The 71,112-nt window shown below is 41.1% G+C and overlaps 5 protein-coding genes across 6 annotated transcripts in view; 3 read left to right on the forward strand and 2 right to left on the reverse strand.

Moving 5' to 3' along the window:
• Positions 1-4,816: 4,816 nt before the first annotated feature.
• Positions 4,817-9,354, reverse strand: gask1b (golgi associated kinase 1B). Its single transcript, XM_067248361.1, has 4 exons — positions 8,235-9,354; positions 7,336-7,553; positions 6,805-7,031; positions 4,817-5,838 (listed from the first exon to the last, which is right to left on the reverse strand). The coding sequence occupies exons 1-4, from the start codon at positions 9,160-9,162 to the stop codon at positions 5,631-5,633; spliced, it is 1,581 nt and encodes a 526-aa protein (XP_067104462.1). The 5' UTR covers positions 9,163-9,354; the 3' UTR covers positions 4,817-5,630.
• A 740-nt stretch (positions 9,355-10,094) lies between these two features.
• tmem144b (transmembrane protein 144b) lies at positions 10,095-14,501 on the forward strand. Of its 2 annotated transcripts, XM_067248362.1 has the most exons (12): positions 10,095-10,145; positions 10,282-10,446; positions 10,538-10,660; positions 10,731-10,830; positions 10,925-11,005; positions 11,119-11,235; positions 11,496-11,558; positions 11,864-11,982; positions 12,243-12,362; positions 12,998-13,095; positions 13,242-13,295; positions 14,112-14,501. In XM_067248362.1, the coding sequence occupies exons 1-12, from the start codon at positions 10,100-10,102 to the stop codon at positions 14,196-14,198; spliced, it is 1,173 nt and encodes a 390-aa protein (XP_067104463.1). In that variant the 5' UTR covers positions 10,095-10,099; the 3' UTR covers positions 14,199-14,501. The 2 variants fall into 2 exon arrangements, with proteins under 2 accessions (XP_067104463.1, XP_067104464.1); XM_067248363.1 differs by lacking the exons at positions 10,095-10,145; positions 10,282-10,446; positions 10,538-10,660; ... (2 more) ...; positions 12,998-13,095; positions 14,112-14,501 and adding an exon at positions 13,685-13,746 and having other exon boundaries at positions 10,926-11,005; positions 11,119-11,197.
• Positions 14,502-32,267: 17,766 nt separating this feature from the next.
• Positions 32,268-60,369, forward strand: rxfp1 (relaxin family peptide receptor 1). Its single transcript, XM_067247139.1, has 18 exons — positions 32,268-32,313; positions 34,914-35,063; positions 43,362-43,445; positions 47,323-47,428; positions 50,000-50,071; positions 50,938-51,009; positions 51,196-51,267; positions 51,468-51,539; positions 51,724-51,792; positions 51,893-51,964; positions 53,053-53,124; positions 53,820-53,891; positions 54,142-54,213; positions 55,417-55,488; positions 56,624-56,853; positions 58,355-58,765; positions 59,126-59,344; positions 60,059-60,369. The coding sequence occupies exons 1-18, from the start codon at positions 32,268-32,270 to the stop codon at positions 60,367-60,369; spliced, it is 2,274 nt and encodes a 757-aa protein (XP_067103240.1).
• Positions 60,370-62,436: 2,067 nt separating this feature from the next.
• On the forward strand, positions 62,437-70,731 carry etfdh (electron transfer flavoprotein dehydrogenase). Its single transcript, XM_067247140.1, has 13 exons — positions 62,437-62,613; positions 63,695-63,847; positions 64,189-64,418; positions 64,542-64,623; positions 64,804-64,922; positions 65,596-65,673; positions 65,987-66,133; positions 66,439-66,579; positions 67,625-67,768; positions 68,014-68,182; positions 68,543-68,725; positions 69,212-69,433; positions 70,198-70,731. Exons 1-13 carry the CDS (start codon positions 62,574-62,576, stop codon positions 70,359-70,361), a joined length of 1,872 nt encoding a protein of 623 aa, XP_067103241.1. The 5' UTR covers positions 62,437-62,573; the 3' UTR covers positions 70,362-70,731.
• Positions 70,605-71,112, reverse strand: part of ppid (peptidylprolyl isomerase D) — a 5,327-nt gene continuing 4,819 nt past the window's right edge. Inside the window, exon 10 of the mRNA XM_067247141.1 lies at positions 70,605-71,112. This exon is cut by the window's right edge and continues 230 nt beyond it. The gene's annotated coding sequence lies outside the window, so the exon portion shown is untranslated.

Here is a 71,112-nt window from a genome sequence, read left to right on the forward strand (position 1 = left end):
CCCACACACACACACAGATTCCTGATTGCTTCAATTTGTTTTTTCTTTTTCGGCCCCATCAATTTAAGATGGGGGGGGGGGTACACTGTTAGTACACTGTTGCTCAGAAGGAATTCCCCTTGCTCGTTTCCACATCCCACGACAGTTGGTTGGCTCGGCTTGTAGCTGTTTTTAAACATGGCTGCCACCGCTCCCTGGAGAGAGCTTAGCGAAGGATGTGGTTCGTAGACATTACAGCTACATGACCTTGCTTTTCCTTTAAGCTCTGCATTCCTACGCTGAAATAGCCTGTCTATCTATGAGTGCCACAGTCAGGACAGTCATTTGATGGCTTTTGTCAAAGGTGTAGGGTTCAACAGAAAGTAAATATATCTTCACCCTCCCAACACACTCACACACATTTGAACGAGTAGAACGATTAAGATGCTAGCTCCTCTGAATTACTACTGTCTTCGAAAACCTTTACTTTCAGTATTGCATTCATATATTCAACATTCATATATTGTAGGGGTGTAACGATACACTCAGCTCACTATACAATACGTATCACGATACTGGGTGTACGATACAATACGAATCACGATATTTTGATTTTTGTTTAAAATTAAACTGAAATTCAATTATCAGATTTACTTCCAAAACATTAAACATTTTCAATAACCTTCTTTGTTGTACATACAATTTAGTTAACTCGGTTCAAGTGATTTCTGTAAATGCAGTGAATGCATGCATGACGCAGGTGCAGAGTAGGTTGCGTGCTGGTAGCTCAACCAATAGGATCAAACGGACGTCCTACTACGATACATATTGTACAACTTTTGTATTGGGATATATTGTTCCACGATATATTGTTACACCCCTAATATATTGTATGGTATACTCATTCAGGGAAAGTTTGAAATGGTTCAGTCAGGGAGGGTATGGATGGCTGGACCCAGAATAAGCAGAGAAGGGTGGTTCTAGGTGGTTCTGCAGTTCAGTCTATTTATGCCTCAGTCTGTAGTTTCTCTGCATGTGTCTGTCTGGTGCTAATAGAAGAGCCTGTTGTTAGTTTAACAGAATATCCTGTATAGCTATTGTTGGCTAGCTCGCTTTAGATGCAGCCTGGGAGCAGAATGACCTTCATTAATTTCCTCCCCGGGTTTCCTGTTGGAAAGTATGATGATACAGAGTCTGTCCCATGGCCACATCAGTTTGAGCAGACTCTATTTACTGTAGACTAAATCGATGTCGATTCAGAAGTTTAATTTGACTTACCAAGACAACTGACTGTGTTTTTCTCATGGATACACTTTCTGATTAAGTCAGCCGGTTTGTGGAGAATAATCAAGCTAAAACCAATCATTTGTTTTTGGTTTTGTACGAGGCCTTTTTTTGTCAACAGCCCATTTTAGAATGGCTTTAAAACGTTAGCCTCGTTTAAAAAACGATCGAGGCAACTAAATCATTAAATCAGTCGATGTCAACAACGGCTTTCTCAGACAGCTTTATGCATTCCTTATTCCACATTGGATGGAAAGAACAACTGACGAATCGTGAGCCTTTTAACAAGTCTTCTTTTTGTGATTGGCTGAGATGGAGTCTCCCTCCATTCCTGCTCTCATCACAAGGTGTCTATATTTAGACAGTGACCGAACAGGCCCACAACTGTCCAATAGCTGTCTAAATCTCAGAGTGGATGGTTGGGATGCCAATTCATGAGATTGCCTCGCCCCATTTCCCCAAATATAGGTACATGGTCATCTCTTTAATTCGGGTCATGCCTTTAAGTCCCCCCCCCCCCAGTTCTGAGCTTGAAATACCTAATGTGTTGTTTAAGATGTTCTCAGACTGTGTTTACTTAGTGAACCAAATAGCTAATTTAATCAGCTTCACAAGATTACTCGTACATACAGTACCGTCTCTCTGGCAATAACATTCCATTTGTTGAATTCTCACCTGGCAGGAAATAAAACATATTTTTATGTGGGGCAGATGTCATGTAGGCCTACTGTATGTGGTTGTCACAGCAGGTAGGTATGTAAGAGTAAAATCTTAGGACACATCTCTTTCAGTCAAAACTGCTTCCTTAAACCTGCAGAGTAATTATTTCTGACAAAGTAGTAAAGAAAAAGAAGGAAAAAAAACCCTGAGGCCAGAGATGTTGTCACACATAACCGTTCCTATTTTAACGCCAAACTACTTGAAACAAGATCACAAAAGAAAATAAAAAAACATTATGATGTGTGGAATTTTAAGTTGTCATTTAATTAAAATACAACTGAGCTTGAGAATGTGCAGGATGCAACGTGACAATCAGCGGTAGATTAGCCTACATGTTGACATGTCTCCGAAGATAACTCGAAACTATATCAAAAGACGCAAGTCCTCCAACAAAGGACAAAGAAGGATGTCTTGTTGTGTCTACTGCCCGGTATGTAAAAAAAAGAAAGAGAATTACGTTGACGCTATCCTTTTCATCTTTCTTTCATCTGATCCAGTTGAGGTTGCGTCCCTTAAGATGTACGTCTGCTTGCCACCCAGGTGTGATACCGTCAAGGCACTCCAGAAATGTTCTTGGCATGGGTCTGCAATGCTACATTCCAGCTAACCCTACGACTCTTCACGGCTGAAGGATTAAATAGGTCACTGACAAGGCCAGTGGAGCTCCTTCAGACAGTAGGGGTTGGATCAATTAGGGAATATTTTGTCAGTTTTTTTTTTTTTTTCGTTCTGTCCAGCTTTAAAATAAGCTTGCGAATGGGGGATTTGCTCAGTGGTGCTGAGAGGCCTAATACGCAGCATTGCACATGATTGTGTGCTGATTTCAAATATCGGTCACTTATCACAGATAATCTCTTCATAGGATCATGTTTTATGTTAGGATTTTAATAACTGTACTTGTATGTACATTTATGATTCTTTTACAATATTTTGCCTTTACAAACAGTATCCTTTATGTCTTCACATTGACTTATATCTACCTCTTTATTAAATGTCCTTGAGTGTCTTTTTGTGCTTCTTTGCATAATCTTCTGCCCACTTCTAGATTTCCTTTCCATTTCACACTTACACCCTTCCTCTCTCCATCCATTATACAAACACCTAACAATGGGTTGGGTAACTATGTCCTCTCTCTCTGTGTACTTGTTGTTCTGTGCTGGGTTCCTATCTGTGTTTTTAGAACATTGCGGGATTTGTGTAGTCCACTGGCACCGATGCAGACAGGAAACAGGAAGTAGAGAAGAGGAGCGATGAAGAGGGCTCATGACCTCTTATGAGCGAGACTCATTCAGCGTTAACTCGGCCTTGCAATTCTCTTGAAACTATCTAGGGTTCTCTTTTGTATCTGATACAAATACATTTGTACCTTGCAAGGACAACTGACTATCTGTGAAACGATGATTACTCCAAGTGACAAGTACTCTTTATATTGTTTCTACTATTTCTACTATTTAATTTTCTATTAACAATCATTATAGTATAAATACATAGCTGCACTAAATACCAGCTGTCTGAGTAAGCAGTCCAGGCAGAACTACTCAATATAAACATCTACTTCCCTCTGAGGCTTCAATAGTCATTTGTTGGAAAAAGGAAAAGTTGACATCATGGGAGAGAGGGGTGATTATCTGTACAGTGACCGGCTGGAACTCTGGAGAATAAAGGCCTGCTGTATTTGGATGCAGAAAGTCCCAGGGCAGAGCCAAGATGCTGGGAATCACAAAGACAAGATTCTTTCTCAAAATCCTTTTGGTTTACAGCTTGGGTTAGGTTCCTCACATTTGGACTTGCCTCCCAAAGGAAGACAAAGCAAGGCAGAGGAACAGAGGAGTGTAGCATCACAGTTTTCTTTCACTGGCATGAATGGGCAAGTTGTGCTACAATCACAAAAAAAAGTGAAACATAGTAGACCAGCTAACAAGTGTTGTGTGGTGCATGTGTGTGTGCATGAATCTGTGTGTGTGTGTGTATATGTATGTGTGTGAGAGTCTGTGTGTATATGTGTGAGTCTGTGTGTGTGAGAGTCTGTATGTGTGTGTGTGTGTGTGTGTGAGTCTGTGTGTGTGTGTGTGTGTGTGTGTGTGTTGGTATGACTAGTATGCATGCTCTGTAATTATGAAAAACAATGTGGTGACATTTCGGCTGACCTTGATGTGTGTTGCCAAGCATGTGAGGGTGAGATTTCCTGATGACTGACGTGTTTCTTGTGAGGACACGTCCTGATGGAAACAGAGTTTACGGAGCTTCTGAAGTCTACGATACGTTCAAGGCAAACTCTGGGGCACTTTTGCTCCTGTAAATGGACCTGTTGTTTAAAAGGAAAAGCACCTCAACGTAGGTATACGTATGTATGTGTGCGTCTAAATGTGAGGGAGAGACTGTGTGTGTGTGTGTGTCCATGTGCGTCAGACTGTGTGTGGGTGTTTTCATGCGTGACAGGAAAAATGCTTGGACTCAGCACAGCCCTCTCTGAAAGAATGGGGCCTTTCCAAGACAAACAGCCACCAGTGCCTGTTTCATGACCAGCGTGTTAATGTGGGTGCCCAGGGGTTAAACCAACAGGCCAGCATACTCCGGCACGGACACAAAACCGACCACACAAAGCCCAGCTCACGGACCCTGTCACACTGTTTATGACGGCTCGCAAAACAGACACCATCCTTTAGCTCGGATTTCATTGGCCGGGACTATTTCTGCCACAGTTTTGACTGTGACCATTTGAGGCCCGTCCTCCCATTCAAGAACAGGGCGAAAGTCCTGTGACAGTAGATTTTTCATGTCTTTCGTGCCAAGAGATAATGTTGCAGTACACTTCAAGTCAGATTATTTTTTAAATAAGGTTCGATTTATTTTTTCTGCTCTGGTCATGACAACCGTGTGCCAACATTCGCTCACATACAACAAACAGATACAGTTAAAAACAAGTTGTCGTTAAATGTTCCTTTTCAGTCATGCAAGAGACCTTAAAAAAAATCCACTAATATTTTACAAGATAGGTTTAAGGTACAAAAAAAACTAGATTTAGCAGCCAGGAAAATAAGCTATATTACAAATTAAAAGTTTTCAAAAGGCCTCCACTCTAGACTAAAGCCAAGGAGCAGAAGTTTATGCTTTAGCTTGTTAAGCTAAGAGGCTTTTTAAATATCAACATTCCAGTCACACACACTGGTAACAGGAAAGTCTCTAACTCGTGTGCAGTGCATTCCATTCAAGGTTAATACAAAGTATGGTTGCTTGAAATGACAACCAAGCACAATGAGAAGGCCATTTGGTTCATGATAGTTTTGGATTGAAGGACAGACAGTCATAGCTTTGGTTTTGTGGATGTGAACCTAAATCTGGCTTGAGCTGACAATATTTCAAAGTTGAGAGGTGTACTGTATAATGTGGGTCACACAACGGCAGCAAATACATGTTGACAGAAAAGAATAAAAACTAGGACTATTTGGACAGTGTTTGATTGAATCCAAGCATCTTATTCATACATAACACCTTCACTCATTCACAGCAAATACACATTACTATGAATCCCACATTCATAGAAATCCCACATTCATAACAATCACACATTCAAATGAATCACACATCTGTAGCAATCACACATCCACATGAATCACACATCCACATGAATCACACATCCACATGAATCACACGTTCATGGGAACCACTCTGACGCCGTGGGCGTTGATGTAGGTGAGGAGCACCCTGGCCCGTCTCTCGATGACGTCGATCAGCCTCTCGATACCCTGGCGGCCTCCCTGGCTCTCCCAGTACACGCGGTCCAGGAAGAGAGCCTGAAGCAGCCGCTCCCTCAACCTCTGACTCCTCAGCACCCCCACAGCATGCTCCGGGAGTCTGGGGGAGACCGGGGGATGAGAGAGAGGGGGGTGGAAGAGAAAAGGGGGGAGAGAGAAATGGGGTGAGAGAGGGAGGGTGGGTGAGAGAGAGGGGGGGTGAGAGAGGGTGGGGGGTGAGAGAGGGTGGGGGGGTGAGAGAGGGGGTTGAGAGAGAGAAAGGGGAGGTGACAGAGGGGGGGGGGAGAGACAGGGAGGAGACCAAGAGATGAGAAAGAAAGAGGCGGGGATGAGAGAGGAAGGCGGGGATGAGAGAGAGGAAGAGGGGGATGAGAAAATGTGTTTGTTCTGTGTTTGTTATGGCTGGACACTTATTATTGTGTACTGCTGTCAAAGTTAGTTATTATTTTAAATAATATTTCAATAAATTATACGTTTAAGTGTTACATTTAAAAATAAATAATCTTGTGATATGAATACAGGTCCGGTGAACTTAACAATACCCTGATGCACCACTCTTCAGAAACAACGTAGAAAGGCTTTAGCTTGGAGGGAGATTACAACAACCAGTGTAACTGGAGAGGTGACAACTGCTAATGCCACCCCTGGCTTGTCTCTACAATGGTATGGCCCACTGATTTATTGATAACTAGATGAAATGCTGAGAATGTCCCTGGCTGGATCCCCCTTCCCATGGTGGGGCTGGGAGCTGTCCACTCAAATATAATATACTTCATAACACATGCATGAACGCTGCAATTCCATGTTAGAAATGCAGCATTTTCCCACGTGTGTTATGGTTACAGGGTAGCCTGACTTCAGCTTGTAGCCTGTAGCTTGCATGTTTATGTAGGAAGTTGGTGGGAAATATATGTTGTAAAACTGTAGAAGACATGTAGAATGTTTGTGTAGTTTTGTTTTTTTGAGCCTTTCTTTCCATCATTGTATACTTTCCTCATCCCTCCCTTCCTATCCCATTGTGTTGCAGGACATCCCATCACACTCTGTTAACAACCCTGTTACCCACTCCTTGATTCCCTCCAGTAGTTTAAAATCCAGATTGTCCTCGTCGCGATCAAAGAAGCCCTTGTTGTCAGAGAAGACCAGGTGTCTTGGGTCATCACCCCTGTGGATGATGTTGGCCAGTGCGATGCTGTCCTCATCCCCACAATCAGCATGTTGGTCCAGTTCCACACACTCATCCTGCGGTCGAGGCCTGAAACCACAGCAGCTCTGGTCCAGACGCTTATAAATCTAAATGAAAGAGAAAACGTTTTCTTTTTCATTCATTGAAATTATTTGAAAGTACATTTAAAAAATAAGTGAACTATTAATGCACGTAAAGTAATGACTCTCTAGCAGTCGAAGGAGTTTGTATCTACTGTGTTCTGCTTGGTTTGTCACCCTGGGACACACATCACTCCAAAGATGATACAAGTAATCAAAAACATGTAAATAACCTGTGTGGACGTTCCATAAGCTGCACATGAGAAGGGTCTGCAGTCCTGCTGTGAGAGTTTAGTTAGTTAGGCCCCACGTTAACGGATAGCGGTCCTACCTGGAGAAGGAAGTCAAACAGGGCCAGCTTGCTCCACTCGTAGTGGTGTATGGAGGTGCAGCTGGACCCGGGCTTGGGAGAGATGTTCCTGTGCCAGCATCTCTGCTTCAGAGAGCTCTGGTACTGACCCCAGGTCAACCTCACAGCTGACTGGTTCACCTCACTGCCCCCTGGGTATAGAGATGCATCCCATAATACTACTGGGCAGGGCTGTTCATCTGCAGGGGAAGGATGTGAATGTTGTGTTAGTATAGGTTGACACCCTGGCTTGGAATGCATATTTCCAATGAGCACCACCAAGTTAAAAATATCATTTTAGGGTGTGAGGCCTTGTATGATTATTGAGTGTTTGGGTCCAGATTAAACATTAAAGAGGGTATGATTATTTGAGTCAAAGGAAACCACACAATAAAAGCCAGTTGCCCTTCTTTAACTGTATGGACAGGCTAACTGACCCAGATATAACTATGCATGACCTTATACCTTATCAGCATTGCCTATGTGATGTCTTATCGGAATAGAGATAAGAAATATTAAAGAGGAATAACAATCGGAGTGCTTGCAAAATACAATAAAAAGTATAACCTCGACTTTCGTCTGATAAGGTCCAGTTTGAAAGTGCTAGATGGCTGAGCGGTTAGGGAATCGGACTATTAATCAGAAGTTTGCCGGTTCGATTCTGGCCATGCAAAATGACGTTGTGTCCTTGGGAAAGGCACTTCACCCTACTTGCCTCGGGGGGAAATGTCCCTGTACTTACTGTAAGTCGCTCTGGGTAAGAGCGTCTAATAAATGACAAAAAGTAATGTAATGCAACCGGCAATGGCTTACAATTTATATCGACATAGTACTAAAGGTTGAGATAAAAGTGGCAAACAGTCAAAAAGAAATTGGCCTACCTTGAAAATAACTGAATCTTCTGCTCACTGCCGGTAAACTCTTATTGAGTCCCAGGACCCTATCCAAATGGAAAGCAAATACTTCGCTGGTGTCAATGGGGCTTTTTATAATTCCGCACAGTCCCCGACATATCTTAAAGTCATTTTCAGTAGGAGAGGGATTCGGCGAATCCTTAGTTGTGGTTTCAAACATCAGAAATGGAGGAACACTCTTGTATGACACCTCGTTAATGCGCGAAACTTTGCCGTCGGCAAGGAAGCGCATGGCATCAATGTCTTTTTTACTGTACCACGGTGGAGATCTTTCACTGTATATTCGAATAGAACTCACGTGAGACTCTGTTTCTACTATTGTCCTCGCGCCATTGCCAGTTTCAGGTGAAGTCTGACCTATTCGCCTAACTGCTTTCCAAGAAATGTCTTTGCCATAAGTACGCTTTACTCTTTGTACTTCCCTCTCTAAATTGGCAACGTTATCCTGCGTTATGAATGCGTAATTATTGGACTTGGTCCTTCTCGTCTTGCTCCTCAGTTTAGGCTTCACTGTTCCCCTGATAATTGCTGGCTTTAGGCGCTTAGACTTCAACGTTATGTACACCACGTTGGACCGCGTCGGAACCACCGAGAGCGCAATGTCTGTATTCTCACCGGCAGGCGAGTAGACAGTTTTAAACGGGTCATCGTCAGTTTCCAAAGAAGACCCACGGATACTTTTGTACTTGTGATTATAAGTCCGTCTGTCTTGGTGCGGCAAAAAGTGTCCCACTTGGGAAACCACGAAAAATAAGTATACAAAACAAGCACCCGCAATAATTATATTCCTCTTGGACGGGGGGCGCCTCTGAATGCAGCCGTATATTCTCAGAAGAGACGTGTAGGACCAAATAAAGAGATATTTTATTATGTCTCCACGAATACAAATCTCCATTAGGACGAATAACGCAACATGGTTGACTCTGTCTATGCGAAGAACTTAACAGAGGATTGCCCATTACTTCCGAAAAACATTTCCAGTTTTGCTGCTCTAGGCTACTTGATGCCCAAACTCTCAATGTAGCGAGGCTAGATCTATCACAGAGCCAAGTGTCACGACAGAAGGGTTGGCTTTGTTGCCATTCTGTATAGGCTACAGACTTCTTAGAGACGGGTCAGATTAGACAAACTCTCATCATGATTGTCAAGAATAACCGCTGTTGTCATAAATTAGATTTAAGACCTGAAAAAAAAAACATTTAAGACATAAGAATTCCTGTTATTTAAGTGAAAACTCATCGAGTCAGTTTATTTGTCTCAACGTTCACTTACGTTTTGTTTTCATCCACACACACATAATACAAGTGCGTTATAGCCTACAATATTTATTGACTTCAATTGAAAAAGTAATAGACTAACGATAAAAACTAATTTTGAATGAATCCCATGTGACCTCTGCTGGTTAATGTCTGCATAGAAGCTGCACTTGTCAGCCGGTGCATAAAATAGCATGAATTACTACCGGAGATGGCAAAAGTAGCCTACACAAAACTTTGCAAAACTCTTTTCGAGAAACTATTTTTTTGTAATATTTTAGGAAACCTTTTTTTCGGAAATATTAGCCTACATTTCATTCTTTTTGTGCAAGCAAATTGATCTTAGCCATATGCTTTTCTTAAAGTTTTTATTGTTTATTACTAGACAGGCAGACAGTGCGTGATGATATTAGGCAGTAATTTAGCTAATTGTTTTCAGCTGTTCCATTAAAGTATCGCGCCCTAGTGGAACATAAATCTGAGTGTCAATTCCGTCCTCCGCCGCAAAAAGATCACATATGCTAAACGTTAAACATGATATTCAATCAATGTGTAGTTTTTATTTGGATCCTCAGCATGTTTTTGTCTGTGAACGACTCCCAAACCAAGACATTTGAACTAGGTATGATTAAACAGAGAAACGTAACTTTCATTCAAAACACGTTTATAAAAAAACTAATAGGCCTATAGGAGTTTAATCTCTAACCACCATTCCGGACCGGTCTGATTAAACTGTACTGTCTCCTACTTATTTGCAGATATAAAGGAAGAGACACGTTTTGAAACGAACAGTACTGTTGATCCGCTTTTCTTTTTCAACTATAACACAACACATATAGCCTATGGATTTGTTGCTAATATTGCTGCTGCAGTTTTATTTGGAAGCAGCTATGTCCCGATAAAAAGGATAGACACTGGTGACGGTGAGCAGACAGCCCACCGTTCTCTGTCCTCTAAAGGTGATGTCGTTAGCGTGGGAAATGTTCACTATTAAAATGTACACCAATCCTCCAGGAATGTTTTTCCACTGGGTAACCTGTGCGTCAATATGGGCAGTGTCTTTAATCGGGCACTTGTTTCTCCATTCTCCACGGTTTTATCCATTAGCGATGCTTGGTGGAGCGATGTGGGCCACAGGTAAGAAATCCTATTTTTGCCGCCCATGGTTTATCATGGATAATGTAGTGAACGAAGATTATGTCTACAGGTAATGTAGCTGTCGTCTCCATAGTGAAAGCCATTGGACTTGGACTCGGAGTTCTTATTTGGGGATCCGGTAGTTTATTAATGGGTTGGGCGAGTTCAAGGTAAGTTATTTCACTTGGATGCCAATTGAATGTATACAATTAAGTCTTTCAAAAACTTACAGCGAAATGTATTGTAAACCTGATTTTGTGACAGGTTTGGCTGGTTTGGTATAGATCCCCAACATGTCTCCAGCCCATTATTAAATTACTGTGGTGCAGGGTTGTGTTTCCTGAGGTAAGACTTATTATCGACTCACATCCTGGAGCTGGTGAAGGTCACTTTCCTGTCCATTTGAAGTGCTTGGAGGGGCACGTGGCACTAGGCTAAGGGAGCTTTTTGATTTCCAGCGGGCTCATCTTCTTCTTTGTGAGAACCGAGGTGGAGACACGTCCTCATGCTGGATCGCCTCTCCCAAGTCCTGACAGCGTGAGTGTGTTCAAAGTTGACTCCCTAACGAGTCCATCGCCTTCACACACACACACACAGGTGTCCATCACACTCCAGATTGTTCCAACAAAGACACCCCCCCCCCCCCCCCCCCCCCAAATTGCAAGATGAGTTTCCCTTCCACTTTAAGAGAGAATAAGTAGTCCGTGGCTAAGCTATTGACATTTTCATCACGGCCTTGACCGCGGTAGTCTTGTTATAGCACATGTCAGAATGACTGATGTTTCCATCATTGACACTCCAACCTCCTGCGCCGGTCCATTTTGCAGAGGGTGAGATCTGGGTGTGAACCCTCAGAGTCCTGGATAGAAGTCATAGGGCCAGAGACGAAACGATTAATGTGAGAGCACATCCATCTCACTTATAACTGTCTTTTCCTGTATGAATAATGTATATCTTCAGTTGTGTGTGTGTGTGTGTGTGTGTGTGTGTGTGGTAATGTGGCTTGAATGAATCGCTGAATCGAGGCAAACCCATATACGTTCCTTTGAGGACCCGAGTTCCGTTTGATCTTTTTGTGAATGCGACAACTTTAATTTCAGGTCACGGGTCTATAGGCTGCACCAGCTCTCGCTGCGTCTCTTGTCATGTTAATGTGTTCTCCTTGAAGTCTTCATCAGGCTCACTAAGGTAACTGTTTCCCAGAGGATGCGCGCTGGCCACGGCGTACGGCCTGTTGGACGGCTTGTCCTTTGTCCCAATCCTGTACATCAAGAGCCGGGCCGCTTGCCAAGACAGCATCTTCTACGGTGCCAGTCTGTACGGTGAGACCCCTCTGTGATAGGGATGGGTTGCGTATAGCTTAGTGGTTAGAGCATTTGACTGTAGATCAAGAGGTCACATGTTTGAAATCCCCCCCCCCCCCCCCCTCTTTCCTGTATTTTGTTTGTAGATGAAACCATCTGCTACATTAACTAATACAAATTATAGGCTCTGTAAAACAGAACAATGGGTTAGGTTTACAGAATTTGAGCACTACGTTTGGTAACCATGTACCGGACACCCCTTTCCTGTTGTTTCTCAGATCCTGACTATGTGTACGCTCAGTGCTGTGGCATTTTCCTCACCAGCACAGTGTACTTCCTGATCTACTGTGCTTCAATGACTAACAGACCCTGCGTGCCACCCAGAGCTGTATTGCCAGGTACGGGAGTCAGGTGGCTGAGCGGTTAGGGAATCGGGCTTGTAATCAGAAGGTTGCCAGTTCGATTCCTGGCCGTGCAAAATTACGTTGTGTCCTTGGGCAAGGGACTTCACCCTACTTACCTCGGGGGAATGTCCCTGTACTTACTGTAAGTCGCTCTGGATAAGCTACATTTAGTCATAAATGACTAAATGTAATATAGGTACCTTTTGATTCTGCTCACAACTCAATAAAGGCACTCCTTCAAAATGCTCTGAGTTGGCTGCAGAGTCTGGCAATTACAAAGCATAGTCTCCCACATTCTTCTGTTTCTCTGAGGTCAGCTGAGGATTTGATTTACTGACTGTGTAAATTGAGTTTGGTAAATCATTTTCTATTGAAACTGGTATTTAGCTATGAAAATGTAATTAAGAAGAATAATTAATATGATTTCGATTGATCGTTATTGTCAAATAAATTGTGTTTGCCTGGGAGCAGATTTGCTTTGTGGAGAGAATTTTAATATTTCACCCTACCAGACATTGTACCGCATGTACCCAAGTTTTACTGCATTCCTCTCGCTCTCTATCGCTCTCTCTCTTTCGCTCTCTCTCTCTCTCGCTCTCTCCCCCCCTCTCTCTCCTCTCTCTCCAAAGGGTTTGCGTCTGGTTTCATGTGGACGCTAGCTAACTACTGCTGGTTCCTAGCCAACATCTACTTGAGTTCAATGGTGACCTTTCCCATTGTGACAGCTGTATGTAACCAGGAAACATCCAGTTTTACCTCACTGTCATGGCTGATACTCAACTTCTTATGCTTAATGTATTTGAACATTTCCACAGGGATGGATGTTGTCCATGTCTGTAACCTTTCAAATGTACTGGTTGTTCCCCATGTTAGGGTTACGGTCTGGTGGCGGCACTTTGGGGAGGTTTGGTGTTCAGGGAGATCAAGGTAAGATCTGTTTCTCTTAATTTGCACAAAGCTGTTTTCATTAGCCAGTTTTTGTCTTGGCATCTTCTCGCCAGCTCTCCTTGAAGATCTCTAAATATGTATCTCTGGCTCCCTCAACAATCAACACAATTATGTACCCCCTCTAGATTAGAAATGCATCTAATTTTCCACGTACAATTGAAAATTGTAAGAGTATAATTTTACCGGGCCTCTGATATTGGCAATCTTTTCTCAAGTGTATCTGCTCATCTCCTTTGCTAAGACTGAACCAGATTCAAAGAATTAGCATGTAATTTGGTTTTGATTAGCTCTTCCCTGCAGAATATTTCTACCTTGCCTCCGTGATTATCCCTTCTTTTGACTGCTCTCTGCTCTTGTCCATGATGAAGGAAATACATGATGCATAGGAGCAGACTGAGGAAACAGTTGCGCTTGACAATTAGAAACACATCGTCCGACCAACAATGGAAAATGTCAAGTAATTGCATGTGGGTGGGGTGGAGATCTCATTTCAACCTTTGTTTTCCACATACCATACAACTCTTAACACCTCACTAGGGGACGGGTAGACTGTAGCTCAGTGGTTAGAGGATTTCATCCAAGAGGTTACAGTTTCAAATCCCCCTTGGTGTATTTATTATTGAGTAACTATTCCCTTCCTTTACCCTGTATCATCTGAGTTTGCTGCTGTTTAGTCTACCACAGAGCACACTGGCTTACATTTCCACAACAAAGTTCTCATTTTTCTCCGAAATGCTGAAAAAAGTATTCATCTGTGACTATTTTTTTTTGAACGGTCCTTATCTGTTTTTATAGGGTTGGGGGAATTGCTGCATCCTTGTCCTGGCCTCCTGTATCTGCCTGACTGGTTCCATCCTGACTGCTTTGTCAAAGACGCAATGAAGTGAAGAATGACAAGCCACTAGATGGCAATGCCCCACTCTGTCCACATGCGTCCTCCCAGGGTCTGGAGCTGCATGAGTTAGCTACAGAATATCTCATGTTGAACCTCTCTCCACATTGTCCCTACCATTCACAGCTCCTAAATCATCTGTTCATTTATTTATAGATTGTAACACACACTTGGCAGTAGCATTTAGAGGACTCAAGAACTTTAGTACTTTTCTCTCCTGAGGTAAAAAAAAACAACCCTTCCCCCTGACTGTGATGGAAATATCTATTGAAAGGTCTAGGCATTGTGCAAAAGATGTAAAAGTCTCATTAAAATGGTGCATGTATCTTTTTGAAAGTGTCTTCTTTTAAAGTCTGCATAGGAGGCTTAATGGCCTGATGGGTGCTTATCACCAGTATACAGTAGGCCATGTAGTTTAATGTGGATTTTGGAAGATCAAATTAGTTGGTTAATTAATTGCGCTGCAATTTAAAAGTTGAGTTTTAAATCTGCATAATTTCTTATAATTATGCCCAAAGATGAACTTGGTTTGACGTTGACTGGTCTTGACCATGCATTTAAATAGGGATTTTAACTTTCTAAAGGTCTTCAAAAGTTGAAAAACCAAAACTGACACGCTATAATACTTTTCTCCAATCTTCCAGTCTTTGTACCGTAAATTTCTGAACATGAGTCGATTCAGAGGACGTTCCATGTCCAATTTCCATCTACCTTGTAAACAAAAAGTAATGCTGCAATCCTGATGTCACTCTCTCCATCCCATCCCATTAGTCTTGACCAGTACTGGCCACAGCATTGTCTTCTATTGAGCAGCCAGTTTCCTTGCAAGTGGACCAATCACAAACCTGGGACACCCTAAAATTCCAGGTTTCCCAGGTAACCCCCCCCTCCCCATCCATACTAACTTGTGTCAGATACCCAATCCATTCTAGACTGCCACCCTGCTATCCACTCAGGCAGGTCCCTAACGTCCAACAGCGCCTTTCACTCCTAATCCCAGGATTAAAGCTCGCAACCCTCTCTCTTTTTTTAATGAGGGGGATGTAAAGTTAAAAGACACTTGGTCAATGATACTGAACAGAACATGCTTATCACACCCTTATGAGTCACTGCATTCACTGTAGAACAGGAAAACATGCTGAGGGAAGCTTAGCAGTCTCCTAAAGGCGTAGAGTAGATCTAATTGTGGATTCTTTCTTCATACTGCCAAGCTTTCACTCCACAGTCTGTTCTGGGGAGTGTAGTGTGTACGTGTGAAGATTAATGTCACCAAGAACTGGAGTATTGTTTTACATGCTGATTAAAAAGATCTGTCTGCACGTGTTCCAGCCCATGTAACCTTACCAAATACCAATGTGGTTTTAACAAACTGATAGTTTAATCATTGAAATTCTAATGTCCAAGAAATTAATCTACCAGAATAATCTCTTGAGAAAATAAAAACCGACCCTAGTAGTCCTTGTTGCATACTGTGCAATTAAAATAACCTGTAACTGTCTGGCTTGAAAAACGCCAACTAGTATTCTTGGACTTTAGCATTTGAGAAGACATCTCTCATTTGTAAGAAAGAGAGAAAAAAAGTCAGTTTAAACAACTTGTACTATCTCCATCCTTTTATAACGGCACTCTGAACGGCAATTAGTGAACTTTTTCAAACACACTAGATAAATACTCTAAACAGTGGAGTACCTCTTCTAACTTGGTATCAATGGCAGCGTATCCTTGCAATAAATTGGACATGGCACCCGAACACTGCTTCCTTCTGCAGCTTGTACAGGTCTCTATACTGCCGCCTTATTCAGCTTTCTTTCTCTCTGTCCGTGGAGCAGGAGGCATGAAATTGGGAATGAGACTGCTCTTCGAGCTAAAATAGCTCTTTCAGTGCTCCCGCGCACCTATGTTAAGAGCTCATGAACGGGGGAAATGAATTGCTGTCAAAATGGGTGTTACGCATTAACATCTACAGGGGTACGAAGAGCCTTGAACGGACCTGGAGCCTCCTAAACGTCCAGTGTTCGCTTGATGTACTTATACAGTCCTGAACAAGTAATCCGGATTCAATATTCATGCAAATATTCTTTTGTGTTATATAGTGTGGATGGATGTTTGATTCTTCAACCAAATCAAAGGTCTTCAAAAGTTAATAACCAAACATGACATCCCATAATAGTTTCCTTCAATCTTCCATTCTTTCATGTAAGTAAATGGCTGTACAGTACACCAAGTCATGCATAGGAAGTTCAAAGTGAATTGCCTTATAGCTTGTTAACAAAAAAAGAGTAGTTGAAATGACTTGTCCTGAGATTGTTCTCTTCAGCAAATCGAATACATTATTTATATAAAAATGCGCTTCACAGTGGGGGGGAAAAGGGTCAGGGGATAAGAACACTTATGTTTGACACTCATTTTCCAGAGGGAAGCAAAATAAATGACCCATTTGGGCCAATATAGGAAAACTGTAAAAATTCTTCCCTGACCTACATTTTAGTCATTTAGCAGACGCTCTTATCCAGAGCGACTTACAGTAAGTACAGGGACATTCCCCCGAGGCAAGTAGGGTGAAGTGCCTTGCCCAAGGACACAACTTGATTTGGCACGGCCAGGAATCAAACCAGAGCCCGATTCTCTATCCGCTCAGCCACCTGACTCCCCTCTCTAAAATGAGACAATCGATCACTCTCCAGGAGAATGTGAAGTGCCAACATATTACAATGCACACACATAGCAAGAATGAATACTACATCATAGGAAACATGACATGTTATACAAACATTTGTTTTTAATAAAAAAAACAAAGAATGGTAGGCAAATATATGTGCATTAAGAGTACATATCTTAAAAACATTAAGTATGTAAAAGCAAGCTAATGGAAAAATATTGGACTAACGAGAGGCCTGTTTATGTTCACCGAGACAGACTGCTTGTTCGTCACAAGTCATAGATCTCTGTACAACTGTCCATCAACGGACTGAACTGAATTTTTTCCACAAAACTGATCAAGAAGCTGGCAAAAGTAAATTTAAATAAGATACTAATAAAAAAAAAATAATATGAATGAAGAATTGCCTGATTCTGATTCTATGCCTTTGAAGGATGAAAGAGCTGTGCTTCATTAATATGAAAGGTTAGAGTATGAATCGGAAAAGACCATCTCTGTGATTACCAGGATATTGGATAGGAGTGAAGTCCAGGTCACTCCAAGGTGACGTCTCAAGACATCTTCTTTGCAGTCACTTTCTTACTGAATCTTTTGGCACTTTAGAATGGGATTATCTGCGTTGAAGGGGTTTCAAAATGTTGTCAAATTGAGTGCTTTTTAAGTAGGTCTGCAGGAAAAATGGAAGATGATGTTCTCTGTGGTAAGATGCTGACCCAAAACTGGTGAAATGGTAGGTTTCTTAGAAACTCAAGTAGGAAGTGTGCTTACAGCTCTAAGGGGGTAATACACTGAAATTACATCTGTCTAGACTTATTGAATGGGTCGATGCACAATGAACCTTTAAAACAACTTTATTGACTTATTATTTATTATTATTATGTTTCACCTGACAGATTGGCTTGTGTTTTCAGCTTTTCTTTTACTGACTGGTCCTCTCTTTCCCAGGAACTATTTACACAGCTTAATCTCACAGCTTAATCTCACATCTTAATGTTAAGGGAAGTCAGGTGGCTGAGCGGTGAGGGAATCGGGCTAGTAATCCGAAGGTTGCCAGTTCGATTCCCGGTCATGCCAACTGACGTTGTGTCCTTGGGCAAGTCACTTCACCCTACTTGCCTCGGGGGAATGTCCCTGTACTTACTGTAAGTCGCTCTGGATAAGAGCGTCTGCTAAATGACTAAATGTAAATGTAAAATGTAAATCTCACAGTTTAATCTCACCGCTTAATCTCACATCTTAATCTCACAGCTTAATCTCACAATTTAATATCACATCTTAATCTCACAGTTTAATCTCACAGTTTTAGCTCACCTCGGCATCTTTAGATTATAAAGTTTATTAATTTTTAAATACAAAGTGGATTCTTACTATGGAATTGGAGGGTGTGTCTTTCCCGATCAAGATCACAGGAGCAACATTACAACCTTTTAGAAGTCACTGTTAACGTCAAACCAAGTAAATGTTGAGCAAGGATGCCTGTTTAGTGGGTTTTAGTTCAGTATACCCTTATTTTCTCTTGTGTTCTCATCTATTTTCGTATTCATGATTCCTGTGTGTAAATTAATTCATTTTCATAAGGTGACAAACACTCACTGCTATGGGATGTGCGTGTGTAACTGTGGCAACTCAAACCAGTTGATGGTACTTACAGGGCTCTTTAATCACAAAAAACCATTGTGATTGTTTTCTATCTGGAGATACAGTAGGGTAACCAATGTTCTTCTGACCCAATGCTTCTGGACAAAGCACCAGGAAGCCTCGTAGTTGAGCCACAACAGCACCCTGTAAAAGAGAGTCTTATTTAAACAAATCTACAACACGATAGTGTGTCTTGTCAGTGTATATTTCCATTGTGAATATATCTAGTTATACCATGTACAATAACAAGCTTCATGCAGTAAGTTTGCCTCGAGTGTTCAGCTACAGAAGCGTTTGGTGTAACGTCCACATGAATTTATAGCTTCAATTCCAAGCAGGAAGAGAATATGTTCAGCTCAGGGTTAGCAGCATTAGAAGATGCATCATCTATGTTGACCTTGGGCTGGTCAGTGAAGCAATCTGAGCACCAAAGTGGAAAAGAAAGTCTCTCTTCACACATTTAGGTAGATCTGTTTAGCCAGGGAGAGACAGAGAGCGATAGAGAGAGGGAGAGAGATGGAGAGAGAGAGAGAGGGGGTGGGGAGAGAGAGATGGGGAGAGAAAGAGAGAGAGAGAGAGAGGGGGAGAGAGAGGGAGAGAGGGAGGGAGGGAGGGAGAGGGAGAGGGAGAGGGAGAGGGATGGATAGAGAGAGAGAGACTGAGAGAGGGGACGGGGAAGGTGAACCAGCAGAGATGTGAATGTAGAAGCACTCTGGCTGCTCTAGTGTGCTGATCACAGCTGCACAGACAACCCCCTGGACGAAACGCAATCTGAAAGAGGCACCACAAGGCTGAGGGAACTCATCTGTTAGGGGGTGTACGCTGATAAGTAACGGAAGGTTTGAGAAGGACTGAGAGCGCTGGGAGATTGGCCAGCAGGTCGACGGAGACAATTTAACGATCCTTAAGGGACGCCAAACGTTCCTACAGTACAGAGCGGAGAGGGAGGGAGGGACACCTGCAAATCTGGATCGTTAAGGCGTCAGTGGATGAGGAGGGTGGATGATTGAAACAAATGACATGAAAATAAATTAAATGATCAAACTTGAACTTTGCTTGTCTCTAAAGGAAAGCAATGTGACAATAGAGAGTGACGTTATTAACAACATTGATAGGGACAGAAGATGCATAACACATATTCATGACAAAGGCAGAAGAATAACCTTGACATTTAATCATTGCCACGCAATCAGTTCATTTTTGCTATGGTTCAAAGATCACTTTGTCTGTATGCGCACTGTATTTGATCATGGTTTACTGTATCTGCACGACTGTCATAACCTTTACAAATCCACAGTTTGATCCGAGGATCAAAATGAGGAGGAATGGTTGGCAAGGAGCAGTGCACCTGTGTGCGTGCATTGTATTAATTTAGCAGATGCTTTTATATAAAGCGAAATGTAAACAGTGCAAACAGAAAATGAAAAATATCCTCCTGGATCAGAAGGGCACAGTTTTATCCACATTCCATAGCTGAATGGTTGCTGTATAAGTATTCAATCAGTCCCCATCAGATCCCTATGGAGAGTACCCACGCATTCACGTTCCTGTGACAGTATATGGCACACACAACACAACTTTCAGGACAGAATATGTGTCTCAGCCATAGAACTACATATAACAATTATTATAATAATAATTTTAAAAAGCGTTCAAATTAGTGTGGTCTAAGGGCGTGGATCTTCCTGTGCAATAATAATTTACATGGTTTATATGGCTGTTAATGATAAGGCTAATGATCCATAATCATTGTCACTGCCTGTCATTTATATACTTCACAGCTGTATAGCCAAATGCATGCCCCCAAATTGTGCCAATTGTTTTCAGAGACGGCTCTTTTGAAACCACACAATGAATTAATTTGTTGTGCTGCTCCAAAGAGCCATTTGCCTGAAATTCAATCAAAGTTCCCACACCATGGGAATTACATGAATGCCACACTTTATTTGGTGTTAAGCCAGTTATTGTAGGATAAACTACAGCTGGGGCTTCAGTGTGCTAACAAATGCAGACTCATCTCAGCCGAACATCCAAAGTTTTTACAAATCTTTAAATCCTCTTTGAATTCCTTATTTTTTTCCTCATTCTATAGGCTCCATCGGTTGCATGGCTATATATACACACCCTGCATTTTCCCCCTTCCCTACCACACAATCAGTGTGGTCCCAGAGATCATAGTCATGCTATTAACTATTGTACAAACAAGCTAGATTTGAAAGAACTATTGGGTTTCCAGTTCTACAGAGAAACACTAAGATAACATAGTCAGGGATGTATGTATTAAATATGTATCTCAGTAGCTTGCTCTGTAGACAGAAGCTGGGTCTTAGCAGGTAATCTACATTCTCTGTGTTTACCTGTGCAGTGCTGGTGTTTGCAAATGCATGCAAGCTTACAGTATGTGTTGCTGAGGGAGAAAAGGAAATCACATTTTCAATAAACTATGTATTCCTCCTATAGTTGATTTGGCCTTAATGTACATGATATGCAGAGGTCCAGTTTATGTTAGTTAGTCAAGCCTGAACTGACACTGCAAGGGCTGGGATGTATTTGGGCTTGCACAGCTGCAAACTGAGATAAAACCAGAGAATGTTTGAAAGGCTTTTTGATTAAATGACTTCATTCATCTTTGTGGTAATATTTTGTGACTGCATTTTAGAAGGTCAACAGTGGTTTGTAATGCTGCTATATTTCATATTTCATGGCCAGGATCCTCCTGGTTTGAGTCACTATCTCTGTTGCTATTTTGGGGCATTTTCATTTTACTGTAAGATTGCTGTAGTATGGCTTATGAACAGTGACTCAACAGTGAATTATTTAGACTGGATATTAACATTTAATGCAGATTCTAAGCACAAAACCTGTAACAGGCATCTTGTCTTCTTTGTTTTTTCAACTTAATTGCTTATACAAACATTAAATCACATGAATACATTACGTAGTGTAAGGAAAGCTATAGAGTTTATAAGACTGGAGATTGTGTGGCATAAACTATTGGCAGCACAAAAACAGCAAGCTTTAATGTGCTTCCTCCACTTAAAGGTGAACCTAAACATATTGTTGTCCCCAGGGAGAGAGGCAATGCGGAGCTGGGTCTCTTTCCGAGTGATAGTGATTCACGGGAGCTGTGCTAGTCTCTGAAAACACAAAGCATGCTGTGTTCTTACCTAACCTCCATGTTAGATATGTTGTTGTTGTAGTTGTTTTTAACCTCCTTGATACTTAAAAAAAAATGTTTTTGTCTGAGTAGCTCTGTTACTTGTGCACATAGATGTCTCTTCATCTGTAAAAGATGCAGGCCTATTACCTGGACTATTTCTGGATGTGTGCTTCTGGTTATGCAAGGTTTTCCTTTCTCGAGGTGAGTGGAGGGGTTCCGGTGGAGCTCAGGCTACAATGTGCACAGGCTTGCAATGTGTTAAAGTTACTGAGACAATAACAATGCAGATCTTCACAGGCTGTCCTGAAACTGTGCTCAAATTGAAAACGACACAAAAACCACTGTAGAGAACAAGTTAGAAATTCAGTTAATCAAATAAACGCGAAACGTCTGGTAATGAGCAAAAACAGATTGCTGTTGATCGTCATTGAATTGAACTACACGTTTAACAATGCAGCCTGTTATCAGAAAAAGAATGACAGAATATAAATTATCTAAGAAATACAGATAGAGATAATCATTGTTCTGTTCTTTGAGTTTCTGGATGTCCAAATGTATAGACTGTGAAGTCAATTTATTCTGATGGTCTTCTGAACCTGACAGGGGTTCATTATACAAAGAAAATGATTACAGCTACCGTTAATTCATAATAACTTATGAAAATAATATATAAATATGCAATGGTTCGAAATACCTTATTTGACACCCTCATATGGTCTAATGTGTTCTATTTGTAGATAGGCAAAATAGAACACAGTAATCATTTTCTTTTTAATTATACTCAAAGCTGTGTGGAGATATATCTGAACAATATCTGAAATACAGTATCAAGAAAGAACAGAATCTTAAGTATGTTTGAAAAGATACTGTCATCTGTTATATAACCATGTGTTTTTCAGCTCTGACATTCACAATTCAAGACACCTCAAAAGAACATGTCATGTACCCATCCATCATGATGGAGGACTGTTGTCCAAAAGCTACCATTATAGCATTTTGCCTGACATGGTTTATTATTAATCCCAGATAAAGGTAATTTTCCCTTCTCTTTGTCACAGTGGCTTTCATTGTTCGCCCACTTTCAATCAAGACTGGGGTCTTCATAAAATACTTGACACATTGTTGACTTGCATCGGGGGGGGGGGGGGGGGGGGGGGGGGGGGGGGGGGGCTTTTTTTCCCATTTAAGGACGACTGCTTGGCCAAAGAATACTTTACTTTGTACTTTTGCTTTTAGTAAAATGATGGTGACTCAAAGGGAAACGAATGACTGGTGAAGTCAAGTGTTGAAGGTGAAATGCAAAGATGACAAACAGCTGTAATCCTGATTTAAAAGAGCAAAATGTTCAATTGACTTACTGTACTGTATGTATGACTCATCTGTAGCTGCAATCTCACGCACAGTAGATGGTCTAAACAGAGGTGGCTGAAATAAGGCTCTCTATGGAGTTACCCAGAGGGGATTTCCTTCTCTGTAAATGCTATGTTTGTATCATAGCTGGATAGGAAGAATATAAATAAAAATGTGTTGTCGTAGTCCACATAATTTGGGGGGTTTGGTGCTTGAATGTGTTTGTGTAAATAACAGAAAATGATAGGTACACCTATCATGCATGCTTCCCAAAGAATTGTAAAAAGTAAAAAAAATATGATCATATTGGTATTAAGAAATGTTATAGCAGGTGTCAAAACTGAAGGGTGAGACCTTCGGGATTCACTTCAAGGCCAGGACCTTCAAGACTACAGAGAGTCTGTAATCTTGGCGTCCGTCAGTTCTCCTCGCACTTTGTCACTTTCTTGGGTTCGTTGAGCTCAACGAATGTTAACTTCACATATCTCTCTGAGCAACCTGAGCCCTTGTACCATACTTCTGACACGGAGATAGCAAGTTCCACTTCAGACCACCGCCAAGTCTCCTGAGTCAAATCAGCTGAGAGCTCCCTTCTCACAGTCAAATGGAGGCGAAGCGAGGTCTGAAGGGAACAAAACGAAAGAGAAGATCTCCGATGAGGGCTTTTCTGATATAACTAATCAAAGAGACAGCTGGTGAGGAGGAGGAGGCCTGGGTTGGAGCAGGATCTGAACTAGCCACCGCTGATAACATGTAAATTCCCTGGACATTAAATAAACACCAACTTCTGACAGCCATCATGGGCTTCAGCACATATCATAGGGATATTTACATATTTAAATCTCTCATACATAAACGCCTAATGAAACTTCAACAGGATGTTATGTTATGTAAGGATGCTGAAATATTCATTTCTGATCCATGTCTCGTTTTTCTGATGAATGATTAGACTTAATTAAAAGTTGAGTAATCTTCCCAGTTGGAGAGATAAAGCCAACTGTGTTAGTGGCCAAGTAATAAAAGGCACAAAGTAATTAATTCAACAATGACATGTCAATCAAGAGAAGGCAATTATGACAGCTATCCAATGCAACCTTTACTTCTAAAATAATCATGTACTTACAGATATACTGGGACAATAAACGTACCATGTGTACAGTAAAGTTCTTCTTCAAAACAAGTCAGGAGGCGAATAAGTACACACTGTATATTAAAAGCTAACAGTTTGTTTTGTGTGGTAAGATATAAATACAAAAAGAAGACTTACCCTCACTGATAGTTGTAGTTTCAGCGTTCCCACTGTGAATAAGTTTGATGTTTTGTTTTTTTTCTGTAATTTGATTCCATTTATTAATATTTTTGCCTTCCTCAGACTTCTATACAAATTTTAATTCATTAACAATTCCCTTATGAATCATAACTGTGCCAATACATCACAGCTGACAGCAAAATGGAAAGACTTGACAGGCATGTACAACACAACATATTTCCTTCTACAGGATTTCAATTGAAATACACTTTAAATACGCTCTGGAATAACATTTCATGTTGAGGCCATTATGTGCCACAGGGATAGTTAATTTGACACAAATTGGAGAAATACAAAGCCCTGCCTCACTCAATTTTAACACATTAAGATACTGTCTCAGATAAAAGAAGTCGGGTCTTTAATAAGGTCTATGGAATTCAAGATGTACTGTACGATATGTAAAATGAATGTGGTCATGAATATGTCTGAGGTAGGGAAGAGGACACAGCTATACACTGTGCAGGTCATTCCATTGAAGCTGCCTCACAGCACATTTAAATACAAACAAGCATGATTGATACTTCTTTGTGAAACAAAATGCTTAGCAGCTCGGAATCTTGTTTTCATTTGGGAAGGGATTTCAAGAGAATCAACAGCTTTTACGAATGAGAAAACTTTCACCGGGTCGGAGGAAGGTTTGTTTTTGATCTATTTATAGGTTTTATATGTAGACTTCCAGCACTCTGAATCCCATTTATTTCTTTAAAGAGAAAATTAGGATTGTATCCTTGATGTTTCTATTTTGATGTATTGTTTCCTGTCTCGTATGGGATCATGAGAAAGCAGTAGTATCACAGGAGCCACAGATGACAAAATAATCTGTGTTTCTAAATAAGTGTCAGTTTCAAATGTGTCATCGAGTACAGACGAAAGCAAAAAAGGTTTCACATTGCAAGAGTGATACATCTTGTATCATTTGTTCTTTATGAAAAAGCTGATACCAAATGCAGCAATGTCAAGCTCAAATCGTCAGAGATATTACTACATTGTTTGAGACAGATTTATTGCTGTGAGGGATTCTATCTTCTGTGACTGTTATTTTGATTTCAGATGGAATCAGCCAGAGTTCCTTAGAATGGATGATAATGGATGACGTAATGGATGATGTAAGGGAAAGCATACATATGAAATTCGTTTGACAGTCAAATATCGTGTTTTACTCACCAGGCACTAGTATTCTTTCTTTAGGGTTTCATGAACCCTAACTATCGAGTTGGAAAGTATCTTAAAACAATCAACGCACCACAATCCTTTACAGTCACAAGTCAATGAGACCTCAGGGTCTTCTCTACCACATATTTCTTGAGACTATTCCCGTCCTCTGTAATAAATAGGAGTCAGGTGTCTTAGCGGTTAGAGAATCGGGCTAGTAATCTGAAGGTTGCCAGTTCGATTCCCGGCAGTGCAAATGACGTGTCCTTGGGCAAGGCACTTCACCCTACTTGCATCGGGGGAATGTCCCTGTACTTACTGTAAGTCGCTCTGGATAAGAGTGTCTGCTAAATGACTAAATGTAAATGTGAATAACAATCAACTCCTGCCATGTTTAATGATGATTGTCAGAAACCGCAGCTGGACTAATTTTCCATATTAGAATGTTTCCCCACACCTGATGACGCGTCTGTTCAACAGCTCAACAGCTCATCTTTAGAACTTACAGTGATGTAAGTGAATCATCGGGATGTTTACGTCTTTCGGTGTGTATGTGAGCCAGACCTTTATGACAGTGGATACTTGACCCAAAAACGACATGTCGGCCTCATGATTCACCAGTGTTAAAGCTGCTGCAGTCACACCAAAACTGTGTCTCATTAACTACAAGACATCTTAAATGTGCTAGCAACAAAAATGAATGCCAATATGTCTGCACTGTACACATTAATACCAACAACAACAAAAAAGAAGATATTTTTAAAGACTGCTTTTTCCAGCTTTTGCGGCTTTTCAGAAAACCTTGACTTCTCAGTAAGAAATAAAGTTCCACTCTTGTCTGACTACTATCAGTCGAAGTGTGAGCTGAACTGAAGAAAACTTGTTATAAAGTGGAGGAGCAAGACAGTGGCGTTGTTAAACCTTAATTTCCCATTGGACGAGCATTTATGTGGATTCCATTCTTTGCAGAGTGGGTATAAATAGCTTGTCTGCAGCCAATCACACACAGTTCTACTAGTTGTCTTCCTATATCTCAGAGAGGCTTGAGTTAATTGAAACATAAAAGGCACTGGCTGTCTTTTGGAGTCACCGGGGAAATAGATTGGACAGCTCGTGTAATCCAAAGAGTTTTCCTTGTGATCCAATGTTCTCTTCATTGAGATAAAGCCTTGTCACTGACTGGTGCACCCTCCTCCTCCCCCTCCCTCTGTAATTAAACTGACCACAGCTCAGACAGAGAGGGGGAGGTGAGATGTGATGAGGAGAGTTTTAGCCGGGTCTTGTGCTGCCGTAAACGTTAAGCGATGAAGAAGCGTTTCCTTTTGGTCCCAACACCAAGCTCACAGCACAGTTCCAGGCACATCCTCACATTTGCACTTAATTAATTTGTCTGCATTCAGATGTCTCCATCTCAAATTGGATTAGACAAACGAGTGGTGACAAACGTAACAGGTCGATTTACATTCATGCAAGGTGCAACAAAACCTATGTTACAACGATTGCTTATAATAGTAAAGATCCATGCTAACCAATGACTTTCCATGTGTGCGGCAGTATTCAGCATAACATCCCACAGCTCATACTTGTGGATAAGCTGTTTTCATGCACACTAACTGTTGCCCAGCATGCATGAATAAACAGGATCCTCTCTTGTGTCCTTTGGTCTGGTTGGTTTATCCAGCTTAGCTTACAATACCAAACTACGTCCCTGTGACACATGGAACAACTTTGGTGATTGATGTATTTCATCATATAAATACATCATTCTGTCTCTGCATCACTCCTGAGGTCATTATGCGTGCTGCTGTGTGCGGTGATTTACCTGACCAGTTTGCAAACATGCATAGACTGCAGAAACAGGAGAAGACGTACTCACAGCACAAAATCTGGTTCAATATCAGCGTTATCCTCGTGTTAGTGTTCACCGTGATCAGGACAAGTTTTTAAAGAACATGGTGCTTATAGTATGCAGTATGTGTTCACAAGCCTGACGTGCAACACATTTTTTTTTTATTCCCTCGCAAAAGTCTTTCAAAAATGATTTGGCAATCATTATTGGGGTCATCTTTATTGATTTATGAATATTTTCATAAGCTTCAGTTCGTTGTAATATGTTTAAAGTTGGCTGTTTACATATGTTACTCAGCCCAGATATTACGGTTCCAGGATGTTTTCCAGTGTGCACCAAACAGAAGATTCAAATTCTGTCTTGTTCCTGTCCCTGACGCAAAAAATAAATAAATAAAACTATCTGCTGGAATGCAAACTCAAATTCTTCCATCAATCAAGCGGAATGTTGGAAACAATCACGCTGAATGCTGATGACCTCTATCTCCATAATCTCACTGAAGTCTTCCCTGGAGTACGACCAGGGGAGAAAAGAAACACATAAGATTCCTCATCCTGTTCAGTTCAGTGGCCAGGACTATTACGAAGAAAAATGCCTCCATTCTGGATAAGATTTAGTTATTTTTCACATTTCCAGAAGGCTCCGCTCTGAAATTGCCATAATGAATGTGACTCACAAAACCCTTGCAAAAAAAAGACATGGGATTCCAAAACTTTCAGGCCTTCTGCTTTACATCTTGCGGATTGATCATCTTTGGCATTTACATATAACGCTTAATCGGAAATTACTATGTTTCTTCATACAGGGGTAATACCTCTGGTGAGCCATGCACATCTGAGATGTCTAATCCAATCTAGCAAAAAAGCAAAGCATGTTTTCATAATCGTAATTATTGGTACCAGTGGTTCATCTGGATTGAAAAAACATACCATTCTCCAACGAATGGATGTGTAATCTCTCAATCCATCATTCATATTCATTTGAACTTCAAACATGAAACAGTGAAAATGTTTTATTTCATCATTACAACGTGATCTACATCCTTTCAGAAACGTGTCTGAATGCGTCTACTCCTTGCATAATCCCCTTGATCAGGCTAAATCAAATGATTAGAATATTAAGTATATGTTTGCATCCCAACATCAAAGTTTTCAAGTCCATAATGCCATAGTGTACATTCTGTCAATGATGCATTAATCTTGATGGAAAATGCATTGCAGTGGCAGCATGTTCTCACTGCAAGAAATTACAACAAATTCATAACATACAGCAGTATTATGTTGCACACAGGATCATACTGGAATCTATTATATTTGATTATCTATCCAGGAACATCTAAGTAGTTACAATCAGGGGATATTGACATTGTTGTAAGACAGTACAGAATCATCAAATGATCAGAATCATCTTGTTTTGCTGCTAAACCAATCAAATCCATTACAAGGTTGGTTGGTTCTGGGTATCTGGACAAGGAGCAAGGACTGAAATGTTCAAGACCTACATATGAAACCAGTCCCAAACTAAGCCTTGGGAAAAATGTTGCCTTCTGGCCAACACAAATATTTACTCTAAACTACGGTTCATTAAAGTAATCAATCAGCATTTTAAAACCATAACTCTTGAGGATGAATATAAGATAAAACAAAATGTATATGTCATGAGTAACACATCCCACACTGACTAGCAATGAGACAAAATGTATGAGTCATGATAAAATATGAATACTCTGCTGAAATGATTTAGATATTACAGTTGCTATATAGTGTTGCAGTCAGGGTGCTCAGCTACCCTGCCAAGGCAAGGTATCTTGCCAGGTCTCAGTTGTACCGGCGGGTTTGTCTGAAACTTTGTCTCCAGATGGTCGCCTGCTTCTTGGAGGGGGTTCCTAAGCTGCTTCAGACACCCTCTACTGTGGGAGGTGTGTGGATCATCAAAACCTTCCCATTTGATCTGAAACGTCTCTAAATCAACCCCATGAGTCCGGTAAAGGATTTTCTCCCCCATTTCACTTGGTTGTGAAGTGTTTGACAGCAGAACCTCACTTTCACGGTTGGGCACCCATCTTTGTTTTAGCAGCAAATGAAGAACTTTTTTTGCCAAACAATCTGAATCAGAAATGGCTTTATTCGCCAAGTAAGTTTGCACAAACAAGGAATTTACTATGGAAGGAATGTGCACACGGTAAACATATGAGGTGTTTTAAATATAAAATGTAGAAAACGTACAAGACTATCTAAATAATTCTGACATATTTGACTAAAGGCAATTTGAATGAAAATGTAGAACAAGTCCAACGTGTATTTAGGTCTGTCTGTGGGGATCTCCGTATATCCGTCTTCTGAATTGTTCATTTTTGATGAGACTAAGGCAAGTGCGAGGCCTACTTAAAATAATTGGGCATGTCATAACTGTGCACACTACTGGAAAAAGTTACTTTGTCCAACACTCATTAACGCCACTGCTGTGTGCTTAAGAAGGGTACATTTTAATCCTTTATTCATAAGATTTTACAGCTTTTTATGTAAGATTTGTATTTCTCTTTTATCTGTGTCTTAAAAACACAACCTCCCCCCCTTTTTATTTCAACTTCGTTTTTGAGGTTGAGGATCACTCAAACTGTCAAACTCAGTCTTCATGAATTCAGTTTCATTGCAGTTTGGCTTATTGTTCTTGAGGGTTGGTGTTGCGAATCATTGAAGTTGGAGGGATGGAGAAAGAGTTGAAAGAATAGAACATCTTATTTTTCCTTGTCGCTCATACATTTGTCATTTCAGCCACCATGGCTGGTTCTTACAGAAGTCAGAAGAATCACAGGAACGACGTCTCTGTGTCCCATCAACAGCAACGTTTAAGAACAACTTCTGAGATTGACTTACCTAAGTCAGCCATGACAGGACTTAACCGAAGCTGTTTTCTCAAACGGCCCACAAAATATGCAGGGTGCCGCAACGGGGCTGTCGGTTTTCAAAACCCTTTGATTGAAAGAGGACATTTAGCACCCTCGACATGTCATGCAACTGTCATACAGCTAAGACATGTCAGGAAATGTAAATAACGTATTCTCAGGGACAGAGAAACCACACGGCTTTTCATCTTAGAGTCAGACAACACTGTATGTGAGTTGGAGAAGATGTCCTAGACAGCAGAAACCCATGTTTGTTCACTGTGCCTGGGAGCTGGGATGTGGTTACTTTGTAATGTGGCTCTGACCACTGACATACCATTAATTAGCTGAAATTAACTCATAACATTCATGGTCACATTCAGTATTAAAACTTGTTTTAAATACATTTACATTTAGTCATTTAGCAGACACTCTTATCCAGAGCGACTTACAGTAAGTACAGGGACATTCCCCCGAGTAGGGTGAAGTGCCTTGCCCAAGGACACAACGTCAGTTGGCATGACCGGGAATCGAACTGGCAACCTTCGGATTACTAGCCCGATTCCCTCACCGCTCAGCCACCTGACTCCATTAGACCTGACTTAATTAGAAGACAAGTACAACGTTGACATGGCAACTCACTGGACAGGACACCCAGGAGGATCATGTCACAAAGATCCCTTGACTTTTTTTTTTTTCATGTGTGCAATAAAAAAACAAATCTGCTCTTTCTCAGGTTTTCAAGGTCTAAAACATTTAGTTAAACTATCTAAAGACTTTTAATGGGTTCAATGGGTTTCATTAGATGAAGCTCCAACGCAATTTTAAATAGCTCACATTCTATCACATCATTTTGATAGTTCTCCAGCATCATACTACAGAGTTGAACACAACATTTTCAACCCAATCCTGCAAGAAATTCCCTGTTTTCGTACAAAATGTAAACATGCTAGGATTTTCTAAAGATTTTCTATGTCCTTCTCCCATGACTATCATTGCATTTGGCCTGAACATATGCAACTTTAAATGAGATGAAGCATATCGCAACTAGGAAAAATATGGAAATCGGACGGCTTTCTGATAATTCACAAAACACCAAACGTTACAGTTTAATGTTGGGATGTACACACATTGGTTAAGGTTGAGGTTAGGCTTGAGAATTGAGAATGCAAGTAGCAATGAAACCTCTTCGACTGGAGAGAACACGAGCTGGGGGAAACCTTAGTTCTCTCCACCCTCCTTCCTTTCTTCCCGACCATTTAAATATCATCCCTGCACATCAGATTGCAGGCACGGATCCATCCACTACTTGTCAAAACCTCAGAAAATACATATTTGGATCTGGCTCCACGGTAATGTGCGTGCCTGTCTCATACCTGCGTCAGCTGTTTTCGTCTTTGATGTGTGTAACTTCAGACGTTTACCACGAAATTAACATTGTAATTGTGTATCACCTGTTACGTCACAGGGTTCGCACATTTGTTACAAACGAAGAGCGAACTCGAGCTTAGCTGGACCAATCCAATTAGATTGATTCAATGCTGGATGACTGTAAAGGTGTCCGATTTGCCACGAGATTTATTCGATTAATTGTGATGTACAATACAAAATTAATTGGACATTATACATGGACACGTTCGGAAATGTCTTTCAGGACAAAAATGTCCCTCCAACTCTCCTCGCTCGCACTGACACTCTCAGCCCTCCCCCCCCCCCCCCCCCTCTCTCTCTCTCTCTCTCTTTTGCTCCCTTTTACACACAACCACACTCACACACACATAGGGAGACACACGATGCTCTATGGTGCAAAAAGCGCCAGTGGTGGTTTCGGTGCGTCAGTGATGGCAAGTCATTCCTAGAACCAGTGTAGACAACACTAGTAGATCAGCTGTTGTTTCCTTCTACAATCATTCATGCTGATTATTTACCTAAGCTATTGAATTAAATTGTGAAGTTGGCTACCTTTTTGGGGCTAAATCCACTTCGTTAATATTTTCCGACAACTGAAAACACCCCGGACTAGCCGTTTCCTCTCTTATTCTTTGACATAAATGTTGAATGATGAAGTCTTTGGTCGCGTTGTTTCTCTGTTACGGAGTGTCACGTAAGTTGCACACTTGAGTCAACTCTGAGAATTTTACTTATTTCTCTTAATTGTGTTACCGTAAGATCTTGGTGGATAAGTTTTGTAATACGTTTTTTTAAATGTATTTCTAGTTTTTTAAGCCAAACTGTTGTATTTGCCAAAAGTATTTGCTAAATTCTAAGACGAAGAGGGCTGCTGTGCAGTTGATTGGTTGGCATGTGAATTTTGGCCAATTCAGCTTTTATGTGTGTCTGTGAAGTCGATAACGTTTTTCAATTCCGGTGTGCTTCTTCAGCTACAGGTCTGTCGTTGTGGGTATCAGAGTTAATCCATTTTGGTACTTATATTACGATTGTTATCGACACGGTTTCATTTTCAGGTACTCTTTTCACATAAAATAGAAAGGCTTTTGTGAGCTTGATGCATCGCTACTGTTGCTGAGTTTGAGTCATCACATGTTAACGCTTTTTAAACATTTATCATCTTTTTATTTCTTTGTGTGAGGGAAGGGGTGACGTGAAGGGTATCTACAGAGAAACAGTACCTGAATGAACCACCTATTCACATCCAATCCTGTATAAATAGGTGTCTGGCTCCAGGCAAGTTCTGGGTATTTTTCCCAAAACAGGAACTCATTCTGTCACCTCATTCTCTATTTTTGAGACACCCTGTACAATATAACCAGTACAACATCAATATGAGAATTCCAACAACCTGTTTAAACCGGTTTAAATTTGGTACATCGATTAATCTTGAAAGATATTGATGACCTACTAAATTTGGATAAAAGCGTCTGCTAAAAATGAATAAATGTAAATGTAAATGCACAGATCTTAGAGAGGACACTACACTTTTACACAGATCTTGTTCACTGTTCACAGATCAGTGTTAGACAGACTTCAGCATAAGGGGATTTGCATATGGAAAATGCAGCATAATCCCATTGATATGCACCATGGTGCACTTTCCTGTACATTACCGTACAGTTTTAATGGAGATGTGGAGCTTTCAGGTCAAAGCATCTCAACATCTGACCTATTGCAATTGAGTTGAACCTACAATAGATTTGAAACATTGTAGAACAAGAATCATCAACAACCATCTTTTCTTACACAGTTGATGTAGGGTGAAGGATCTTCTGCAATGCCAGTGCTGGAAATGGCCTGAAACTAGAGGCCTGAAACTAGTTGTCCCAGGCAACATCAGATGACAGGAAAAAAAAATGCTGGCAAAGTGTTTGTCAAAACATGGCAGATGTTCTATCGTGCCCAGACCTTGAACATGCCAATGAAATAGCAGGATTCTTTTTATCTGCACGCAATTAAGACATTTATTGAAGGACCACATTTTTGTTGTTGCTGAAGTATTTAAATAGCACAATGTTCGAAATGGACAGTGGAACATTAAATGCCAAATGCTCAGAAAGGCTTGGGTATAGTGAATGCTCTAGAAAATGCTGCTCAAAGCAGAGTCGGATCACAGTGAAGTGCAATACATTTAAATTTTGTCATTTAGCAGACGCTCTTATCCAGAGCGACTTACAGTAAGTACAGGGACATTCCCCCGAGGCAAGTAGGGTGAAGTTCCTTGCCCAAAGACACAACGTCATTTGGCACAGCCGGAAATCGAACAAGCAACCTTCTTATTAATAGCCCTATTCCCTAACCGCTCGGCCATCTGAACCCCATGCAATACAGAGACCTTTAACTGGATGACGAATGTATGATGCCAGGTCTATTCAGATGCACAGCTGCTGAGGTTATGTCCACAACACAACAACAATTGAACCTTTTGAACTTGTTCATCACAGAGTAACATCTCAGCTCAATAACTGTGACTGTGCCTCATGTTATCGCTCACCACGAAAACGAAAGGTTGTCAAAAAGGTCTTAGGTGCAAACTCTCTCAATGTTCTCTCTCGCATTTGTCTGTTACTGAGAAGACTTGGGTAATGTGATGAGGCCAGAGACAATTTCATGGAGTATAGATTGTCATTATGAAATGCTTGAAGTTGGACTCTTCTGAGGACACAGTACAGGCCAAGCTGTTGGGTCAAGCTGTTGATAGCTGTCAAAAAGAGTTGTCATCTTAGATCAGGTCCTGTGCTCTTGGTCAATCATTGCTCAGAGCATTGGGATGTAATCTCTACTGTCAATACACTATTGAGCATATCAGGATGAGAGCTTTTGGATATGGGATATGAATGAATTGGAGTGAACGATACTGACTCACAGATGCTAGTTTATTGTGTGAAATTTACGGGGGGGGGGGGGGGATAAATATATAAACGATCAATATAAAGTCCCTTCTCTCATCAGGTTCTCAATTGACAAAATCTTGTCTTCACTTTAGTTCGAGTTCACAGATAATAACGTTTACGAAAGGGTAACGCCATACACACAGTGGTAGTGTTCTTGTTTTGTATATCTCGTATCTACATGATCGGCTATTTATTCAAACATGGATAAAAGGTCTGATTAACTGACAAGCAAGTTTTCCTAGGTATCCCTTGGGTGAACGATTAGGTTGCCAGCCTTTTCTTTCTTAAGGCTGTGATCTTGTGTATCTATCTAAGTAGGCACATTTTTTAAATTTTGATCCTTCTTTTGATCTTTCAGCGATGTTCACGTCATTCAACATCTCAGAGGAGAAGGCTATCTGCCCCCTTGGCTATTTCCCCTGCGGGAATCTGAGCGCATGCCTGCCTCAGCTTCTTCACTGCAATGGTGTTGATGACTGTGGAAATCAAGCTGATGAAGAAAACTGCGGTGAGTCACAATCAGACTTTTTTTCTTTCCTTATTTGCTCCATTTATTAAAAAAACAATTTTTTGATGATATGTTGTGTTCGGTCTGTGGCTCGCTTTCATCGCTGCACTCCAGACTTTGAAAATAAAGTGTCAATCCTGTGAAGTTTATAAAAAAAAATTTCATCAAGTAAAGTTCAGGAAATAGAATGAGAGTGTGACAGTTTTGTACCGTCAGTCAATATCATGTGAACAAACCAAATGATTTAAACAAAGTTAACCCACCATTAGCCGATATCATATATTATCTTAAATGTGTCATTAACAGACACAATGATTCTGTGTTTTTATCTTCTACTGATGCAGTTACACCTGATCTGTGTGACGAGTCTCCTTGCACTCATAGTTTCATGATTTCAAAAGTTTTCCTACTGGATCTTGATGATGTGCTTTTGCTACTTATTCATCTCTTATGGTGTCAGTTTATTTAGCTTGCCTAAATTTTGTTGCAACACTATGTGACTGAAGATCAGTATTGTATTGCGTAACTACATTTTTATCTGTTATCCATGGAAAAAGATGAATTGCAGTACATGTTCACTCATGCAGTCTGGACAATACAACAGTTACCTATATCTAGTGAATGGTATGTGTCAAGACTTCTGTCATATCTTTACTTTTTTAGAGATAAGACAGTGTATATTTAGTTACAAAGGTGCAATTAAAGGTCATTGATAAACCCCTTTGTAAAGGAAATGTCAGGTCTGATGGGCAAATAGTCTGTGGAAGGTTATTCAGCGCTGCACAGCTACCGTTGTACTCAAAGGAATCACTGAGAAGAAAATGCTCAGCTCTCTTGTCTCCTGTTGCTGCTGCATTGTCAGAGGGACCTGCGATCCTGGAGCTTGTTCAGCCATATCCTGATTTTTCTTTTCCCATCTTTCTAAAGCAAGGGGTCTACAAAGACAAATAACAGCAACAATGTTAAAAGGACCGGCGTGCAGGAACTTCCTGAGCAAAGTGTAATTTCCAAAATACTGTAAATACGTATCTTGTATTTTCAAAAGTCTTCTCCTAATTCGTCAGACGTTGAAAGTGTTTACTGTGTGAAATTCATTATGAGATTAAGTAGTAAAAGTTCAGACGACTGTTCTATTTCACACCTGTCAATTATGTTGATAGCCGGCTCAATCAAGAAAAATTTTCTGGTGAATACAGCATGCGGTATGTTAAGCAAGATTACCACTGATTTTCAATGCGACACAATTTGAATTCCACCAAGTGAATTAATTCCTAATATTACCAATCAAACAGCTGCATTGCATTTATTATTTATTTTTAAAGTAGACACTGTCCCATTTCTCCATGGATAAGGATTGCACATTTTTTGTATCATTCACATCAGTAAGAAGCAGAAAAAAAACAAAGACTTGTCTGAACAAAAAAGTTTCGCCTCACTGCTGTCTTTGCTAATTAAAAGTTGCCTTGTCATTGCTTATTAAGAACTTACTGGGCGGCTGGTGACCATGACGATCCTCAAAGTGCTTTAGTACAAGTTCATAGTTTTCATTCTCTTGAGTCTTTGGGATGACAATTCAAATTCAATGCTTTGCAAATCCAGGGGCGGAGCCAGATATTGTAAACATTTGGGGCTCAGCCAAAATGTAGGACCTTGTCTAGGTTTGATGTGCGCTTTGATAGGGACACACCTGTAATGCGAGCAAGGGAAATCTTTTAGCATCAATTTGAGCGGAAAATTGTTTTTTTGTTTTTATGTAATATAAACACTCATATTGTTATATTGCCGAAAAGGACAACACAAATTTTAAGCTAAAAGATTCAGGGCTATTGAGAAAATATTTGTAGTTCAAGCCACCTCTGCCCATGATCCTCGCGAGCCAGTGGTGCAGGAAATAAGCAAAGGTTAGGCATTCTCAGGCTGAGCAAATATGCTAGAGATTCTGAAAGGGTCAGGCAATCTCACATGAAACCTACAAACCCCAGTTGTACTGTGAGACGGCATACTAAGGGTGTACCTGGAAAGGACCACGCAAAGGACCATGCTTCACAGTCATTACATTACATTTTACATGTACGCTTTTATCCAAAGCGACTTCCAAGAGAGAGCTTTACAAAAGTGCATAGGTCAATGATCATAAACAACGAGATAGCCCCAAAAACATTGTGGGTAGCCAAAACATGAAACATACATTGTGAAAAGCAAATAAGTGCCAATGGGAAGAAACATAAGAGCATGTAGTTAAACAAGTTACAATTAAACAACATGAACCTCAAAAGTGCAAGAGTGTACCTGTAGGAAAGCAAGCAACAATAATATAATTCACAACGAGTACAACAAGTTAAATCAGTTACAACTAACCAATAAGAGCAACAAATCCCTCAATAAGATTCATTAATTTAGCTGACGCTTTTAATTCAAAAAGTGCATTGTGCAATAGTGCATTGTGATTAAAGATCAATTCATACTGGTCTAAACTTGTGCTGTGCAGGTGAAAAATTAGTTTTTTGAGGTTAGGCTGGATATTATGGGTAATTGAATACTTGGTCATTTGTATTGTGGTTTGACGTCAGTGCTTTCCTAATTAGTTAATAGTGCAATCATGTGGAGGGCTATTCACTTTGAATACATTTCAATCAATGAGGAACTGATTCACTGATTTGTTGGGCCGGCCGTGCAAACTTGTCTCACTGATTAATACTAAATAGAAATCTGATCATTCCTTCATTGTGCAGTCAGGGGGCTGACTTGGCACTTGGCACAGAATGTCAGCTCAGATGGTCGCTAATTATCATGCTTGACTATTCTGACGAGGCCCCAGATCTAAGGTGAGTGCGCCAGGGTTACAGTTAGCCTCCAACTCTTTATCATTTGCTGAGCATTAACAAGTCACAATACGGGGATTAGGGCTAGAGTTAGAGATGGGTCGAGGGATGGGATTAGAGCTAGGGTTAGAGATGGGTCGAGGGATGGGGTTAGGGCAAGGGTTAGAGATGGGTCGAGGGATGGGGTTAGGGCTAGGGTTAGAGTTGGAGCAAGGGATGGGGTTAGGGCTAGGGTTAGAGATGGGGTCTAACTGCTCCACCATAAAGCCTAAATATATAGGGTAGAAACTGAGGGGTGGCGTCCTTCATCCTTGATCCTAGAGTCGACTTTGTAATAAAAGGGTTTTTATTTGAGGAATACCGACAATCCTCTTGCAACATGCTTGACTAGACTGACAACAACAACACCTTTCCAAAGCACTACTGAGAAGATCAGGTGGTGTGGAGATAAAATACAAAAGGATCAAAGATGGGTTTCAAATAGGAGTTGACACAAATAGTACCTCTACCTTATCATAGCTTCCCTGTTCAGATGCAGCACTTCTGTGGTACTGTAGGCAGACTTCCTTACTGAGATTTATTGTAGCAAAGATATTTCCTACAAATCCAATTGCTTCTGCTTTTTGGCTTCGTCTTTGCCCAAAACAATGTTTTGATATATGACTGCTGCCTTAATAATACTAGAATGGACAAAGTATTTCAGACACTGTTAAAAAATGTTGTCAACACCACAGAGGGTAATTAAGAATGGATGATGACATGCAAATGGGTTTAACCTAACAATATTATCTTGTCTTGTCCAACGATCACCCAGATTGACTTACCTGCCCTAGGGAGATTTAATGTTGCACTCTGCCTCACGGTAATTCATCTGCTTTTCTGCATTTGCAGGGCACTGTTCCTATGGGATTTGACAGGCTCATTGTGTTTCATAAATCCACTCGACAACATTGACTGCAAACCACAGAAAACACAAACACGTGCCAACTTGTTTGCTAACGAGCAAAATCCTTGGGGCAGATCGACGTCTCCGGCTGTCAGTGTCTGCTCCTACACAGGCAGATTTATCAGTGGTGGTTGGCTTTGGCTCAAGGGAGACAAGGGGAGAGGATTGGAGATGGTGAAAAGAGAATGAGATCTAGAAATATTGTACGGCCGTGGCTTATCTGCTCTGTTATGAGAAAAAAACCTTGGCGTAATCTCAGGAAGAAAATAATACTACAACGCGACACATCCTCTTATTTTAATGCCAGTTCATGTCCTGTTCTTTTAATGCCAGTTAATGTCAGATCTGTCACTAAGAGTTCGTTTTTAACAAGAAGAAATCAGAAATGCATAAGTTGATGGGGAGATGTGCTTAAATTTATGAACTGTACTGCTTATTTACAACTCTTCCAGCAGATTGGGGAGCAATTTCTTTGAAAACGAGTGATTCAGAACATAGCAATGAAAAATGCAAGAACCCCTATCTGCTTTTATTTCCAACATCCTGCATTAAACCTCTTTCAAGTTGTTTTATCTTCCTGTTCTTTTGTGTCACACACTCTCCTCACAGAGACAAGGTCTGTGTTTTCTGAGTCTCTCCTCTGAGATAGAGTGCACCTAATCACAATAATTCAACCAATACTGAACACCAGCTGCAGTGTCGTTATTATTTACATCTGGAGATTGTGGCAGGTTCTCTGGAGGTCTGGGTTTAGTTATACGTTGGTCTAAAAGGGGGTATGTATCGATAGTAGAAACCTTGATCAGCAACGCTGCTATTGGCTGCTCACATAAGTCTATGGCTGCTTACCGTGGCCAAAATCAGCACCCTTTTTTTTCCCCAACAGAGCCAACAGAGCAACAGCTTGCTCGAGAGTTACTCCGAATTTGAAGATTTTATCAGAACGCCAGGGAACACCTCAAAGTCTGCAAAATCCAAGAAAGAGGGCTGGCAAAAAGTAGCAGACCAAATTAAATGTAGAGGAGTGACGCGTTTTATCGCTTATTACAGTGAGCTAGGCCTATGTTTTTTTTATTTTCATACTTTCATATTTTCATTTATCATCTTAAATGTCATATGATGTGGTTTCAACAAATGTATTATGTAAATGACACCCTCACAAAAAAACGATAGGCTATCCTCTCAAAAAGTATAGGCTAGCACATCGCGCTGTGCTTAAGGAGCCTATCTATCACGCAATGAGCAATTAATTCGGTTTCATGTTAAATTCTGCTAATTATTCTTGCACCTTCTGCAACAAGTTCCTGTAGTAAAAACGGACAAGACATGTCTGTGACAGACTTCCTGTATCACCTCTGCTTGTAAAGCCTCAATCTATTCGTGTTTACATAAAATAAACCTGCTCCAGAGCAGGTTTAAGCTTACGGACCTGTTGCTATGACAGCAAGTCCAGGATGAGCTTCGAAGAACCGAACAATCCAAGATGATGACAAATCGTCAACAATCAAATCCAGCTAACTGAGTTAGCGACGTACGGAGAACTGGCCCCTGGTCCTCTCTTTCACCTGGTTCCAAGGTGCTGCTGTTTAGGAGATACTATACATGCTGAATGTGGTTGCTCAAAGAAACCACTACAGAGTTAAGAGCCACGCGTGTGTGAAACACAGATAGATGGAGGGGGTCTGATCAGCAGGGTAGATTGATGACTCATTCTCATTGCAAGCCTGTGTGCGTGTGCGTGTGGTATTTGTGTGTGTGTGTGTGTGTGTGTGTACAATGTGTGTGTGTAAGACTGCAAGACTATAGAGAAAGAGAGAGGGAGAGAGAGAGGGAAAGAGAGATTGTGTGCTGTTTGGGAGTTAATACGCATATGCATATACAGTGTGTGAGTACAGTTTTCACACTGCACTCTGCACTGGACTGTGAGGAAGACAATTAGAGACAGATAATGACAGCCTTTGCGTTTGGTTGAAGGCCACTGCAGAGAGATGATTTCTACTACTATTACTGTACCTATTCAGCAACACTTTCTGATAGTCAGGATTTGCATAAACAAGCATTTATCCTTACAGTAACTCCAAGGTCAGAGAGAGCAGGGATGAAATCCAATATGCAACATCCAGTTTATCCTATTATACAAATCTATATGCAAATCTGTTGTCATGTGAACTGTGTTCTTTGTAGATATTTTCTATGAAGCCTAAAACCATTTGTGAATCATAAATGCTGTAGATAGTCTGCCTTGCTTCGTTATAATATGTTATGAGCATAAAGTGAAGAAGCTGTGAATAAATTAAGTGTAAATTAATGTTTTTTACAACTGTCACAATTCTGTCATCATAAAGTTAATATTTAATTACCGCATGCTATGCTGTTAGGTCACCATTTGAATTGAAGGAAATAAAATATTTATAAACTGTTACATTTTAAGATGTGCCCAATTTCTGCCCTCTTTATTTTCTGCCAAAATGATCTTTTGGGATGTTCTTAAGATGTCTCTCTGCAAGTGCTTCCTTTAATACTGCACTGGCCTCTACTATGAGCAGAATAAATTGTATTTTGTCAAGTGGCTTCTTGCATAGAGATATGAGTCATGCTAATATTTAAACTCAAGAGTTGAAACCCGCAGATGAAACTTACTTGAAATATTAAGTGGGAAAGCGAATGCATGCAAAAACAAGCTCTCGGTCATTTATCAAATGTAAATCTGAAAGCCGGATTGTGAACTGATGAAGACCATTTTTCAAAGTACTGTGCTGTACATTGAAATACGTCTGCACACATTTAGCTTAGAAACAACTGTGTTCACTGTTTGCAGTTTCAGTGGTCATGTGTTGATGGATGACTAGACATATATAAGTATTGGCTTCTTGTTTATTAATCATTCACTAGTCTTGGATTTCTGATTTACAGAAGAATGTAATTGCTCTCCAACTCTTTTACCTGTTTGAATAAATTATCTTCATTGTCTTCATCATTAATATAGAGCATAATGCTGACGTTAGTGATGGGAATGAACACTGAAATGAATCTACGTTTATTAAAACAAGATGAAAAATATCTGCGAACATTTCAGCTGCTGATGAACAAATCTTCATATATTTTTGCATGTTTATTAATGTTGTAATGTGTAGAATCAAGATGTTTATAGCTGTTGTTCACACTTCACCTGCATGGCTAGGTGTGTCTTTGTCGCTTATCAGCGGGGGTTATCCAGTTTCAGGAAGGCGAGGGACTCTTTTACTTTAGTCCTGTTAAATGCTGAAAACTGTGGAACACTGTAGTTATTTTCTTAGCAGCTGCCATGTTAATCACAGAGATTAGTGTAGTTGACATGAGAGATGAGTAAACCAAGATCTTTCTCTGTCACAAGCAAAACTTTATAAGTTTACTTACTGAAACACAGTGTGTGCTTTTAAGGGAAAATGTTGGAGGTAATTAAATACATATATAAATCCCACTTCCGTGTCGGTAATGCATAAAGAATCAAGATCCGAGTCAGAATCCTGTTTATTGCCAAGTAAGTTTACACATACGAGAAATATGCTTTGGTAGGTTGGTGCATTAGCACTGAGATTTGTTTAAAATCTAAAGTGTGTTACAAATAAAATCTATTATTATTATTATTATTATAACAACAATAAAGATGGTAATTGGATAAAACAAGTACTGAAATACAACAAAATATATATACATTAAGATACAAAATAAACATTCTAATACAGAATACTAAAATACAATAAAATGTGTACAATATGACTTAAATAAATGAAGAGGATAAAGGATGTACATAAATTCACAGTATGAAGTTTAAGAAGCAGTCGTATGCCATAATAATGTGCTCATTTAGCAGACTCTTTGATTCAAAATAACAAATAACACACTGAGGAAGATTTGAACCTGCAACTTCTTGATCTGTAATCAAACAGAAAAACCCTACCACTGAGCTATACCCATCCCAGCTGAAGGGGGAAGGAACGATGACATAGAAATGGACATTGGCTGATGAAAGACCATATTCCTCACATAAAATAACCAGCCTACACATTTAAATCTTTTACTGGTGCATCACTGAAGGAGAAAATATATGCTTAACTTTTCAAATGCGTGGCAGTTGTGATTGATGAGGCCATGGCTAAAAAGAAACAAAACATCAGGTCCATTTGCACACATAAATGGAACTTTTTAATGTTGACAGATTTTTCTTGTCAGAGTAATGACTTCTCTGTGTCAAAACACGTTGACTTGATCTGTTTACTAGAAACTGAACCCAAAGGTCAATGTGTATGTATCCTTCAGCTGTGTAAGAAAAAACTTTTTAAATTAAAATTCCTGTATGGTATCAAAAGAGTCATTAAGGGCTACCAAGGTCATACTTTCTAGGACATGCAAGGGCGGTAAATGAGAGATGGACTGAATTAATAATGAAAATGTAAAGAACTTGACTCTATGTCGACTTTTGCTCTTGGGTTGCTATTTGTAATGGGTGATGAGTTTTGTCATATTGTGCTTAATATATATTTTTCCTAGGAGACAACAATGGGTGGCCTCATCTCTTCGACAAATACTTTGGGATCCCAAACTACGACCTTGGAACCAAATCCAATACGTGCTGTGAGTACAAAGTAGTTCTTCACTCTACACATACTAAATAACTGTACACCTTTATCCTATAATGAGGATGTTTCTATGACCTGGGAATTGTACTCTTACAAGAAAAACTGTATCAATTAAGTGCAGGCATCTACAGTACAATAGTTTTTTTTTCCTTTCTTTCAATGCATGAAAATAACACACCAATATGACAAATACTGGCATGGATTTACTGCTCATCTTGTAATTGATGATAGAGAAATTAACATTAAGTATAAAGTCAGGATTGTTCAGTCTGCCTGTGAGGTATTTTGTTTGCCATGGCTTTATTATGTCTACAGACTTCATGATTAGAAAACTTTTATGCAAACAGTGAAAGCAATTACTTAGTAGGAATGTTGACCTACATTCTCTATTTACTGAAGTGGTCAGGACTGACTTTTCCAAAGGAAAAGGGCAAACCATCAAAATGTATTTGATGCGCGTTCGGAATACTTCCTGCTTATTTGAATATTCGAGATGAAATTACATTACTAAGATCTGTTTACATGTTTGTATTTTGTTTGTACTTTAGGGTTAGAGTAAAGGAGGAGAGCAGAGATGGAGAAGTGGAGATTGAGAGAGAGAGAGAGAGAGAGAGAGAGAGAGGAGGAGAGGAGAAGTGGAGTGAGAGAGAGAGAGAGAGAGCGGTGAGATGGGGAGGTGGTGAGACAGGAATAGAAACTAACAAGTGAGATGGTGGTTGATTGTATTTTGTTACCTACGGCCTGTTCTCAGCTGTAAACTGTGATTTGCAGATATGAATCAGATGTGTGATTGAAATGATTGGCTGATGGCAAGATTGTGTGCTAGTAGCTGGTTATTGTGTGGTCTTCTCTCAAACCGGAGTTACTGTATACCTCCATTATTTAAAGAGAGACAACTTCTCAATATCAAACTCAATACATATGAAAAGTTATGTCGTGCAATTCCACTGTTTCGAATGAAATTAGGGAGATGAAAACACACATGGAAATGAGTACCATAAATATTTTGGGTGTTTTTTCTTAACCCTAACCCTTTCTTATTACACCAACTGCTATTGCATTGTTTGTGGGTGTGAGCCGTTATCTAATTTTAATTCAATGAATTTTATGCAGAGAATTTTATATTTCAGACGGATTTCAAATGTATGAAATGTAAAAAAGGTTCTATCATGGCTGTTTTAGACTATCAATCTTTTCCAGTCATTACTCCTGCTTTTTGTGTCAGATCTGTGATTTATTTCAATTTGGGAGATAAAACGATCTACATAACAGTCGCACACCTCACACATTGGCATAGCAACACGTTTGATTTTGGGGAGGGGACACGCCCTTATGGGCGAGGGGCATTTCTTATACTCATACTGTGATTGAACTCTTTTTTTTTCTACTTATGCAAATTTCCCAAGGTAGGCTACCTTTTCTCATCTTTTTTTCACTTAAAATAGGGAGACGTCCAGTCTAATAAACTGCAAAGAAGGGCCTATACTTGTGATGTGATCATTCAAATATATTCACTCAGTAACAGATCATTAGACGAAGTCTGTAGACTGAAGACACATTTTATCGTCTCACCTGCTACTCTTGAGTTGATAGCCTGTCTGGCATCTCTCTCTCCTGCTCTGCCGGAAACTGCTCTCCTGCCACGATCGTGGTACATCCAAAAGATTAACATGAGAAACAGATCTTCATTGCCCAGAACTACAATATAGGCTTCTCATTGTTATGAATCACTTCCAACTAAAAATCATTTTTTATATAATGTGACACTTAGTTTGCAGCTACCGCTAACTACACCTAACTCACCCTATAATGTTCATTTAGCACAGAGAGGGTGGGGTGCAGACGCTCTGGATAAGAGCGTCTGCTAAATGACTAAATGTAAATGTGTAAAGGATCTACAACTAAGCTATCCATCCCCATAATGAAGATTAAACCAAAGACAGTGATGAATACAATAAATAATAAAACATTAGCCATCGTAGGTTTCCACACACGTTCAAATGAATAGTAGAAGTAGAACCTCACCTTGACACGCATTTTATACAGAAGCCTATCGCTAGGAGTTCGCTTTAACGTTGGCTGCTGTTCTTACGGCATTAGCCCATTCCCCAGCACGGGTAGAATATATATATATATATAGACTTAGCATTTTAAAATAGTGAATTCATGTATTCATTATTTTCTTTTTTTGTGCTCCGTAGCCATGTTCTAATGTTATCTTTTTCCATACAAGTGCTTCTTTCAAAACCTGAATATCTCGATAGCACAGCATAAGCACTTTAGAACGAGCATCAGCCTATCTTTCAAGGGCACTAGGTCTTTGTTTATATCCCTGCTGTGCAAACGTTTTTTATTATTTATTTCGCGGTACAATGAGGGCTGGCTGACAGTAACCTCCTCTGCACGGCCTGCTATTCTTCATGTGGAAACTGACGCTTGGATCGTCATGCATACTTGCACAATGTAGGCCTAATGTGTTTGCCTTTCCTTTTGCATTGAGAGGCTCTTACCTGACATTTTTATTTAAAAAGATACAAGATTTAGCCTACTTGTAAGGGTGTAGATTTGGTTTGAATATTGGGGGGTTACCCCCCACACAAACACAAACACACACACACACACACGCACAAACTGCGCCCTTGCTTGTACAGCTAAGGATTTACATTGTGTAACAAACAATGTGATTTATCAGCATGTCTCTGTTGGCTCCTGTGCTAGCGATTTATTCTCATAGTCAATTCTAAGTTTTAAGAGTGCTTCTATCCATGGCAGGCATCGTTTGGAAATAGTGAGCACAAGAAAAAAATGAAAGACACTCAATTTGTTCTGCCAGTTATCCAGACGTTTGACTCATGTAAAGACTTGCTGAATCATTTGACTTGGGTTCTGTGTTCCACTTTTAATTTAGTGGCCTACATAGAGCACCCCCATACCATGGGATTATTTTACCATCCTTTGATCACGCTGTGTGCATCCTTGGCCCCAGTAACTGTTTGATGGGACTAAGATTTGGGTTTGTGATAGTCCATATTCATAAGCCTGTCATGGCCAAGGGAAGTGTTGAGTGGGTCACAAAAAAATCCATATTGTATCAAGAATACTGCACAATCACGTACATAGCTTTAAAACAGATGGTGAATAGTTTAAATAAACAAACTAATTATCTAACTAAGTAAATAACTAAAAGGGTTGGTAAATAATGAACTAAACTGATTAACACTGTTTGGTACAATTGTTATGATAATTTGAGAGTTCAGACATGGTTTTTCCCTGCTATTTTGTCCTACAAAATCTTGAACAAGTTTTTTGAGGGCCGGCATTCAAATGAATGGGGATGTATTGGAAGTAATTATGCAAGTTTCACAAGTTTAAATTATTAAAGGTGCTTCTCTTGAGATGCTAATAGATCTCAATCGCAGATGTGGAGTAGGGGATATGTCTCCAAAAACACTTTTGAGCTTTGAAGGAGCCACTGAGATGGATGTTGGAAACCAATCTGACAATCTGGCAGGACATGGTTCTAGTTTAATACAACCAGGCTGAGATTACAGAATTCTTCTGTATAGTGTTTGACAATGCCAATTACGCACAATTCGTTCCAGCTGAGCAGAACACTTGTGTGGTATTTAACTGTTAATTCTTCCATATTTTCCCTCCCAGTTTTTCAGAGTGAAAGTCATTCTGCATTAAAACATATCACGTCCATCTGGTACAGAACCTCTACCATAAATTTGTTTTACGCACACACACATCTTCAGTTCTACTGTCTGTTCCTGAGTAAAACTTTTTTTTCGGGGAGGTTATTGTTAGTTCTTGCTACTCAGGCTGTTTGACAGCACCAGCTGTGAATTGTGACACTTTCCTTACTTCAGTGTTGGGCCTGGTTCCTGATCGGTGTCAGTGCCGAGACCTGGAACTGGACTGTGACGGCGCTCAGCTCCAGGACGTTCCCGCCGTGGCTGTGAACGTCACCATGATGTGAGTGTCTGAAACATTTGGCTGAAACACGGCCGTTTGCACCCGCAGCGATTCATTCTCTCACCCAGGGGCATTCATTCTCTCACCCAGGGGCATTCATCCTCTCACCCAGGGGCATTCATCCTCTCACCCAGGGGCATTCATCCTCTCACCCAGGTGCATTCATCCTCACACCCAGGTGCATTCATCCTCTCACCCAGGTGCATTCATCCTCTCACCCAGGGGCATTCATCCTCTCACCCAGGGGCATTCATCCTCACACCCAGGTGCATTCATCCTCTCACCCAGGTGCATTCATCCTCTCACCCAGGGGCATTCATCCTCTCACCCAGGTGCATTCATCCTCTCACCCAGGGGCATTCATCCTCTCACCCAGGTGCATTCATCCTCACACCCAGGGGCATTCATCCTCTCACCCAGGTGCATTCATCCTCTCACCCAGGTGCATTCATCCTCTCACCCAGGGGCATTCATCCTCACACCCAGGGGCATTCATCCTCTCACCCAGGGGCATTCATTCTCTCACCCAGGGGCATTCATCCTCTCACCCAGGTGCATTCATCCTCTCACCCAGGGGCATTCATCCTCTCACCCAGGTGCATTCATCCTCTCACCCAGGTGCATTCATCCTCTCACCCAGGTGCATTCATCCTCTCACCCAGGGGCATTCATCCTCTCACCCAGGTGCATTCATCCTCTCACCCAGGTGCATTCATCCTCTCACCCAGGTGCACAGGTTTCTTTTCAGACGTGGGTGGGACAGCTTTTATTAAATATCTGAAGATGCGGTCGTTAGATATGATTTTCTTGTGAAGAAAGTGTGTGGTGGGAAGGGGGAGGGGGGACAGATTTGATGTTTTCAGTAAGTGGGACATGTCCTATCCTTGAATAATGAAATCTCTGCACCTGGTCACACCAGAGAGAACCTCGGGAGCCTGGCACCGGTACACTGGAGGAGCAGCCAGATGAGGAGAGGCAGGGTTCACAGTCAGTTCTCTCCATGGGGGAGGAATGCTCTTCTTATCCTGCCTTCAGTGTGGAAGCTAGGCCTTGACCCATGGTCGCTGTTTTTTGTTGTGTCTTGTTCGAGACAGTCTGGGACTGGGACAGGGTCTGAAAAAGGGCTGGATCTTAATATAATTTTTGCTTCAGTGAGTGGATTTGTAGTCTTTGTCTAGGAGTGGGTCTATACGTGTTGGGTTTAGATCTATAATATGGGTGGTCTGGGTCTAGGTTTAAGAAAAGGCTCAAGACGCACTTGTTTCGGGAGTACAACGGTACTTTGGGATGATTTGCTGGACCTGATGTTAGTTTCTTCCAGGATCACAAATGACTCTTATTGAGAGACTTGTTGCTCTTGTTGGTTAGTTGTAACTGATTTAAAATTCTTGTACTCGCTGTGAAATATATTATTGTTGCTTGCTTTTTCTACAGGTACACTCTTGCACTTTTGAAGTTCATGTTGTTTAATTTTAACTTGTTTAACTACATGCTCTTGTGGTTCTGGCCTTTGGCACTTATTTGGTTTTTCACAATGTATGCTTCATGTTTTGGCTACCCACAATGTTTGGGGCTATCTCGTTGTTATGATCATTGACCTATGCACTTTGTAAAGCTCTCTCTTGGAAGTCGCTTTAGATAAAAGCGTCTGCTAAATGAATAAATGTAATTTAAATGTAGGTTTACATCTATAATATGGGTGTTTTGGGTCTAGGTCTAGATCTATAGTATGGGTGGTCTGAGTCTAGGTCTGAGTTGCCTGGTTTTGTTTTGGAATGTGCCTGTTTGAAATACATCTGTGATAGAATAGAGAGTTCAGTTAAAGTTCACCCAACTCATAAAGTAATCATAATGATCATATTTTCATTATTTCTTTCACAAGAATGACAATACTAAATTAGCATACTGAAAATTGTTTTTTCTCAATGCTTCATTTTTGAGAGTCATTGCTTTTGTTTCATTTTGATAATGGCACATTTGGGGTGTATAATAATTTCTGCCCATTAGGGACATCCTGTTCTGGAAAACTATTCAACTGGCAGACAATGCATAGTTTGTTTGAAGACGGCGATTGGCTGTCGCTGGCTTAATATGCTGGGAGAGGAATTCAATTGTGTCAATTACATATTGTTGGATCTTCCTCTAATTGGGTCAATGTTCATTACAGCCAAATATCCTTCTCAGCTTTCTGATCTATTGTTTCCCTTGTCTTGGTATGCAGACCTTCGATAGACCACAGCTTATCCATGCATCCTCTGGTAAATGGGGTTGAAGGTTTAATTGAGGTGGAATAGTCTTAGTTAATGCTTTCTTTTCAAATGGAAATATTTTGTGTTATCTGAGTCTCACTTCAGAAGAAATAATTCAACTGAAATAATGTTGTGTGGACCGTGTACCATCCATAGAAAATCTAATTAGGGATTTCAGGTTGTTGGTATTCTAGGTGCCATATTTAGATACAATTTGTTCCAAATCATCTCGCAATTGATGCATGTTGGTCAAACTTGTTTGTGATGAAGGTTATTAAATTCACAGAAATAATCTCCTTGAACGACCCTTGAACCCTGACAGGTCCTTACAAAGGAACAGACTCCGGAAACTGAATGCTGACATATTCTACAAGTACCAGAGCCTTCAGAAACTGTAAGTTGTGTGTGATTAATTAGCAGTTTACATTTCATAAAGGGGGAAACATCAACAAAATGCAACACGCGGAGTGGGTTTTAGGCTGTAATAATTCAGGATTTATTTTTGTCTTCACCCACTCTGCAAACACAAACACTGGGATTAACAACAGAGAGTAAACTGAAGAGGCTGTCTACCCACTTTAGGATCTCTGTGCCAGAATCCTACAATCAATGAATATGCCTGTTATAGTACCAAAGAAAAACATCCACAATAGCTTTGTGAAGATTTTAACAAACCTATATATAAAAATATAAGTTGACTGCATATGATTCTTTCCATGGTAATTGTAGCTGTTCTTTAAAAAATTAATTGGAGCCTGTTGACAGGATGCTGCTAGCTCTCTCCCACTTCCAGGGCCTTTTGGCTGTGAAAGGTCAGCTTTTTAGCATGCCTCAAAGGTGTTTTAAGGATTATAGTGTTCCGTACAAGCTTTCAAAACAAAAACTAGAGAGCATGTAACTCGTTTGTGCCTCATTTTAGTGTTTTTCCTCCACCAGTGATAAAGTTGTAGAGGAGTGCATCCATACTAATCTGAGAGGGTTTTGAGCCTTTGTATTTGAGGGAGTTCTGGGTCTACAGCTTTCATAACAGTGCCAGCAACTCTCTCCAGTTTGACAGCTGCCAAGAAATATTCATCTGTGCAGTAAACAGAACCACTCGCTTTAGCTCAGTCATGGAGCTCAATGAAATCTATAATTATTACTGACTGTTTGACACACTGAGGTACTGTGGAAGTTCTTATTTATTTATTATTTGGCAGTTTGACAAACAACTGCCACTTATCTTTAATTTAGTATTTTTACTTCATCTTCTTACTTCAGATATCTCCAACACAACAGGATTCGAGCTGTGAGTCCCAGTGCATTCAGAGGGCTTTACAACTTGACACGACTGTAAGTTTCTCATTACCTTGCCAGCTCAGTAGAACTTGTCATGTAAAATGGAAACAGTTAAGACTGTCTGTAAACTTGCCACTGGTACAACTTCTCTGAATAGTTGACAAGTTAATTTAAGAATGTAACAAACTTAGTTTTTTATCCTGCTAGATGGTCTAGTAAACGTTATCTTCTTCTCCTCAGATATTTAAGCTACAACAAGATCTCCATTCTGATGCCCGGTGTGTTTCAGGACCTGCACAAGTTGGAGTGGTTGTATGTTTCATTCTCGTTCCCAGCACATATCTTATGGAGAAGATCTACAAGCACTGTATATGATGTCGCTTGGTGGCACACAGCTAATGTAGTGGAACACGCCACGATAAACTTTGCATTGGACTATTATTTAAAGCAGCGTCAAACTCCTTCACTAAATAAGGGACTGATTACATACACTGTGCCCGTCTTGGTTCCAGGATCCTCGAAAACAACAATATCCATCAAATCTCCTCCCTGACATTCTCTGGGTTGCACTCTCTGGTTCTTCTGTGAGTTTTATTTCTATCTACACCTACTCGAATCCTACTTTCTTCTCTCCAGTCTGTGATGTCCTTTTTATATCCACATTGTTAAAGGGGCTGCCTGTTGAGGGTCCACGTTGATTTATTCAGATTGACAGTGAATCTTGTCTTTGATCAGCAAACACAACTATTCCCCTTTGTGTTTTCCAAGGGTTCTGTTGAACAATTCTCTGACCAAGTTGGATGACATCTGCATGGAGATGCCAAGATTGAACTGGCTGTAAGTTTGAAGTCAAACTACCTCAGACAAATGATCTGTCGCCTGACTTTGATGAGTTGCTTTGATAAACTACGTGTTTTGTGTGTGTGTGTGTTCACAGAGACATGGAAGGAAATCTAATTGAAAATGTTGCAAATGTAACCTTCTGCTCATGCAACATGTTAACAGTGCTGTAAGTATGAAACAATAAGGTCCTCTTTAACTATGTGGCTAAATATTATTATTCCTGAGTTTAAGGATTGTCTGATTTGACACCTTTCCCCTATTTATATAAACAAACCGAATCATTACAGAAGGATAAATGTGTTCTGAGGAGGAAACCAATTCCAGTTTGCACATGTTGGTGCTGTTTAATCTTATTTATTCTGCTCCTGGCTTTAGGTTGGAGTGAGGGTGAAGCATTAAACTATGTGTGATTGGGGTTAGGTTTACTCCAACAAAAAGCATGATAATAATGGTTACACCCTGCTAAGATTGAGCTCAAGACCTTTTATTTGGAAGCGCAGAACATTAAAATACTCTGCCAATCCAGTCTCCATCCTTGCATGGCAATTTACATTTACATTTACATTTAGCAGACGCTCTTATCCAGAGCGACTTACAGTAAGTACAGGGACATTCCCCCGAGGCAAGTAGGGTGAAGTGTCTAGCCCAAGAACACAGCGTCAGTTTGCATGACCGGGAATCGAACTGGCAACCTTCAGATTACTAGCCCGATTCCCTCACCGCTCAGCCACCTGACCCCCCAATTTGTAACTTATTACCCACAGAAATTACTAAAGGCTCAGCAAAGCTTAGCGACAGATTACATCTACTCAGGTAATACTTCCCCACATAGCCTAGTTCCTTTTGGGAACTTTATTATTTTAACGATACCATCTCTTCCTATATCTCAACATCCTCTATTTTGCTTGGTGCACAAATATGTTTTGTATTAAATATGCAAACAATCCCCAATCTACTTGAATGGGAACACAAACGTAGACATTGAGAAAAGATTAGACAATGAACCTCAGGATAAAGAAGAGATGTGTTTTCAAATGTTGCTGTCGTTTAATTTCTTCTCTCTTTCCCTCTTTCCCTCTTTCTCGCTCTCTCTCTATCGCTCTCCCTCTCTCTCTCCCCCTCTCTCTTCTCTCTCTCTCTCTCTCTCTCTCTCTCTCTCTCTCTCTCTCTCTCTCTCTCTCTCTCTCTTTCTCTCTCTGTCTCTCTCTCTCTCTCTCTGTCTCTCTCTCTCTCTCTCTCTCTCTCTCTATCTAGGGTCTTACAGCGGAACAGAATTCGCCAGATACACGAACAGGCCTTTTCCCTTCTACAGAAACTTGGGGAATTGTAAGCTCATTAGTTTTGTCCCAGTTTATAACTAGCATTCGTACACTCAGCATGAAATCTTAATTTCCATTGTGCTCTGACTCTTACCCCATTTCTCAGGAACAGCACTTACTCAGTCTGAGCTGCAGAAAGCCGACTGCACAGCTCTATCACTGTACTGACATAAGCTGAAGATTCATACTGAACAAATATTCATATGCACTGAATACTCATATAGACTGACAATTCATGTAGTCTGAATATTCTTATAGTCTATATATCATATATTATACAATTAATACTTGAATACTCATATTGACTGTAAATTCTAATGACACTGACTGTATATTCTACTGGCGAAAGGACTTGCATCATGCTCCGCTACTCAGTATGGAAATAATATTTTAAAAGAATCACAGTATTGTGGTTCTAGAACTGTCATTCTTGCATTCATTTGAAATTGTGTATATGTGTTTAGCTTTTTGGAACAGAGTGCATCTCACCTCCCACATACGGGAGTAATCAAATTTATCGAGCGATGTAGATCTCAAGTGAAACATATTGATGGAACAGACTGAATAGGTTGTGTATTGAGGTCACAAAGAACAAGCATTCAAGCATTGGCATGGAGGCTTAACAGATGGTCCTGTAAACACTATGTACAACACTGTGTTCAATATTTGTGTACCGTAATAGGAATGTTTTTTTGTCTACAGAGATCTGTCCAGTAACAAACTGGGAGCGATCCCACCCAATCTCTTTGTTTATTTGGAAGATTTACTCCAACTGTGAGTCATTTCCACACAAATATGTTTTGCGCAAATATGTTTGATTTCTGTTGTTGCTGTAGCCATAGTTGGGAACCTTTCCCACCAGATTTGATAACAAATTTGCAACATCAGTAATCTTAATCTCTGTGACTGACTTTGGAGTTTTACAAAACTGAAATGAAGAAGAAGAAGTCAACTGCACTCAAACTTTGCATAACTTTTTTTTTTTTTTTACTAACAGCGAAAGCATAATATTTCCTTTCTGTAGGAACATATCATATAATCCTATCGTGAACCTACAAGTTGACCACTTTGATGACTTGCATAAACTGAAGTCGTTGTAAGTTTGGGCCAAGCCTGTTTTTCTTTTCAATCACTGGGAGCATATAAGATGTTTATATAATAGAAATATAGTAGAAAGGGGCTTTACTTTACATTAACTTATCCAGAGGGACTTACAGTAAGTACAGGGACATTCCCCCCAAGACAAGTAGGGTGAAGTGCCTTGTCCAAGGACTCAACATTAGCACGTTGAGGAATCAAACCGGCAACCTGCTGATTTATAGGCCGATTCCCTAACCGCTCAGCTGTCTGACCCCTATATAGTAACAATATTGAAGTAACATTGGAATTGCAGTGCAGCATCTCAACCTTTAGCTTCCCTTTAGAACGTCCACTCACCCCTTACTCCCCTAAACTTTGCCGTCTTACACTTTTGTAACAACCTAAACTGCTCAACCTTAATCCAATTTAATTACAGACCAATGTCTATATACTTAAAACATTCTTTACATAGGTATTTCTACTGAATCGGTTGGTAGTTAATGTAACGTTAATGAAAAGTATTGTCGTGGGAATGAGTGTGTTATAATTACAGTAAGTGAAACAAGTGCCTTCACAAGCTGAGGACAGAGAAATTAGGAGTCAGTGTTTGTGATACAAGTTCTCAAAGGGGAGCAGCCCTAGGGCGATCAATACTGTAATTCCTATATTGTAAACGTTTAGGAAGTAGGTTTCATTGTATTTTCATTATACACTTTGAACACAGTGCACCCCCACCACTGGTTATTATGAAAATGATATAATGAAGACGTCCCACCCACATTTAAAAACAAACCTCTGCCCTGGTTTAGAAGATGCACACTTTCAGTCTGTAGGTGTCAGTCAGTTTCCCTCCAAATCAGTATGTAGGTCTTGTAAGCATCTTTTCCTGTTACCGGCCAAAGACATGATGGCATTCCCTACAATTTGTTTCCTTTTATCTGGAACGTGATATTTTCATGACACACAACCTGTAATTTGGAAATAATGTTGTTAATGGTTTTTCCCTTTGGAACACGGTGCATTTATTCGCCTACACAATAGACAAGACCAGCGTGTGCATCAAGACAAAAAACAAATAGCTCTTTAGTTCACACTTCAAAGCTGTTCGGAAGGCACTTTGTGGAAGACAGACTGTTCGGTGGCAGGAGGGGAGAAACAAGCTCGGGAATGTAAATGATGAGTGTGGATGTGAGATCACAAAAAGTGTTGTGTTCCTCAGAAGCATCGAGGGGATCGAGATTGGGAACATACAGCGGAGAATGTTTGAACCTCTCAAACACTTGACTCATATGTAAGTCTGTTGACTTGTGTTTTTCACTATGTTCAATGTCAGCCACTACATTGCATCGTTCATATCACCAATGTCAGAAAACCGTTACTGTTAATTGTAGTTTTTTTCTCCAGAGGGCTTGAACCTATTTTTAATCTGAGTAAGAACCTAATCTCCAATATCCCTATACTGGTAAACTGATGAGAGGATGGATAGTATTAATTAGATTTGTAGACAGAGTAAATACAGTTTCACCTCAAGATGCACTTTAAAGGTCTTATCCAACACTATCTTCTTTTGAACTAGTGCTCAACCTTTCATGTTACTGTACCCTGAGGAAAAGTACAGGTACAAACTTTTTACCAGTGGAAAAGCAAACTAAATGCAGCCCAGGGGCTTCATCAAATGCAGTGGTAGAGTAATAAATTATCATATCTGAACCTTCACATGTCCACTTCAACCGTGTGATAAAAAAAAACTGAATTATGTATAGTTGATACACCTCACCATAGAGTCCACAGCAGTTCCTTGCTGATAAATGACTCTGTACCTCATAGTTCATGTTAAAGTACACGTACTTTAGCGAAATACCAAACTGTCTTGAAATAATTTCGTATTTCATTCATCAGTTTCAATGTTGTGTACATAAATATTTTCTTTACTTGAGAAATTAAAGATATGGACAAGAACCCTGTGATTCAGTTGCAGTTCTGTGTCCACTCTGGCAGTGCTGTAACAAGCCGCATTACCAATTGATAGGTTGCCACAAGCCAGCAACAATACCCTCCTATATTACTGAGAGTGTCATCATACAGGCTCTATTTTCTCTCTCAGACAATGTTTGTGGAGAAATTCAATACCTGCCGTAAATCAACACTGTGCATTGATCAAGTTCAATAGAAAGCCGCCTTTTATTTTCCAGGAAAAGTTTTCCAATTTACCAATTGATAAATGTGTGCACAAATGTGGGCTTATAATTGATTTCAAACCTATCATTATTTGTCATGCAAGTAATTTTTTTTTTTTAAAGCAGGTCAACAACTGTCAAGACACCTCGCAGCTATATTTCCTGATATTTTGCATCCTACAGTTCTGCTGCTGTTGGCACATCTCTGATTACAACATCAATTTGCTGTCTGCACCCTCTCCTGCTTAGATACTTCAAGAAGTTCCAGTACTGTGGCTACGCTCCGCATGTACGCAGCTGCAAGCCCAACACGGACGGCATCTCGTCGTTCGAGGACCTGCTGGCGAACATCGTCCTGAGGGTGTTTGTGTGGGTGGTGTCGGCCACCACCTGCTTCGGAAACATCTTCGTCATCTGCATGCGCTCCTACATCCGCTCTGAGAACAAGCTACACGCCATGTGCATCATCTCCCTATGCTGTAAGACGCACACACACACAGAACCACATACACACATCCAGACACACTGACACACACACATATTGACACACACACAAGTACATACGCACAGACAAACGCACACACGCATATACGTATGTATACAGCAATTGATACTGATACCTGACAATTTATTTTTCATTAGTAATTATTGCTCACTACGCAGACATACCAGTGAGTTCACTTTTGGTTAGCCTTGCTTGTTTTATGTCTAGTTAATCAAATGGGCTTGAATTATTCGTTTGGATAGTCCTTTGAACTGGAATCACAACTCTTTTATGTATGTTTGGCACTTGCTGTATTAAGGTCTCCTCTTTCTGATTTAGGTACTTTGATACAGTCTCATAAGCTTGAAGCATGCTTCTGTAAAATACTGTACAAAAAATTGAGGCATATGCTATTTTTTACCTGAGGTCTCTCAATGTGTCTTTGGCCCCACTTAAAAGACACAAGCCCTCAATCCAATTGAGATGTCTTTGATTCAGTATGAATGCTGTGTAGCGTACCTGGAAATCAGAGAGGAGACTTTATTACTTTGACTGCTGGGGTTTGACAGACCACCTCTATGCGCCATGCTTTAATGATAATGTAGGTAAGATGAAAAATGCTTTTTGATGTGCACATTTGGGACCTTACCATATCAAAGGAAGTCATGTCACTGTCTAGCTCTGTGCTGTGAGTCACAGAGTTGTTTAGGAAACACAGAACAGACGTTTTCCATCTCGTTTTCTTGAACTGTAAATATCTGTTTTCTGCTTGGGCATAGTTTGTGTCAGATACCATCTCGATTATCTCATCAAAGGTGGAAAATATGCCTGATTGTCATGAAGAAATTTCAGTTGGGTTTCCTCGCAGATTTCTTTTCCCCAGATCTTTGTTCTGATTGATTCCTGAAGAAGATAAAGGCCCTCATCTCCAGGCCAACGTTCACATATGCAAATATATGTATGAAAATCTTAGAGAATATTTTAAAAGTTAACTATTCTATCTACATTTTGGCAACCCAGTATAGACTGTATACTCTTTAGACTATATTGCTGCCTACACTTGTACATTTTTGACAGTTAAGAACACCGATTTCACACAACTCCACAAGTTTTACTGTAAATAGAACTAACTGCTAACTAAATAAAAAGTATGACACCCAGTCTAGAAATTCAGCAATTTAAGAAAATCTTGCATTTCGTGGTTGCAGACTTTGTTGTTTTTGAGTCGTGTCTGCACATAGAGTATGGCCCTAAGTGTGTTTATTCATTCAAAGCTTTTGTTTACATCTAAATTAATTGCAAGTGGTTTTGTATTAGCTCAATCACTCCCGGCCGATTTGATTAAGCTTTTGTACTATAACGAAAGACTCCTCGCTCTTCAGTCAGGAGCCAGCGTACTTGGCACCACAACGCAAGCTAACCCAAGTGTGTCTAAAGAACAAGGCCATTCAAACCAAACCAGATCAGCATGCCAATGGTTGTCTCATCCTGCGCAGGCGCCGACGGGCTGATGGGTGTTTACCTGTTCATGATCGGAGCGTACGACCTCAAGTTCCGCGGCGAGTACAACCGGCACGCACAGGCCTGGATGGACAGCGCCCAGTGTCAGGTGATCGGCTCCTTGGCCATGCTCTCCACCGAGGTGTCGGTCCTCCTCCTTACCTACCTCACCCTGGAGAAGTACATCTGCATCGTCTACCCCTTCCATTACCTCACCCCTGGCAGGAGGAGGACGGTCAGCATTCTGTTCAGTATTTGGGTGTTCGGGTTCATCATCGCCTTCCTGCCGCTGGTCTGCAAGGGCCTGTTCCGGAACTTCTACGGCACCAATGGAGTGTGCTTTCCTCTCCACTCAGAACAACCGGAGACAACCTCGGCACAGGTGTACTCCATAGTCATCTTTCTTGGTGGGTGGAGAGTTACCTGACCAGGTCAACCGTGATTTAGTCAACCTTGTGGTCAACTGGAAGGATAACTGAGTATTCCTGAAAATATATATATATATATTGTGCTATTTCTGTTTTGCAGTCAACAGCAGTTGCACATTTTCCCTGAAGCCAATAACTAGCATTGCATGCACTTGCACATTTCTCCTGTTAAAACAAATCTCAAAATAGACAAGTGTTATTCCTCACAAGCGGTTTCACTGAGCATCTAGAAAAAGATATTTAAGTAGCTTAGATGTACTGTGTGGTATATGATCTTACCAACAGGCATCAAGATAGATTTAGGACCAGTAAGCTTAAAATTATTTATTTCCTGTACAGGTCTTAACTTGGTGGCGTTCCTCATCATAGTGCTGTCATATGGAAGCATGTTTTACAACATCCAGAGAACAGGCACACAGACCACCAAGTACAGTAACCATATCAAGAAGGAGGTGACCATAGCAAAGAGATTTTTCTCCATCGTCATCACTGACTCTCTTTGCTGGATACCGATCTTCATCCTGAAGATCCTGTCTCTCCTGCAGGTGGAGATTCCCGGTAAGACTCTGAGCCGGCTGGTGAAACACATCCTCTAAGTGGCTTCAAACAGCCGGGGGCCACAAACAGCCAGGGGCCACCGCATTCTTTAACTACCAGTCAGGGAATAGTATCTCGCTTTACCACAATTGACAAATTAATTGACACTGTAATTGTTTTTTGGGGGGGGGGGGTTTGAAAAGGTATTGTAATCAGAAGGTCGCTGGTTCGATTCCCGGCCGTGTCAAATGACGTTGTGTCCTTGGGCAAGGAACTTCACCTTACTTGCCTCGGGGGAATGTCCTTGTACTTACTGTAAGTCGCTCTGAATAAGAGCGTCTGCTAAATGACTAAATGTATTCAATCCTATATCAACATCTGTGAAAAGAAACTTTAGTTAACTGTGGAGATCTTGGAAGCTGTCAAACCCTATATTTACCCAATATATTTTCCATGGTAAAAGCGTGGTGCATCAGTAACGTCACATACCTATTTGCAAATGCTGAAATTACATTTTATTTGACTTTGATAAAGTATTTCGCAAAGCCTTGCTTTTTCTCGGCTGCTAAAATAAACACTATTTCCAAATCAATCTAGATTCATAGAATTTCTATTCCACATAAAACTAACTGTATGGCCACACACAGCCAAACCATAGCCTTAGAGAATACCTGCCATCTATATCTTTTCATCTGATAGATTCTTTCATCTCCTCCCCCTCCTCCCCCTGAACAGGGACAATCAGCTCCTGGGTGGTGATATTCATTCTACCCATCAACAGCGCCCTCAACCCTATCCTCTACACTCTGACGACGAGGCCCTTCAAAGAGACCATCCTGCAGGTGTGGGACAACTACCGCCAGAGGAGGCCCCTTCTAAGCAGCCACCCCGCCCACCACCCCTCTCTCACCTGGCAGGAGATGTGGCCGCTACCCGAAAACAGCCAGACCCTCACCTCTCCAGAGTACCTGCCAAACCCGTCAGAAGTCTCCTGCACGACAGGAAAATCACAGCTCATCACAGTGGAAAGTACAAAAGGCGTTTAGTACATCAGCCCTGGAGATGCGCTGATAGTATTAATGCCCAACCGCCAATGCAACTCCAACATGGGGACATTCATTCGTGTCATTGGAGACATTTTGTGAAGTCAGGGATGTTTATAGGATCGATGCTCGAAATGGACAGACATCGCACAAGCTGTTAATGGAACTGGTGTGATTATTGCAACGTTCCATTGAGGTTCCAGCAAAGAGATGTTTCATTCATTCATCCGCTCAGTTTGTGACTGAAAGACTCTCATCATCTTCTGTGGTTTTCATGACCGTGATAAAGTACTTCTTTTTATCATGCTCCAGATGTACAGAACACAATTGTATAAAATAAATTTAATTTCGTCATTTGATGTTATGGACTGAAGAGGTTTGGTTACCTTAGTGTGGTTTTCATTGTCCCATGTCATTATTTCACATTAACTTATTGTTTAATTTGTGTTTCATTAGTACTGGGCGATGCTGTTTTAATATTTTATGTAAGGTTGGCATTGCAAGACAGTCGTCTTCAAGTTTCATCTTGTTTTCTAGTCGTCTTCTTTAAATTCAGACGGCTGCTTTTTCAGATCTTGATGTTCAAAAGTCTCAATAATGGCGAACGTCTATTCTGCCTCTGGTGGGATTCCCAGTGCCTGAACCAGGAAGCTGGAGAGCAGAGTTGTTCTGGAGCAGGAAACAGGAAGCAGGAAGTGGTTCCTGGTTGAGGAAGGCCGATACATCTACCAAGCCAGAGACTTGTTGTTAGACCCCTCAATACTGTGGACATTTATTTTATAACATGATGACACGTAAAAAACATGTTCCCAATCACAATCCTACAACTGTAACAACGTGCGTCTTGTGCTTTACGTGAAGTTTCATTTGGTGTGACTATTATATTCCTGTGAGTTTTGACTTCGGACTGTCAGGCTGTTTAGATATTGTCCATCATTCACCTCGTTCAGATATCAATTCTCAGTCTTGTAGATATGTTCAACTGCCATAATAAAGAAAACATGCTGTCAATTGACATATTGGTTTTATCATGTCAGATACAAGCAGAAATGGGAAGTAACAAAGTCGGCCTACAAATACTTTACCCAAGTAGGTATTTGGTGTCGGTACTTTACATTTAGACATTTACATTTAGTCATTTAGCAGATGCTCTTATCCAGACCGACTTACAGTAAGTACAGGGACATTCTCCCCAAGGCAAGTAGGGTGAAGTTGCCCAAGGACACAACGTCATTTTGCACGGCCAGGAATCTAACCAGCAGCCTTCTGATGACTAGCCCGATTCCCTAACCGCTCAGCCACCTGATTACTTTAGGCTACTTCTTTTTCTGACAACTTTTTTCTTTCACTCCTCATTTTTTACACAAATATCTGTACTTTCTACTTAAATTAATTTTCAAGGCAGGCTCATTATTTTAGTTTTAATCTGTAGCTATTTGGTGGCATGATCAATATTATTTATTGTCATTGCGTGCCTTTTTTCATTTCCTGGCTATCGCGCACAGCAAAAGTAAGCTAGTCTACAAAGCTACCATGGAGCAAGGCAGAAGGCAACAAGAAGAATCTAAAAGAAAAGTTTACAAATAAAAGTTTGCATCATTGATCAATACTTGATGAGGAAACAGGAGGTCACATATTTTGATAGCTGTCGTCGGAATATGTGACCTCCCTGTTACATGGCTGAACATGTCTGACACATCAACCAAACTCTCAGGTGACTTATTTGTCCTTGTCATGCATTAAAAAAAAGACAATCCCCAATCTGGTCAAGATCTGGACCTGGAAACGAGGTTTTGATTGTGTACTACTTTTACCTTTAAACATGAGTAGGCTATCTGTACTTCTACTTGAGTGAAGGATGTGTGTACTTTTGCCATTTCTGGACACGAGTCAGAGTTTACATTTTTACTGTGCTGAAACATAACTGGAATGACATTTAGTTAAAAAAAAATCATTAAGAAATTCTCCTTTTGCGCAGTTACTGCAAACGTTTGACACCACTGAGCATGCCTGCGTGTGAGGGGTGCGCAGTTTCACACTCACGAAGATTTTGTTATGAAACTCATTTGGTAATAGCCGAACCAGTGTAAACATTTTCCGAACAAGATTACAGAATCACTGTCGTAAGGAGGCTTGGAGGTCACTTCGTTGAATCAAACTAACATTGAAAGGATCTTGTTAGCTGGTAAACTAGCGCTAGCTGACAAATGAATACAATGTTTCCAGCTAGCAGATACTCAATTCAAGGTAAGTTAGCTAGCTGTTCAGCTACACTGACAGCTTTGCAAATCTTTGCACTCTGCTAGCCACACGCACGGGCGTGAATTCTGTAGGTTGATCAACATGGATACTATGTATACGTTTCCGACGTTTTTTTGTTTAATGTATTGCAATGTTTGTATTCAAGTACAGTAGTCATACAGCTGATCAAATCTCTTGAATGGACGCATACAGTGCCAGTCAGCTAGCTTGATAGTACATTGCAATGGTGCTAGCTAGCCTATGCTACAGTAGCCGCTAGCTATTAAAATCTAGGGTAAAGGTGAAACCAGATATAGGTCACATAGTGTCCTTGTATCTGTTCGGGATAATTAGCCAGTTAACTTTATATTTATCCAGTTAGTGAACGAAATAGCTAGATATTTTTAAAATTGATAACATTGTTGTTGTAGCTTACCATAAATTAGTCGGCTTTAACTCAAATAAGATTGGCTGTTTAGAGAATTGTTGTGACTGCTATTACTGTACACTAGCGGATTCAGTATTCTAGTAGGCTACCAGTACGAGGGAGCCACGTGGGTGTTTCATCCAGTGCTTAGCTATCCAGCTGTCAATACATATTGTGAAGTTATGACTCAATTAGCTAATGTTGATGCATAGACAGGGATTGTCAATACGTGCAACGTCAGCATCTCATAATAGAAGTTGAATCACACTGCTGGAGTTTCTGATGGCTGGTGGCATTTAACGCTGTATGACTCGAGACAGCTCTCAACTCGGCAGAAACTTTCCTCCATATGCCTGCGCCTGGTCCATTTATTGTATATAGCGAGACAAGTTATCCCTTACAAGTTATCCCTTACTTCTCAGCGTGAGAAATACAAAGTGTTGTGTGAGAGCGTGTAAAATGGTTGAAATGCGTGAGTTTCACAGCGAATGCGTGAGACTTGAGAGCCCTGTAGAAGCGGGAGTCATAGCATTAGTGTCAGCGACATGACCATGAAAGCTAATTTGTTTGTTTTTAACTTTCCTAACCTTGCTTGCTAACTTTATCAGCTTCCAGGCTGGTTTCAGTCAGTCCTAACTGGGCTTTCCTGGTTTCCTGTAGCTAGGCGGTGTATACGAGCTTTGAAACACGTCCAAGGAGAACACGGGCAACACCAGCTGTACGTTTCCAGATTGAGATGTTCGTCATCGTCGACGCCTCGCATAACAACACACTACACGATCCACCCACGAGAGAAAGACTCGCGATGGGAAGGTAGGCTAATCCACCCTGTCACTCTCACAACTTATTATAGGGAACATATAGAGGCTTAGGTTAAGACCCATAGCGTTGCTATAAAAATGGTAACTGCAGACTAACAGACGTGTACAACATCATTGAGCAGTTACACTAATGCCTGTATGCCTCACTCTTTCTCTGTCTGTGGTGTGTGTGCACACGCGTGTCTTTGTGTGTGTCTCGCTGTGTGGGTGTGTGTGTGTGTCTCGCTGTGTGTGTGTGTCGCTGTGTGTGTGTTGCTGTGTGTGTGTGTGTTGCTGTGTGTGTGTGTTGCTGTGTGTGTGTGTGTTGCTGTGTGTGTGACCCCTGTCTTACAGGTGTGGAGATGGAGAGGTTTGCAGACGAGGCTGACGTGGTGATCGTGGGCGGGGGTCCGGCCGGCCTGTCAGCCGCCATCCGTCTGAAGCAGCTGGCCAACGAGCAGGAGAAGGAGCTCCGCGTCTGCCTGGTGGAGAAGGCATCCCAGATCGGGGCTCACACCCTGTCAGGTGCCTGTCTGGAGCCCAGCGCTCTCAACGAACTCTTCCCTGACTGGAAGGAGAGAGGGGTGAGCAGCAGGGATCAGGATCTCAGAGTGTTTTGACTTGGCTGTCTGAGGTGTTGCTGGCTTTCAAACCCTGGTGTCTGTGTTGTTTTTGACTGCAACGTTCTTTGTTTTGCCTTTGCTTAGGCGCCTTTGAACACCCCGGTGACTGAAGACGTGTTTGGGATTTTGACAGAGAAACACAGAATTCCTGTGCCAATGTTGCCAGGTAAAGACAACGTTCTTCTGTTTCGTCGAGAATGCGTCTAAGTACACGGAATGTTCTCACAATTTGCGTAACCCTTTTATTTCCCTGTAGCCTTGGCCAAATCATTTCTTATTTATTGAACTCCATGACGTGGTCACACAAAACCAAAGCTGTTCTGTTCCGTTTTGCCGTCATCTGTAGGTCTGCCCATGAACAACCATGGGAACTACATAGTGAGGCTGGGGAACTTTGTGCGCTGGCTGGGGGAGCAGGCGGAGGAACTAGGGGTGGAGATATACCCGGGATACGCTGCAGCCGAGGTACACCGTCCAGGGTTTCCCGCAGAAAATTTGTTAGTTATGGTGGTATGGTGGGGTTTGCCGTCCGCCCGGGGGCGGGGGGGGGTGGGGGGGTGGTTTGTGCGATACACAAACTAGCCCCTGCAGAGAAGGGAGACTGGTGTTGGTCACGGTTGGGAATGGAAGGGATAAAACAGGACATTGGCGGATATCGCTATTAAAAATTTGAAAAATGTTTTTTTAAATTGCCGACGTAGTTAAGGTGGCAGGCCTGTGGTGCAGAGGGGGCTGCCTTAACTGAAAAGTGCTGCGGGAAATCCTGCTGTCACTTCCCACAAGGGGTGGTGGACCACTACTGTCCCTCTGGGAATTTCCCTCGGGATCAACAAAGCATCTATCTTATCCTACTGCGACTCCTAGGAGTTTGACCTGACACTGGTGCAGGGACGTAGGTTTGTTCTCAGGTATTGTTATAAACTGAGAATGCCGCTGTTAATTATGGTTTTCTTAATAAAAAGTGAGGGGGTCGTTTTCATGTCCCACCCATGTGTCCGGAAACCTCCGCCCCTGCCTCTCACTCTCCTCATGGGATGTCCTGAACCCTGAGGGCCTCAGTCATACTGGAGGACACCACAGCTCCAGCGACTCTCACTGGAATTAATCTGACCTTATTTGTTTTGTTTTTGTCCTAAAGGTGTTGTTTCACGAGGATGGCAGTGTTAAAGGAATTGCCACCAACGACGTCGGCATCGCCAAGGACGGCTCACCCAAGGTAACGCCAGGCCCGGCCGTGTCGGGGGCCGTCGCACAGCCGTGTCGGGGGGGGGGCCTTGCACGGCCGTGTCGGGGGGGCCGTCGCACTGAAGCACAACAAACACAGCATCTAAAATCACTCATCTTGAAGTATCCCATATGTACAGATATCACGTGCTAATTTACAGTGAAGCAAACCCCTTCAGTTAAGTGGCTCAGCGGGAATAAGAGACCCTTGTGTGTGTTACCTGTTTGTGTTGAGGCGATGCTTGATTTGATCAAGTGGCCATCTGGATGCAGCGGTCTGAACAGACGTGTTCTCCACTCCTCAGGACGTGTTTGAGAGGGGCATGGAGCTGCACGCCAAAGTCACCCTGTTTGGAGAGGGTTGTCACGGCCACTTGGCCAAGCAGCTGTACAGACAGTTCAACCTCAGGGAGAACTGTGAGCCACAGACGTACGCCATTGGTCTAAAAGAGGTAAGCCCCGCCCAACCTCCCGCATCCTATTGGATAAAGTGTCTTCACATTAGGATAGGTGCAATGTTTTGTTTGGTATTTTCCGTAAGGTATTTATGGAACATAACCACAAACATACCTTTTGTGTGGTCTTTTTTCGTTATGTTATTAATCTAACATTGTTTTTTTATACTGGAATTATTTTTAATGATTAGGTTGTCGTTTAAAATGTCATCTGTGTGTGTATTAATGCACTGTCGAAATGGATAAATAAATGTATACATTTAATATGAAAGAATAACTGATGTTTTTGTCTGGTTTCCCAGATTTGGACAATAGATGAGAAGAAATGGCGTCCGGGCAGGGTTGAGCATTCAGTAGGCTGGCCTCTGAACAGATCCACATACGGGGGGTCCTTCCTCTATCACCTGAACGAGGGGGAGCCCTTAGTGGCCTTGGGCTTCGTGGTGAGTGGGGTATTGGGAGGGTGGAGGAGGGGTGAGTGGGGTATAAGGGGGGTGGAGGAGGGGTGAGTGGGGTATAAGGGGGGTGAAGGAGGGGTGAGTGGGGTTTTTGGCCTTAGGATTCTAGGAATCTAGATTTTGTTACCTATATAACCAATATAAATTAGTTAGAGGTGCTGATCTGTGGGTGTATGTGAAGCCGTCTGTGACATTGCTTGCAAAAAGGGCTTTACAAATACATTGTGATCTGATATATATATTAGTGGTGGGCCGTTATCAGCTTGAGACTCTTATCGGGCGATAAAAAAAAAATATCGCTGTTAATCTATTCTCAAAGTTGGGTTGGGAGCTGGGTCTGTACTACGCAAGCTATAATGACTTTCACCTTGATATTTTAGCGCGGATGTATACCTAGCCAAATTGCACTGTAGGGGGCGAGAACGAGTCTTCGAACCTGTGTGTTTGAAATTATCACATCAAACGTGACGTGCTAATGCGGAAGATGCCGGGCCAAGTACTGATGTAGCGCAGGGGAAGAGTCGTCGTCAAACTACGATGTTTGAGTGCAACCGAGGCAAGCCCGTCAGCACAGCTATATCAGCCAAGCTAACTAATCTAATAAACAGTTAATAAACACAAGAACATCTTATTGAACATAATTTATTTTCATCACCAATTATCATAGTAGAACAGCTTTCTCAAGCAGTTTGTGATGCATTTTGGAAACAGGAGATGAGCTCCTGGTCTAATGCGCCACCTGGCTTCAGAAACCCGTTTTCAAAGACTTACTTTTAGCCATTATTTGGGTAGCACGCATATTCTGAATGCCTTCGGCGGAATTCAAATAAGACATTTTAATCTAGATTAACGCCAAAATCACAGTGAGATTAATCTAGATTTAAAAAAAAATCTATGCCCACCATTAATATAAATATATATATATATACATATGAGAGGGAGTAGGAAATAAATCGGTCTGAATGAGATCGGTATGCACTTCTAAGATGTATGTTACCTGGTGCTAAACGCTCATCCCCTGCTCCCCCAGGTGGGTCTGGACTACTCTAACCCGTACCTCAGCCCCTTCAAGGAGTTCCAGCGCTGGAAGCACCACCCCTATGTGGCAGCCACCCTGGAGGGGGCAACCAGGATCGCTTACGGAGCCAGGGCCCTGAACGAGGGGGGCTTTCAGGTGTGTGTGGGCATGTGAGTGTATGTATGTGTATGTTACATTATTCTCATTCGTATCATATTGATTGAGAGTGTTCTTGTGCAGGGGGCTGTTAGATTAGGTTAGGAGCGAAGAGAGACACTTCATCTTCTTCTCCTTTCTTCTCAGTACAGCCGGATAGCTGGCACATCAATCAGCCTGTCAGCTGTTTGACAGTGCAGCCTGTGAGTGCTAGGACATATCCCTGTCTGTGTGTGTCTCTCCAGTGCCTTCCCAAGGTGACATTTCCTGGGGGACTGCTGATTGGGTGCAGTCCTGGCTTCATGAATGTCCCCAAGATCAAAGGCACGCACACAGCCATGAAGAGTGGCATGCTGGCAGCTGAAGCCATCTTCCCCAAAGTCATAGAGGAGAGTCCGGAGTCAGAGACAGCAGGTAAGGACCTGGGGAACTTGACATGCCGTCTAGCCATCTGTTACCTCGGAAACATCCAGATGATGTTACTATGGTAGCAGTGCAGGGGCGTAGGCTTGAAAACAGCGAATCTGTTTTCAAACCTCACACACACACACTTTTTATTAAGAAAATTCAATTTAACGAATGCCTGAATTATTAAAAAGAAAACATTTGTTTCACCCACATTTGAAAACAAACCTACGCTCTTTTATCAGTGTATTGGGAAAAACTAGATTAAAACTCCACATCTATAAAATCACCAATTTTGTAACAATGTGTATGTCTCTGTGATGTATATGTGGTGTTTATTCTGGTATTCTGTGGTATATTGCGGTTCAGGACTTCACATTTCTGAGTATGAGGAGAACTTGAAGAAGTCTTGGATTTGGAAAGAGTTGTATGCGGTGAGGAACATCAGACCATCTTTTCACAACTACTTCGGTCTGTACGGTGGCATGGTCTACACCGGCATCTTCTACTGGATCCTGAGAGGGAAGGAGCCCTGGACACTCAAACATGCAGGTAGGCCGTTAGAGACAGGATACTTGACGTTCATTAAGACCGTGGTCACAGTTTTTTTTCTTCGGGTCGTCTCCGCCATTTTTCAGTTAAGACCTCTGAAAGGAGGCGGCCGCCCTCCGCTAAAAGCTCAGATTTTTTGCAAAACACAGAAGTGGGAAATAGTCAAACGTTTGACACTGCGCGACTCTCTTGGCCGCTTTTCTCTAGTGTGACCGGAACCATGACAGATAAGACTGGCAGTCCTGCCAAGTAATCTTTTTGCTCTGTTGACCAAAGCCAAAACAACATTTGAGTGGACATTGTCACGGTCCCGATTCTCTCGAAATCATATCGTCAATAAAAAAAAAAAAAATAGTAACCGACCATTTCTACAGAACAAAAAGTACAATGTGCCATTTGAATATGCCATTCAGAATTCCTCGATCACCTCGTCTTATCGTCGTGGTCACTGACGCGCGTCCCAAACCCCAAACTGTCTCCTTTCAGGCTTAGATTCCGCGCAGCTGAAACCAGCCAAAGACTGTCAACCCATAGAGTACCCTAAACCCGACGGCAAACTCAGCTTTGACCTGCTGTCGTCCGTGGCGCTGAGCGGAACCAACCATGAGGGAGACCAACCAGCGCACCTCACCCTGAAAGATGACAGCATCCCTGTGGATCGGAACCTCGCCATCTTCGACGGACCGGAACAACGCTTCTGTCCGGCAGGTAGGCCCAGTGGTGAAAATCTGCTATCAACTTTGGGGGGGACAATTATATGACATGTTCTCAAAGGCAATTCCTGAGGGGGACACCAAAATGTGTGCTGTACCACATATTACATTAAAAAAGCGCCATTGTGTCCATAATCAGCAAAGCTCTTTCATTGCGTATTATTAATATTATTGAAATTACATAGTTATGTTTACAGTGATTTATTGGGGGGGACAAATCATATTTTTCCCCGGATGGGGGGGTCGTGTCCCCCCTGTCCCCTCCAGGATTTCTGTCTATGGGCAGGCCTACTGTGCTTCATAAAAAGGGAAAATGCTACTTTCCCCACTTAAGTTTCTTTTTACAGGTTGTTCATAAATGTTCAGCCAGTGCCAGATTTTCTTTAATAGGATGCGGTTATTGCTGCCTCACTCGGTTCGGTTTTCAATCAAAACATGTCGGAGCTAATTTACCCCTCAGTACAGGAACTGTGCTGAATTTAAAGTAATCACAGACCTCTAATGACAAATGAATTGATGCATAAGTGGTTAATGGCACAGAGACGGCAAACAGGAAGGCAGCTAACTTGTTATTGATAGCAACATAGGGGCTTAAGTTGGTAAACAAACTCTGTAAAATGTAATTACCAATTAGATTTTGCTGCCGCCCACCAACCAAGAAAATATATTGGACAGATTAGAGGTGTAGTGAGTTTGTTTGTACAGTCTTGACCATTGCGTGGAGCTGGTAAAATTATTCTCTTCCATCACCTCCGCCAGGTGTGTATGAGTATGTTCCCCTTGAGAGCGGAGACGGAATGAGACTGCAAATCAACGCTCAGAACTGCGTTCATTGCAAGACCTGCGATATCAAAGACCCCAGCCAGAACATCAACTGGGTGGTGCCCGAGGGTAGTGGAGGACCAGCCTACAACGGGATGTAAAAGTTAAGCATCTATTTTTACTCAGGCATGTCACCAGGACACCAAATGTTGCAGGGAGTTAGCTGCATTCAGGGCTTGACCATGTGCCTAGAGATGGGGACTAACGCTGTTGTTCACCAACCGTTTTCTGAATTATGTAAACTAAACTATCAGTTTTATGTATATATGTTTAAAAAAAAAGGAATGTTATAATTAGCCACGTACGTAGATTTTCGAAAGAACAATAACTCATAGTTCAATCTGTGCCTTAGTTCGAGGTTTATTTCATTAACAATTGCAAATACATTTGATAACAGCATATTGATTTTGAGGATACTGTACATAATGTTAAGATGCGAATGAATGATGGTTAATAAACAATACAACCAACTCATCTGTGCTGTTTATTCTGCACATCACATCTTCATACCCTTCTATGGGATTTGATGAGGAATTTAATTTGAATCAGACCTACATGTAAATTCCAACAATGTGAATAAGCACAAGAGACTTATACATTTTCATTTGTACACTTGTTTTGGTGTATTAAACATTGAGTATAAATAAATAAAAGGAAGAAACAGTAGTATTTAAGTAATGCAGTTGAAATTCAGCATTACCCTTCAAACTTATCAATACAGTGCAACACTGAAGTCAAACTTACAGGCATACGGTTCCTACTAAAAATATCAATATTGCCTACCATTAATTAATAGTTTATCCTTGCAATTACCATTTATGTGTCACTAATAAAACATGAAATTAACCTGGA

Source organism: Osmerus mordax, chromosome 12 (genome assembly GCF_038355195.1).
Source record: "Osmerus mordax isolate fOsmMor3 chromosome 12, fOsmMor3.pri, whole genome shotgun sequence".
Classification (NCBI taxonomy): Eukaryota; Metazoa; Chordata; class Actinopteri; order Osmeriformes; family Osmeridae; genus Osmerus; species Osmerus mordax.

Coding starts and splice junctions, on each gene's coding strand:
- tmem144b (XM_067248362.1), top strand. CDS start 10,100: ATGTTTTTGTCTGTGAACGACTCCCAAACCAAGACATTTGAACTAG. Junction 11,236..11,495: donor GACTCCCTAACGAGTCCATC/GCCTTCACACAC, acceptor GCAGAGGGTGAG/ATCTGGGTGTGAACCCTCAG. Junction 13,096..13,241: donor CCTTTCCCATTGTGACAGCT/GTATGTAACCAG, acceptor TCCCCATGTTAG/GGTTACGGTCTGGTGGCGGC.
- rxfp1 (XM_067247139.1), top strand. CDS start 32,268: ATGATGAAGTCTTTGGTCGCGTTGTTTCTCTGTTACGGAGTGTCAC. Junction 53,125..53,819: donor CTACAGAAACTTGGGGAATT/GTAAGCTCATTA, acceptor TTTTGTCTACAG/AGATCTGTCCAGTAACAAAC. Junction 55,489..56,623: donor CTCAAACACTTGACTCATAT/GTAAGTCTGTTG, acceptor TCTCCTGCTTAG/ATACTTCAAGAAGTTCCAGT.
- gask1b (XM_067248361.1), bottom strand. CDS start 9,162: ATGGAGATTTGTATTCGTGGAGACATAATAAAATATCTCTTTATTTGG. Junction 7,554..8,234: donor AAGATTCAGTTATTTTCAAG/GTAGGCCAATTT, acceptor CTTCCCCTGCAG/ATGAACAGCCCTGCCCAGTA. Junction 5,839..6,804: donor CTACTGGAGGGAATCAAGGA/GTGGGTAACAGG, acceptor GGTCTCCCCCAG/ACTCCCGGAGCATGCTGTGG.
- etfdh (XM_067247140.1), top strand. CDS start 62,574: ATGAATACAATGTTTCCAGCTAGCAGATACTCAATTCAAG. Junction 64,624..64,803: donor TCCTGTGCCAATGTTGCCAG/GTAAAGACAACG, acceptor CGTCATCTGTAG/GTCTGCCCATGAACAACCAT. Junction 65,674..65,986: donor CCAAGGACGGCTCACCCAAG/GTAACGCCAGGC, acceptor TCCACTCCTCAG/GACGTGTTTGAGAGGGGCAT.